Raw genomic sequence first — 72,089 nt, forward strand, 5'->3', positions numbered from 1 at the left:
TGTTCTAAAGCGAAGTGGGGTGTATAAAAACTAGTACAAAACAATAAACTAGGGCATAAAAGCCCAATACAAGAAAATCTCCCACTTGCCCTATTCCAGCCGCAGATGGTTCTGTAGACCCATGCTCTGAAGGTGACCCTCAAGAAGAAACTCTTATTTAAGAGTACCTACGAGCGAAAGCGGATATTTCCAATTCAATATGACAGAATTATCGCATATACATTCAAAACATACTAATATGCATTCATAATGCTAAAGAGATCAAGAGATCACACCAGATGAAGATTTCTTATTCACAGCGAGTCTAACCTCGAACAATCACCACTCGGACAGAAGGAAACAGAGAAGATACCACCACTCAGAGCCCACAGTATTTTTTGAGTGAGAATCCAAAGTGTGGGCTTTGTTCGGATTTGGTAGAGCGAAGAAGAAAGAGAGACCGTACACAACGATCAAGCAAGTGGGAGATAAGGTCGTCTATCACATAGACAAGATGCTTGATCATTTAGGTGAAGTATACAATTGTGTAGGAAAAAATAAACAATCGTCTAGACGATCATGTAGGAAAAGGTAAGCAATCTTATAAACGATCGTATAGGAAAAGGGTGAGTGATCGTCCAAACGATCACGTAGGAAAAACTAAGTGATCGTCTATACGGTTGTTTAGTAAATATCAAGAGCTAAACGACTACTTAAGAAAAGGTAAATGATCGTTTAGTTAATAGCACACGAAGGTATAATCGGTAAGCGATCGTTTAGCAATATCGTATATGTAAGCGATCGTGCAATTAATCAATCACTATCGTATAGGCATTGATTTTCTAAACGAAGACACTCTCTTTAACACAATGTTTGTGCCTATGACTTTTGCACACCGTCAGCTATTTATAATGCACTAATCCGTTATTTAGAACAGAAGAGACGTCGTCCCATTTCCTTTATAACCGTCCAATGAATATGATTTTATCATATTCATAACATATAAATTAATATCATATATTAATTATAATATTTTTCTCTACTAGATATAAATCATATTTATATCCAATTTCCTCCAAATTAATATATCTCATACATAAAGTTAATTATATCATATTTAATTAACTTGTTCAATTATATTATATATAATCGAACTCCCTCTTGTCTATTTGAACATTTCAAACTAACCCAAAAACTGATTCTCAACTTGTAACCAAGCTACCAAGGGGACCTTATGAACCTATGGCTCGAAGCTCCAACGGTGCGTGAATAGCTGACTAAACTCTTTAGTCACAATATCCACCATTCGTTAACTGCCAGACATTCCACTAAAGACCGACAGTTGAACTCTTCTTGCCATAGATATATTTCTATGTCCATTGGATATAACCAATCATCAGTACGAATCCCTAAAATGGTAGGTTTGAGTCGGCGCTCTGGCTACTCGCACCCATACAAATCAAAGGACCGCCCTCAATGGTAGGAGTTCCTAACTCACTCAGGATTGTGGTCATGTTACCTATGGTCATCCTAGTGAAGTGAAGTCTCAGTCATGAATAGAGTTATATGACAAGACATTAACACTTCGAGGTCAAGTTTTATACAAAGTCTTTGTATAGGACGCCCCCACTCGTATGTCCACTACAAGAATGATCAGGATCAGACCATCTGTGAAAGTCACAACATTTGTAACAATTCCACAAAGTGGGTCAAGTCCGTAGTGTTACTAGAATAAGGTTTCCCTCCTACATCCATATAATACAGATTATTTTTGTTGTCACTTAAGACGATCCACTTGTATGTCACTACGTACATGCTTAAGTTACATAAAGATAACTAGGGATATTAAGTTTATTGGTTTGTGGTAAAATATAAAACATCTAAATGTGCAAAGTCAAGTAGTGAAGTAAATATCATTTATATTATACATCACAAGTGTTCGTACAAAGTTGTTTATAAACTACAGGACACGAGACTTTAGGGCATGGTGCGTTATTTTATGTGATGAAATAATGGAAAGGATTACGTTGGTGGAAATGCGTTGTGCAACAAGTTTTCTCAGTAGGACCCAAGTATAAATCCTACTGAGTTTCCTGGTAAGTCTAGGGTTGAATTCAGGGACTAAGGAAAACGATATGCAGTGGTAAATTTTAAGATTACTTTGCGGTAACAAATAAATTAATGGTTTGGTTGGTTTGTTGTTTGAAGTATAAAAAGTATGCGACGAATTTGAGAAAAGATTGATTACGCGACAGATACACTGAGTATGCGAAGGAACGGGTTGAGAAGGTCTTTAGTTAGCGTTTCTCGAGAATGCGTTCAAACTATGTGATCATGCTACATTCATGCGACAGTAAATCATTTTCCAATTTGCAGCGGCTCCTAGTTTTAGGACACATACGATGAATGCGATAGTGTCTATAGAGCTTATTCCTAAGTCTCTACTTCTTGCCTATGTGATGATGCAAGATGCACACAAGGACAAGGTGACCGCATACAATCATAACCTATCTCTAGGATGCATGCAATGTGTTAATAGCAAACAACGCTTATTCCTAAGCTCATATCTCTTGATTATGCGTTTCTAATCTGACTCTCCCGAACCTAGATTCTAACCTAACTTTTCCAAGCCTAGATTCTATCTTAGACTACCCTCCCGAGTATCTCTAATGAACGAATGACACATACATAATACAAGATAATCACATAGAATGAAGATCCTCAGTTATGCTAGCTAAGTGCTTCTCAACCCATTCGACAGATTTAGCTACTCATGTGTAATGTACAAAGAGTGAACAAATATAAAGATGTAAATTCCATTTCTATAAATAAGTTCAGAGTACAAAATGATAATGGAAGATAAGGATAAAGAGCCTGGTAGCAATTCATTGCTTTCCAAGGCTTTTACACTATTAACTCTATTCTGCTCAAAAGATGTTCCTGCTTCCGCAGGAGCTAGCCCTCTCTCTGATCTCGATGCTTCTAGTACTCTTCCAAGTTCACCGAAATGATCTCTCAGTATAATCTCCCTTCATTCACTTCCACCTTCTAAGTAAGAGAAAACTATGAAGAAGGCTACTTCTATCTATAGGGAAAAATTATCTAATTGAACGAACTTCTTCACTGAAGGTGGCCTCTGGTATTTATAGAGCTTTGGGATGAAAGGCTTATTCTCTCTTATGATTGCACTGATGGGATGACATTAATTCTCTGTTTGATGCGCCGAATATTTGTCACCGAAAAGTTAAGTGTACTTACTACAGTAGTTCGTTAACGTCTTGTCAACTTTAATTCGGAATCGACCGTCATCAGCTTTCTATCCCATCGTGATTTATTACGTTTTTCACCTAGATGCGCCCACCAAGATGCGCCAGCTCTATGCGGCAACCTTCTTGAGCAAATATTCGCTAGTGCAAATGATCGCATAGCCTTGCGTCAATGCAATCTCTTAATGCGCTCGACCGTTGATTTCTTTGGATCGCATTTTTCGCCTTGCGTCAACGCATATTCTGCACAAAAATACATAAGTTAACCATTTTAATGCGATGGACGCATGCGATCATAATATTGTGAACTTAATACTTTTGGACACAATATTGTATATTTTTATCAACGCAATCCTGCATTATTTTATAACTTTGTGCTGTAATAACATGAATTTCTGCTCGTTATCAGGGCAAAAACCCCAACACCTCAAACACTGTAGTCGTGAGAGCCTTCGTAAATGGGTCAGCAACATTGTGCTCCGAAGCGATCTTCATGACGATCACGTCCCTTTGATGCATTATCTCGCGGATCAGGTGATACTTCTGCTCTATGTGTTTGTCGTGCCTCTGACTCCTAAGCTCCTTGGAGTTTGCCACTGTTCCACTATTGTCACAATAAAGGGTAATGGACCTAGACATATCTGGAACAACTTCCATTTCTATCAATAACTTCCTGAGCCAGACAGCCTCCTTAGCAGCTTCACAAGTCGCTACGTACTCCGCCTCCATAGTGGAGTCGGCGATGCACCCCTGCTTAGTGCTTCGCCACACTACAAATCCTCCATTAAGAGTAAAGACTGACCCTGACGTGGACTTGTGAAAGTCCCTATCAGTCTGAAAATCAAAATCTGTATATCCAGTAAGGATCAAGTCCTTAGATCCATACACGAGCATGTAGTCCCTCGTTCTCCGAAGATACTTGAGGATGTTCTTCACTGTTGTCCAATGACCCTGGCCTGGGTTAGATTGATACCTACTGGCTATTACCACAATATAACAGATATCTGGTATAGCATCACGTACATCAAACTGCCAACGATAGATGCATATAGGACCTGTCTCATTTCCTCAACCTCTTGAGGTGTCTTAGGATACATGTCCTTTGACAAATTGACTCCATGCCTGAACGACAGTAGGCCCCTCTTGGAGTCCTGCATTGAGTACTTGAGCAACATCTTGTCAATGTACGATGCCTGAGACAGTGCTAGGACTTTGTTCTTACGATCTCAAAAGATATGTATACCTAGAACAAACTGAGCCTCTCCCAAATCTTTCATTTGAAATTGGGTCGCTAGCCATTTCTTAACTGCAACCAGTAGACCTACATCATTCCTAATGAGAGTATATCGTCTACATACAAATTGACGATCTTCTTGTAGATACAAGGTTCATCAATGTTCTGGTCAAAGCCATACGACTTGATCGTAGTATCAAACCATATGTTCCAAGATCTAGACGGCTATTTCAACCCATAAATGGACCGATTCAGTTTGTAAACTTTTTGCTCTTGATCTTGGGCTATGAATCCCTCGGGTTGCACCATGTAAATGGTCTCCTCAAGATTGCCATTCAGAAAGGCCATTTTGACATCCATTTTCCAGATCTCATAATTATAATAAGTTGCAATGGACAAGAGGATGCAAATCGACTTTAACATGGCAACAAGCGAGAAAGTCTCCTCATAGTCCACTCCCTCTACCTGGGTATAACCCTTTGCCACAAGTCGAGCTTTGAAGGTTTGCACCTTCCCATCAGCATCCCGTTTGTGCTTATAGATCCATTTACAACCTATAGCTCTTACCCGATCAGGCTGATCTACAAGATCCCATATTGAGTTGAAATACATCGACTTCATCTCAAGATCCATGGCTTTGACTCATTCATCTCGGTCTATATCCTCCATTGCCTTCTGATAAGACAACTTATCCTCAACGTCGCCATCTGCTACCATAGCAAGGATTTCTGTGAAACCCAGATAGTGAACAGATGGGTTCACAACCCTCCCACTGCGTCGAGGTTCCTTCAACTCTTGAAGTGGAACCGACCTACTAGATGAACTATCATCAACAACTCTTCCTGATGAAACAGGCTCTTCAACAACTATTGTTGAAGTTTCAGTTGTTTCATTGGAAAGCTCACGCAACACGACTTTACTACGTGGACTGTGCTCCCTGATATGATCCTCCTCTAGGAAAGTAGCGTTCGTGGAAACAAACTCCTTATGTTCCGACGAATCATAAAAATAACCCCCTCGTGTCCTTTAGTGTAGCCTACAAAGAGGCATAACCTCGACCATGGTTCCAACTTCTTGGGATTTGCCTCAAGCACATGTGCATGGCAACCCCAAATGCGGAAGTGACGTAAACTAGCTTTACGTCCGTTCTACATCTCTAGAGGTGTTCTCGTAACACCCTTGGAAGGAACACAGTTGAGTATGTAAGTTGCAGTCTCCACTACGAAACCCCAAAACGAGTCCGATAAGGAAGCGTAACTCATAATTGAATGAACCATGTCCAACAAGGTTCTATTTCTCCTCTCCACTACACCATTCTACTAAGGTGTCCCCAATGCTGAGAGTTGGAAAATGATTCCATGTTCTATCAAATAGTCTTGGAATGTCGAGTCTAAAAACTCTTTACCTCGATACGATTGAAGTGTTTTAATCCGTCTATCCAATGCGTTTTCAACTTCAACCTTGAACTCTTTGAACTTTTCAAAGGATTCAGACTTCCGTTGCATCAGATAAATATACCCATACCTAGAGTAATCATCAGTGAAATTGATCAAATACTCATAGCCACCTCGGCCTCGCACATTCATAGAACCACAAAGGTTAGAATGTACTAACTCAAGAGGTTCTTTGACTCGATAACCTTTTCCAGTAAAAGGTCTTTTAGTCAGCTTACCCTCAAGGCAAGATTCGTACACCTGTAAAGAATTTTCTTCTAACTCACTTAGAAGTCCATTCTTCACCAATCTCTCAATCCTATTGAGATAATAATTCTGGACAATAATTGAAAAAAACGGACATGGTATTTACAAAAAATGGACAATAATTGAAAAAATGGACAATAATTCTAAAACTAACATTAAATCCCAAAATTCTTGTAGTACACTAGAGACCGATAGCTGCACTCTTCGCACTACAGATATATTTCTATATCTATTAGATATAATCAGTCAACAACACGATGACCCTTCACAAATTGCTCGTAAGTACAACTAGGTCAAAATTATCGTTTTGCCTTTATAGTTACATCTAAATTCTTAAGTACCATTGATCTCTCTAATGAATAAAAAGTCATAGTTTAATTATGATCAGACCCCTCTTGGACTAAGAGAGGGTGTTGGGTCACATTGTTCAAGCCTCGAAATTAGCCCTTAAAGGAGCAATTTATCTAGTTACCCTGACATTAGGGAATGAATGATTTTCGTCTTGTGTAGTTGTGTTCCTAGCTCTTCAATCAAACGAATCTCCAAAATGGTAGGTTTATTAAATCGGCAATTTGGCCACTCTCACCCATATAAATCAAAGGATCGCCTTCATAGGCAAGAGTTCACAACTCACTTAGGATTCAGGTCATGTCACCTATGGTCATCTTGGTGAAATATAAGTCTCTATTATTAACGACGTTATATAATGAGACTATTCATCTCGTGGTCCGGTCTTATACAAACCTCTTTGTATAGAACATCATTACTTACATGTCTTTACATGAATAGTCAAGATCAAATTATTTGTAGCACTTTACTACAATTATAACATACAAAGCGTATCGTATTCGTTGTGTCACCAGGATAAGGTACCCGCCTCATCCATCTACTATAGACCATTTAGGTTATCACTTAAACATGATCAACTTGTATGTCTCTACATACATGTTTAGGCTACAGAAGCTAACCTTGGATGTTAATTTATTGGTTTTGTGGGTTAATGTTAACAAATATCGAATAAAATTCCTCAGATTTTATTAAATAAAGAAATCATTTGTACATTACAATTACAAACTACAAGACCCACAAGATTTAGGGTATCAAACCTAACACTAATATCACTATCAATACACAAATATTACGACAAATACAGAAATATTTCAATTCGTGCCCTTCATTTTAGGTCATCTATGTCATTTTTTCAAGTTTATTTTTGATAGACATTATACTCTTAAAGTCGTATAAAAAAAAAAAAAAAACTATTGGCCTATTTGATATCATTCACATTTCTCAATTTTTGAAAAATAAACTTGTTTAATAACTATTCTTGTTTCTTATTTCAAACTTTTAAGAAATGTTTCTAAAAATTGTGCAAATTTGGGAACTAAAAAAAGTAGTTTTTTTTAAAATTCGTTTTCATTTACTATTTATATTTAATGTTTCTTTATAATAATCAAATTTGATTATTAATTTGTTGGTGTTAAGTCACTTATGAAATGTAATATATTTTTAATTTTTTCCCCTCTTATTTTACTATCTATTACAAATATCCTAAATAAAAATGCATTCTACATAAACCCTTAAACTCCCCAACCTCATATTTTCACCATTATCAATTAGGCCATATGGGGTCCCTCCCCAACTGTCCCAATTCTCATCTCCCATTAACAATCCCACTTCTTCCACTCAACTCTCATCAAACCTAATTACAAATTTTAATGCGTTCATAATGTTGTTCAAACCTCCTATATTTTTAATGTATCTTTCTAATTAATTAGCTCTTAAAAACTTCATACCAAATCTTAAGTAAGACTCAAATGAGTTTATAAAGTAATATCATAAATTTCGATCATAATAAGACTATCAAATGTTTGAATTTTCTAACTCTTATACATTAATGTTTAAAGAAATAAAAAAAAAAAAAAACGATCTTGCTTCTTTCATTTTCTCGTTTGTGATATTTTCATATTTTTTAGTTTTATTTTTTTTTAAAAAAAGAAATATACATTAAATGTGTAGTACTTGAGCAAACTATTACTTGCTTTTATGCTTTCACTTTTTTCTTTAATAGTAAAAAAAAAGTAGGAATGAATTTCAAAGTGTGTTTTGTTCAGTTTTTGCAACTTGGGGAAACTTTTGTTTGTGGTTTTTGATTTCATTGAAAGCAAATGGGTAAAGTAATTAATTAGTTAGCAGTCAAAATTAGAAGGTTCCCCATTATATGTGTGTGTGTTTTAATTAATTAAGTTGGTAAATCAAAATCAGGACTAACTAATTAAACAAACACTGATTATTTTAATTGAGATTGATGAGACTCATTAAAGCCTTGGGCCCCCCACTTGAATCATATTAAAACTAAAGATAAGATGAAAGTGATTTTAATTATAGATATATTGTCTCAACTAGCATAGCCTACATCCCATTTGCCTTTTGACAAATAAACCTGTTCATTTTCAGTGGGGGCTCACCAATTTGAATCTCTAAATCAATTGATGTTTCATGTGCACATATTTAATTATTAGGGTCATTATGAAAGTAAAACCTTGTATTCTTAATTGCCCTCCTTAACTAGTAATTAATGCCACCCCTCAAAGAAACTAATAAAAAAAATAATTAAAGTATAATTGACAAATTGGAAAATAAAACTCACCTTTTATAAGATTGAAGTTGGGAGATAAAAGATTAAATAAATCTCAAATAGAAACTTTAGTATTGCTAATTCAAGTTTGGAGAGTGTTGCCTAATACTACATAGGGTGCCTAGGTTACTTTTTACACATTATTGTCCCATTTGATAGTTATAAATATAGTTTTTCTTTTTTTGGTAAAATGAAAAAATCTAATGATAATTACAATTACACCTTCAAATTTTCAATTGTATAAATTAAGGCGTCAAACTTACATAAGTGTTAAAGTTTGACCATCAAATGATAAAAATTGAACCCTCAAGCTTAAGTGTGTTTGGATTATTAACCTTTTAAGAGTTTAATTTCTACCATTATATAAATTTAAGAGTATAATTGTAATTACTACCCTAAGTTGAGGGTGATTTCTACCGTTTGTCTTTTTTTTTTTTTTTTTTTTTTTTTTTGATATTATTATTTTTTAAAGGAAAGAGGGTGAAATGTTTTGTGTTTGTAGAAAATTTGATGATTAAGGTTTGAGAAAAAGAAGGTGTGAGTAAAAAGGTGCATGGTGTAGCATTAAAAAAAGAAATGTGGAATTAGAACCAAACAAATATGAAAAGGGGATAATTGGTCAATAAAGCTTTTTGTAAATATATATATATATATATTTATGGTTTTGTTGTGATCAGTAAACTCCATTTCAATCTTTTCAAATCATGGGAACAGTCACTCCCATCATCCTACTTGCACAAACACAAACCCATTTTCATCCAAAACCCATAATGCCTCTAAATCCCATCAATCAACTAACCAAAAAACAAAGTGAACTTTATTAAATATATATTATTAATAATATTGCATCTATCTCTTTTTTGGGATCAATTTTTCTTTCAAATTCATCATTTTCTCTCTCTCTTGGCTTTTGAAGTGACTTTGATTGGAAAAGATTGAATTTTTTTTTTTTTTTTTTTTTACTTAGTGTATGATGGATTTGACTAATCTTAGTGTCACTGTTCCACCCCAATATATAACCTAAAGTTTTTTTTTCTTTAAAAGGGGTTGGTTCAAATGGACCAGAATCATAATTAAGCATACAGTTACAAATGTTTCTAACAAAAGTTATATGTTTATATATATAATATCTGACAATGATGAAAAGAGGATTTGCTTTGAATCCCAAAGCTAAGATATGTTCCAAACCCTATTTTCTTTTTTGACATTTTCTTTCTGTTAATTAGATAAAGCCCTAGTTAAATATAAATTCTGATTTTTAATCTCTAAAAGTAACTAAAAGTTGACATATATATATCATATATATAGTTTAAAACAGGCCAAACCCAAGCATACTCCTTTAGTCATCATATCAATAAACCCTCATCAAAATCATCTCTTTTGTTTGTGTATCATGTCGTACAAATATCAAATCTGCTCATTTATATTTTAATTACCAAGATAAACACACTTCAGTTTAAGGTATTAGTGGTCATATCATAATTTAAAAAAAAAAAAAAAAAAAACAATAAGACTATGATGGTGTCGTTATTCCTTGAAAGTTACTCGATAAACTTTGAACAATGGGATTGTTACGCTCTAACTAGAGATAACATAAAACATGAGCTAGTAGTATTTGTTCATAAAAACATTTTGACCTTCATGTGGCTTTATTCTTAATTATCGATGAAATATATCTTTTTCTTTTTAAACAATGAAATATCTATTGTTAACACCCTATATATGAATCAATTAAAATTGAAAACTAGACATACAAGAGAAGTATAACAAGTATTATTCGTTCTACATTAGTGAGATTAGAGAAATTCACGAGAGTTTATGTTTAAAGTGGATAATATCATATTATTTGTAGAGATGATCATATGTGAAGAGTTTGCTCTTATGTTTTAGACTTTAATAGTGTTAAAGTGCAATACATATAAAGATGTGTGGTTGAGATCTATCAAATAGATACTGTACTCTAAATCAAGAAGCAGTGTTATCCTACATAAGAGTATGGATGGTAATTAGATCAGTACAACCAAATTTGCATGAGTTAGATTATGAGAAGATCATGAATACTTTAGCTTCAAGAATAATGTGTCCATATCGGTACAAGACTTTTTGGATAATACTAGCCGTAAAGCTACCTTATTTCTTACCCATTACCTTGAATTCTCACAATGTCTCATAGTAATTATTAATCAAACTTGCAAACTAAATATTTGAGGATTATGAAATAAAATTAAGAACTTTCTTCCAAGTTTTGGGTCCAAACAAGTTATAAGAAGTTATGACGAAAGTAGACATTATGTTGTATAATTATATATAGAGACACGTGAGGATTTCGTTATTCCAACAATATGATAAATTTTAATTTTTTGACCATATATATATTTTTTTATTTTTCAATTTTTTATAAGTCAACGTGGAACAATGTTTGCATTCTTATCTTATATAACGTGATATTGTAAAATTTAAATATATAGTTAGTGAGGTAGCATTAGAGTGTGTCAAATGCAAAAGGAAAGACCGAGTATAGAGAGCCAACGTGCAAAGCTCATCTTGTTGAAAAAAAAATAATGACACATTTTTTTCCGCATGCCCAAATTGAGAGAAGAAGATTATTGCGAACATCAGCACAATAACAACATAATTGTATATAATAATAAACACAAGCGTAATTAATAAACTAGGCCAAATTATAATTTTTAGTTATACAAAAAAAGAATTAATAATGATACAACATATATTTGAAAAAGAAAAAGGAAATTATTATTATTTATTATTATTATATATCCAAATAAAAACAGAACAGAAAAGGGAGGAAATGAAAGCATGCTTGGTTTGTTGAACACTCTTTTCGACATCCATGTGATAAGACGAGTGATAAGAAAAATGAATCTTTAGGGTAAAAAAAAATAATAATAATAATTTGAAGTTATAAGACAACAGAAAAGAAAATTACAAAGATAGGACTCAGAGGGATATTTAGAAATTAGAATTTAATTTGATCCCCCACTTGGAAAAAGCGGGCAGGGGCAGGGCAGTCCCATCATTAGACCAATTCCCTCTCTCTCACTGACCTTTCCAATCATGTCTCCGATTCATGTACTTCTTTTCACTGTTCAAACCTTCTGTTCCTCAACTTTCTGTCCCATCTCACACATTACCTATAATATTCTTTTTTTTTTTTTTTTTTTTTTAAAAAAAAATTTTTACTATATAAAATCAAACAAATACGTGATGACATTTCAACTGACATGATATACCGTAATGTAATCTACGTATATACCTCATCATCATTAATTAAATCACAAATGTAACATTGTTGGTATTGTAAAAATGCACCCAATATATATGTATATATTATAGGGTAGGGGAATTTGGTTTAATAAAAACCTCTGTTGGTAGCAGTAGTAGGTGGTGGTTGTTGTTGTTCCGTTGAATTGTTGTTTAGAGGTGGTGGCCAATCGAAGAGATTATTGAATGGAACGACGTCGTGTAAGCAGCCAGTAGTAGTGGTAGTGTCTGATCCTTTGATTTGGTCTAATTTATGGTGTTGTTGTGTATTGAACAACAGAGTTAAAGGGTCCGTTTGTAATTCTTCCAAATCTGCAAAGAAATCATGATCTTCATCAAACCCTTCATTATGATTCTCGATCATCTCCTCTTCCTTAACATTATTATTGTGATTTGACGCTGCTGCAGCTGATGATGATAATAATGTTCCATTGTTGTTGTTGTTGTTTTGATCTTGAACTTCTTGAACTTCTTGAACTTCTTCCTTATTTTTGTGATGATCTTGAGTTTTGGATGAAGAGAGTTTTGAAGAATTGGGTGTTGTAGTAGTAGTATTACTAGTGTTATTGTTGTTTTTGGACTGTTGGGACCTTGAAGAGCCAGCAAGAGCATTTCTTTGAGTTGGCCATGGATGGTTGTGCTCAGATGTGTAAGTAATCACCAACATGTTTGGATCTGTTCTACTTCTTTCCACTTGTTTTCTTGCTGAACATCCCTTTGAGCTGCTGCATCTATAGTACCCCCTGAAATCATCCAATTTCCCCTTCCAAATTTTATCTTTGGGAACAATTCAATTTACAATTACATATACTAATCAAATCACAATAATGACATACAAACTCTGGGGGAGTATACAGGTTAAATCACCCCTCAATCTCACTCGTTTAAAATTCAAGACTGATAATGGATTGCAAGATACAAGAGGTCGGGATTAGTAAATACATCCATATATCTCAACTAGTTAGGTTTACACATTTTAGTGCTCTCATCATATATCCCAAAAGAAATAGGATGACATTTATCATCAAAAGAGATCTACGAAGGACAAAAGAAAATTATAGATAAAGAGACCAGAGGAAAGCTTGAAAAGCCTTTTAACACTCTTCCTTGATCACTTCATCTACTTCTATGTTCGAAAGGAATAAATCTTTAACTAAAATCTTTCATAACTCTTTAATTAGTTTTGCTAATTATAGTGATGGTTTATATGGGACTAACAATATATAAGTTTAATTTCTACATTATTATTCTATGGATTGGGATAATATTGTATCAGTCAAAAGATGAAACTGATCATCAAAGAGTACTCTACAAACCACACAAGTGAGGGAAGTGGGTGCCTGACCGTTAAAATCCACAAGAATAGAAAATATATGTGAATTATAAATGTGATTCCCAATAAAATAAAAATTTGGGGACCAAAATTCAATGTAAATTAACAGCACAAAGGGGAAAAAAGAAGGGTTAGGTTAACAAACTAGGGTAAAACTTTGAAGAGAGAACTTGGTATATTTACACAATATAATATGATCATCAGCTGCAAAAGCATTTTTTTTAGTATCACCAGAAATTGTGATTAAAAGAGAAAAAAATGAATTAAATTTGAGAAGAGTTGTGATAGTTTGAAATTAAAATGAAAAGATTATATACCTAGGATATGGAGAACCTTTAATGGGTTTCTGACCATATTTTCTCCAAGCCCAAAGATCAGAAGGAATAACTTCCCCATTTGGTCTGCTACTGGCAGCCACTGGAGCTGGAACACAAACCACCTTCCTTGCTTGGCTCTTCCTATAAAACACACATTGTAAATTTCATCATCTTTTTCTTTTTATAATCTTTCATTTTAATTTGTGACATATCATATCTATATCTATATTGAATTATTATTATAGAGTATTATTCCCCCTCTCAACCACCACTTTTCCCCCATACCCTATTTGGGATTGTGATTTGTGCAGCTGAAAGGGACAATAGATGACTAACAAAATACACACAAACAACACACAGTTATCAATTCAGGTGGGTTTTGGAACACCACACCAAAAAGAAAAAAAAAGTTGCTTCTGATAACAACTATACAATGAAAGGGCAAGTCTCTGTAGCAATTTCCCCCCATCTCTCAACCCAAAATTCCCCCACCTTTTCAGCCCTTGATTACAACTCTTCTCCAAAATTTTCCCATAAAAAACATTATATTATTATATATACACAAATCCCTCAATTCTCAACTCTCCAATACACAACTCTACTACCAAATCTAAATCAAACCCTTTTTATTTATTTTTTTTAACAATTAAAAAACCCCCCTTAAATTTAACAAACTAACAAATTAAACCCTATAATTCCTAAACATACTATTCCATGAAAATCAAACACAGATCATTTGGTTATTGTGAGTAAATTACCTTCGCTTGATACTGGGCGGATTCCGAGGAGAAGAGATGTGAAGGGCGGCGGAGGCGGAGGCGGAGGGATTATTATCATTATGATGAAGAAAATGATGAGGATGTGAAGTGGTAGGAGAATTAATGGAATGATTGGGAATAAGGAAATGATTAGAAGGGGAAGTATTAAGTGAAGAAATGGGTGAGAATTTGTTGGGTAGTGAAGGAGAGATCTGAAGCATACGTGAGAAAATATTGGAATTAGAAGGGGATTTGATCATAAGTAGCTCATGATCTTGATGATCAGTAGTAGTAGTAGTAGAAGAAGAAGAAATTGCATTGAAAAAAGCATTATCGGTATTATTCAGCTGATCTTGACCGTGAAGATGATCAATTATTGGAGCACTGCAAAATGGATCCCCAAAATTGTATTGATGATGATGATGATGATCATCTTCTTGTAGTAGTAGTAATTGTGATGAAAATTGGGAGGTACTACTACTACTGCTCATCCGCCACTGAGAAGTATTATTATAATTATAATTATGATCTTCTTCTTCTTCTTGATCACCACCTAATAATTCTTCAGTCTTGCAATTAGAAGTAGTAGAGCAGCTTGTTGTTGATGATCTTGATCTTCTTCCTCCTCTTACAATATCAGTCAAATCACCTTCTTCATAATTCTCCATCTGATTCAAACAAAAACAACATAAGTAGTACTACCTTCCTCTCAATCTCTCATCTAAAGCAAACGCTTTCATTTTTTCCTTTTGGGATTCTTCTATATAAGTAGTGTCATCAAATAAACTAACAAAGTTTGGGACTTGAGAAGCTTTTTCTGAGAGATCAAGAGAAAGACAAAGAGAAATAGAAAGAGAAAGAGAAAGTCGCTGACTTTATATTTTAACACAAATTAATATATACTCTCTTCTTTATATATTCTATTCTACTTCTATATAGAGGAGAGGAGTGAGAGAAATATATTTATATAAACAAATATTTAATTATAATATCTTTTCATGGATTTTACTTTTAATCACCAAAGGTGCTTATATTATTTTATCTTTTTCTCGTACGTAGGTAATAATAAATCAATGAAATTTACCTCAATTGGTTGGAATTCAAAGCATCCCATTATTCAGTCACAAAAGGGAATTGACTTATAGTAGTCAATTTTCTATATACTTTTTTTTTCTTAATTAGGAGTGATTAATTAATTACTTCATTTTTTTAATCGCTCTTCTCTCTTACACGCAAAGGGTTAACTAAAGTTGAGAGCTTTCAGGGAAGAAAAAGTGGAATTTTATTTTATTTTATTTTATTTTTATAACAAAGTGATATGTTGCGGTGAGAAACACATAAAGATCACCAAAAGGCAAATCCAAGTACACAGCCACATTCCTCATAAAACGGTTCGTTTTTATTTGTGTGTGAGTGTGTGTGTGTTTTTTTTTTTTTTAAAAAAAAAGTTTAATTACTAATTCAATTATTGTGTGGTAAATTTGTTCTATTTTTTTTAAGGATTTTAAAATTATTTAAGTATATTTTACCAAAATTGACCAAAATTTTATTAATTTTGGGATAGAACTACCCATTGTTGAAAAAAAAAAAAAAAAAAATAGAAACCCTACCTTGAGTTCACAAGAGCTCCTGCATAATTACTTTTGATTTATTTATGAGTTCTAACAAATATGAAATTATGATGTTTAAAATTGACCAACAGAAATTTACGATGTTAAATATTTAGAATGAAATAATGGTACATTTGGCTTGAACAAATGGTATAATCTTCAAGAACATCATTACAATCACCCTTAATTGGTGTACTAAATTTAAATGTTATTATAATTATGATGCCTCTATTATTTCTCTTAATTAGAAGATTTTCCTCTAATCTTCCCTATGAGATAACTTTCCTCTAATAAACGATTTTGCGATAATTTTCATTTTAAAGAAAAAAATATTTTCAAATATTAATTGAAATCATCAAGTTATAGGATCTCTTTTATGCCTTTGTATATTTTACTCATTCCTAAAATATATCGATGATGTGGGTGCAATCATAGCACTAATTCACTAGATCCATCAAAACTGCACAGTTAAGCATATTTAGATTAGAAAACTACTATATGTGTGTTACATGAATATCCCACATGCTAAAAAATATAGAAATTCATAAAGGTACAATTATATGATCAAAGTCATTGGGAGAAGATTAACTCAATCGATAATGTAGTGATCAAATATAAGAAAAATAGTTGTTGGGGATTCACCCAAGTCAAAATGGGTTGACATATTATGTCCTATATATATATATGGACATAAATTTTGAAATTTTGAGAGGTGAGCAGAAATTACTGTATCCTTTTACACTACACAACTATTTTTAGTAGCCGCACTTTAATTTCCCACTACCCTTTATTTGTTCATCTTTATAAGAGACACCCAATTAAGTTTTCAAAATTAGTAATACAAAATTTGTTGAAATTCTAAGATAAATTAAATATATATGGTACTAAGTAAATTAAAAAGAAGCCAAAGGGTGTCCCTGTGTGTGTATATATATATATAATATGTTTTAAATTAGGGTTTTAGTAAAAGGGTCATTGCTGTTATGGGAATGAGTCATGTAAACTAAAATGTCGGGTGGATTAAGGACAAAAGATAAAAAAAGAAAAAAGTAATTAAGATAAAGTATGCTATTGAATAAAGAAATAAAGAACTAAATAAAAGTGATTAGGGTTGGTTTTTAGTTGTAAAAGGGCCAGACAAGATTTTGGCTTTATTAAGGTCCAAAAAAAGCTGGTTTTTTTTTTTTTATAATCAATTTGTTTTATTTTAGTTTGAAGGGTGCGTTATATTGAGTTTTATTTGTGAAAACAGAAATTATATATTATGATTTTGATTGAACACTAGAATGGTTTTTGCATTAATTAATAAAAATATTAATTAAATTTTGTAACAAGCGACAATATAAATCTCTCTCTGTTAAGACAAAATTATTATACGAACAAAAAGAAAACTATACTCTTAAGCTAAAAAAGAATTTATATTACCGTAATATCGGAATTGCCACGTCAACCTTCTTTTAAAAATGAGGTGGGATCCACTATCATTAAAAAAATATATAGATATGGTGTAAATAAAAGAGCACGATATTATTGTAGTATTTAAAAAATTGGGAAATTTTGTTTGGCAATTGGGAGAATGAAAAATTCAAAATGGCAATGATCATTTAGGGAATCAAACACACCACAACTCATCTCCTCTATTGTTTTGATGAGACATTTTGAGAATCTCTCTGCATCAGGAGAGAGAACACATAAACACAAACAAGAAATAGTTTTTTTCTTTTTCTTTTTTCTTTTTTTTTTTTTTTTTTTTTTTTTTTTTTTTAAAAAGAGTATTGTTTTTTTTTTCCTTATTCTTCTCTCATAATTTTCAGATACACTATTGATTTTTTTTCTTCATTTTCTATTTGATTTTGTCCACACATGATTGATCAATTTAAATTTATATGTAACCTAACTTTTCATAAATTATATACATAACTTTAAGATGATGAATATCCTATATATATCATAAGAGTAATTATTATTTGATAGTAATTAATTATATATATGCAAAACTTTTAATTCCATAAGGATATACAAAATTGAATTTTGAATCCAAAAACAAAAACACTTCATTGTCCTTATATTCCCCCTCCCTTATGTCCTTTTGTAAACCACTCAATGTTTTGATTTTGGAGGACATATTTTTCAAGAAAAAAGGAAGGGATATCCCTCCACTTACCATTACACAGCTCCCATATGTCTTGCAAGCCTGCAATAATGTTTTTGTTTTGTTTCTTCTATCTAACCTTATATTCAATCATATATAATATATAATTAAATTTCAATCGTCACATAGTTTAATCCAATCTCCACTTATCTCTAGAATAATATGATATTATCTATTGGACACATAAACCCTCAAAGCTTTGCTTTTGACCACATGTTACATCCTTAATCACCTCCTCTCGAACAAAGAACTATTCCTCTACCAGTGAGCTTCATAGAGTTAAGCACTTTTTGTCTGATCTGGAAATTTGTTCACAAGACTCGTTACTTTTGTTTTAAATAGCTGATGATCTCATCGGTATAACTAGGTTAGACTATGGCTTCTAATACCAATTGGTACATAAAACCTTCACCCATCTCTTTATATTGATAATCGTCTTTACTTATATATTCATGATCATTCTTTTCTCTAACTAATAGTGGGATTTAGAATTATGTTAAATATCATTGTAAAAGCTCTTAATCATAAGTATTTAAATAGAAACAGTTGCCTTCCACACGTTTTAATATGATAAAGGCCAAAGACAACTAAGAACAGAACAAAAGAGAAGTAGGATTCTCTCTCAACCAAGAATTTATGAAATGTTCTTGTATTCTCAATTAAAACCCTACCATATATTGGCCATGTGATGCAACCACTTTCACATTAATTTAATAATCCTTAGCATATGCTTTTCCCCTTTATTATTATTTTAAAAATTCCCTACTCATAAATGGCCATTAAATTTCCATTTTTTTTCTTTTTTTTTTTAAAAAAAATATTAATAAATTGCCAACTTTCACCGCTAATTATTGGCATCACGATTGAATTACATTTATTTTTCAGGAAAAAAAAAATACAATAAAGATGCCTGCACCCTCATATCAACTTGTTTGTAAATTATTTAATTTGCACATACCATTGCTGGCTTGTGACACATGTCCACTACCTTTTTATTACACACATCGACCATATATTATATATTTATATATAAAGTATTAAATACATTATTTTGAATAAGAAAATGAAGTACTTTACACACTATGAAATATTATTTTCCTACGTGGGATGATGGAATTATCTGATAGGTGCATAAATTAAAGAAATAAAATCCCGGTCTACAACAATATCTTGGTTTCCAACTTTTCATTATATAAAAAAAATTGAAATATTTGATATTTAAATAGTATATTGAAAATTGAGTACATTTAAATTAACTTTTGTATGGTGTGATTGTTAATTTTAGTATAGATCTAAAAGTTTTAATAATAGTTAACCTAATCCAAACACACACCTTGTTTCAATTAATTAATAATTAAAATAGCAAGGATGAATTTTGTCTGTATGGGCTATTAGTCTAAACATTAAATACAATAATTTAAGTGGAAAGTAGGGGTCCATTACATTAATAATTAAAAAAAAAAAAAAACAATATCTGGTTGATTGTGTGTGTAACTACTTTAATTAGGATGTGATAACATATGATCTTCCATTAATTGAACAACTGTTGAAATACAGTTGTTTTTCATTAGAAATTATATCTTTGCCAGAGGACAAAAACTCACTCCTCAAATTAATTAATCCTCATTAATTTCATATTTAAAATTATCAAATTACTCCAAATCTTTTGAAAAGCATCTCTTTTAATTAGTGTTGGGTTCCCTGATTTTATTTTACTTTATTATTATTATTATTGTTATTATTATCTTTGTTTTCCACCAAGCACAGTAGGAGTACCCTCAAACTTTCAAGTCAATTTATATATAAAAAATAATAATAATAAATTAAAAATAAAAAAAGATGGATTTTAGGGACATTATCTACTCATCTAGCTAGTCTAATATATACCCTCAATTTCGCTTTCTTATTTGTTCGTTGAAATAAAATTCTGTATATGCATGGTTTTCTGAAAAAGTTTGTGAATTTGGCCATGAAATGTGATTGTCCTCTTAGTAACCATTATAAATTAACATTTGAAATATATGTTACACTGCATACAATTTCGATATATATATATATATATATATAATAATTATTTAATTTTTTTTTTTAAATTTTAGCTTAATAGACATTAAAAAAAAAAAAAAAACCTATTGTCGACTTGAATTTCTAAAAATGCTTTTAAAATTCATGCCAAATTTTGATAAATTAAAATAAATAATTTTCTAGAATTTTTCTTTTTCTTTATCGTTATTTTGTTTTAATTTGACTAAAAATTTAAATGTTTATAGATGAAAACCATAGTGAATAAACTAAAAGATACTAGATGTTCATTACATGAGTATTTATAGCTCAAATAACAAATGAATGTATACTATCAACTTCACTTTAAATTTTTTGAGATTAACCAAATGTATATATATTATTATATCTACTAATCCCTATATCCCTAAGTATCTTATTCTAGAAAAAAAATATTATTATGGAATTGAAGCAAGAAAGAACACAAGTCATTATCCAAATCCGACCAAATTCAATGGAATGGATATATACATATATATAGATTTTGGTTGAATATGATCGCCACCACACTTGAGATTTTTCTTTGTGTTATGAAATGAATTAGAAGACAAAATCAAAGGATCCTCTGTTTGGTGAAACTTAGTTACAGGGATTTTTCTTTATAAAGTTTGAGTTAGGTTCTAATTAATATTTTGGAAAAAGCAAGTTAATAATGGAAGTTGTCTTATTAAGTATTATATTGATTAGTTTGTCTATATATATATATATATATAAACAATATATATTAGTATTCAATGTTCAAATGAAGACCATATCAATGGTTATGATCGTTACTTAATTAAGGTTATTTAGAGAAGGTGTATAGAAGGAGGCTTGAGATTTGTGTAATTGATCGGTCATATTTCGTAGATTGCAAGACATATTAAAAGGGTGTTCTTTTTTCAACTTAAGTATGTAGGTTAGATATTTAATCTTTGTTAACATTAATTAATACATAGCTTAATGGCTCTTCAAGTTTAGTTAATTTTATATACGTGTTAGATTATTATGCAGATACATACGATGGGGGTGAAATCTTCAAAGAATTTCTTGTGCTCCTTTCGAGAAGGGTACGTGTGAGATAATAAGATAATAAACGTAAAAGGTCTAAGTATTATAGGATATTAGATTATCTTTGATTTGAGAACTTTAATTTAATTAAGATGTTTAAGTTTAGGGTCAAATGATAATTGTAACAACAAATGTAACAGATTTTGTGATTCTTATGTTGTAATAGTACAATGACGGTAATCATAGCAGTAACATAATTTTCAAATGCAATCAGATTGATCACCTTCTATTTCTTAATTGAATTGTGTTTTTTACTGTAAATTTGAAAATGGATTCCAAATGTCGGTATGAGTTCATAATACAAGTAAGCAACACCAAACGTAATCAAAATGATCATTTTTTTTTAAAAAAATTACCATTGATTTATTACGTTTTCATTTGATGTCATAAATTTAAAATTAAAAAATTGAATATAGATAAACTACAAATCTATAGAGAGTGACAAAGATAACTCTCTGCCACTCTCCCTAGTATGCTAGTATGAGTGTTGTTGTGCCCATGGGCTTTTGAAGGCTCTCTTTAGATCATGGACTTAACAAAAGAATTTCAACACAATGTTGAGAAACCCATTTGAAAGTTTCCCACATAGGAATGAAAAAAATGGGGCATGTGCCTAAACTAAGGCTAGTTCTCAAAAGATGTATTGATCTTAGACAATTACATAGCCATTAGGTGTTGTAAATGTAATTCACCAAACTAATTTAAATAAAAATGGGCATGGGGAGTGGTAATCATAGTGTTTCTTTTTATACATAAAATTAGGGGGGTCCTAATTAACCACTTTTGAGGGGCATAAACATCTCTTTCTAATCAAGTTTGTCAACTCAAAACTTCAAGATATCTTAGGCAACAAATGGTTGTTTGGCAAACATTAAATAGGTGGTATGGTATTTTCTTGTCATCCTCACTTTTGCTTCAACTTTCTTTATTATGAACACCACAATTATGTCTATCACCATATATATCGATCGTTCTCCAACTTTAACATTACCAATAACAATAGAGCTACTAGCTACAAACTTTTATGATAGGAAAATATTTTTGTGTTTTCTATTTTTCTACGATAGAAAAAATTTTAGGCAGTATCTTTATCCAAAAAATAAAAAATTAATCAATGTTTGATGAGATATTTGAAATACTACAAATGAGCTGTCTTAACTTTTTTCAGAAACACAATATACTTTTTGATTGTATAAAAAAAAAACATAATAAGAGGAAATTACATAAAAAAAGCCAACAAATTTAGTGCGAAGTTTCATCGTTAGCAAATAATTTAGATTTAGACATTATTTTGAAGAAATACTTAAATGCACCATATTCATGTTCTAATGCCATCCCATCTTCATAAGATTCTATTTTCAAGGAAACATCTTTAGCAATTTCCATTCATATTATATATGAAAATTTTGGACTTTGTGGCCTAGCTAGCTATAACCATAGCATGACCCAACTTGTCTTGCTGGGCACAATAACCCTCAAAAGGTCCCAATTTTGGTGTGAAATTATCACATGGCCCCATTCAACTTACACCCCTTTAGTATGTTTGGTCAACCCAACCCAAAAAAAATTAGAAAAAAATCAGGTAATAAAATAAAAAAGAACCCCATTAATTGAATTGAATAGGCAAGGAAGATAATGCATGGCCATATGATATGAAGAAAACCCCAAAGTGTTCTCTCTTCACAAAAGAAAACATGTTTTGTTGTGTTGAATGAGCCATTTGGGGTAGAAGGGGGTCACATAATTATAGATCAATATATAGGGTTGGAGACAAGTGCCATTAGAGGCCAACCCATTGAAGCATTTTCTCAAGCTATAAGCTTCCTTCAATTTTGGCTTTAACTTTTGCTTTTACATGACCTTGGGGCTTCTTTTGCTTTTGCATTATTTTCTAAACCCCACCTATAGAGGGTGTATATATATTATATGTATACAAACATAGATATATATATATGATGTTTCAATTGTGCTTCTCTTTTGTTTGGCATGACTTCCTTTATACTTCTTTTGCTTTTTGCATGATATAGGGATTGATGCAAAGTGATGTTTCATGATGTTGACAAACCTCTAATTCCTTTCCTTTTCTCTTACCTTCAATTTTGGTTGGTTTTCATTTCATTATTTCTCCTCTTGTGTAGAAAGAAGAAAAAAAGGTCTACTTTCAAAAAGATTTATTGGAAACAAACACCAAACCAATAGTAAGTAAATGAATTAAGTATATTTATTTCCATTGTTTAGGTTCTTCTACTTTCAAAACTAAGCTTAAGAAGGCATATATCCTCACTTGAATGGCATAAATTCCTTCTTTTTTTTTTTTTCTTTAATATTGTTATAACAAAATCCTTAAGTATACCCTTACCTGCCACGTAGCCATTTTTATCTTATTTGGCACAGATGACTTTGCTTTGACATGGGATGAAAATGTCAAGGTTTTCCTTCCTTTAAGGGATTATGTTAGATCTCATACCCTTTATCTTCTTGTACTCATTTTCCCCTTTCTTTATCTTATCTATCACACATCAAAAGATGTAACTTTTGATTCAACTTTATAACATATCAATTCTTTGCCATAAAAAAAGATCTTAGCGAGTTTTATGACCGAATCATCCTTATGTTTGACTACGTTCTCAATAGTCATCTATTCTAATTTGTTGTTGTAATTGGAAAGCAATACAATATGTTGTAATTTAAAAGGTTTGTACAAAATCATTTTGTATCATTTTAATTCAATGGTTTTAAAATAAATAAATTCAGAACAATTTGATTCTGTTATTTCATTGGTTGTTTCTAAATTCCACTAGGTATGATCACTGAGATTAAGATACACAGTTAATCATTGACCTATTTTTGTATGGATTTTGATAGTTTTGTTTGTAATTTCCAACCAATAAAATCTCAATGATGTTTACCTAACATTTTGAATATGAAAAGATGCAAGTTTTGAACATATACATGAAATAAAATTGGAATTTGAATTAGTTCTTAAAACTCTATACACTATAGCCACATTTAAGTTTTGGGGTATATTACATTTCCAATACCACAACTTGGAAATACATGACTTGAATCTTGAATCTCTCCCTCTAGAACACATCTGTGATCGAGGAAAATGCAGATTTTTGAGCTGAATCAACTTGAAGTTCTGCTGGATTCTGGCTGTGAGAGAAGCTTTAGACTCATGGCCATCTAACAACATATGGAAACCTTTTTCCACTGAAGGGTTTGAGGGAAAAAAATCCTAACTTTCTGTAAACTTCTAACTCACAAGAAGGCTAACTAGCCGGGTCAGAATCTGTCATTGTGAATAAAGATTGCAGAATCTACAATATTTTATACAATATCAGATACTTTTCTGATCCCCTTCCTCAAGCAGTATAAAACATATACTGCCTCTGGATTCTTTGAGGCTAAGCTAAAGAGCAAGTTGTGGCCTGAACTTTCATCTTCCCCACCGTTTCGGCTGTTGCAGTGATCCGGTTGAACGAGGTGATGGATCAGGGCTTTCTGAGACTTCAAGATGGGTTGGCAAATGATTAGGAAAACCTTTTTGAACAGGCTGCTCCGAAGAATCTGCTGTGGCTAAGGAAAGGAAAGAGAGAATCGAACAGAGAGACCAGAAGGTAAGATATATGTTTTGGAAACAAGCAATTTGCATATGCAGAAAATTTTAGAACGGTGAAAGTACCAAATAGAGTCGTAACAGATGGTCTCTTGGTCTTGATAGGCTTTTTTCTCATCTCAGCTGCAAGTTAAGATTGAAGCATCTATTAGTTTGAGGATTTTAAGAAACTACAGGTGGTATACAGTTCATGTGGAACAGACTAACAGAACTATACATGTCATAATTCTTGAAAGAAAATAGGGACGTGAATATTGAACTTTATTGATATACTACTAACTGGGACTGCCCCATGTTCATTTGGGAATGAATTGTTAAATTCTATGAATAATAAGTAGAGACATACTAATGCCAGACAAGTGGTGTTCGTTGACAATTTCGAAATTCTTGTACGTATAACCAACAAAGTTCACATCCTTGGGTGAAAGCTTCTGCTGAACGAAAAAAGCTCAAATCAGTCGCTACAGAAAATTATTTTTTGAGAAGAAACAGTTGCGGTAAGATGCACATAGCTACAGTTCAAGGATAAAACAACATAAATATTCTAGCTAGAGGAAGCATTAAAATGAAAATAAACAAAATCTAGCATGCAAATCTGTGCCCTTGCAGTGAAATTTTGAGATTTTGTACCATATTGTATTTATGGGACGTTTGGGATAAGGACTATCCTAAAATATATTAATCACCTCTTGCTACAATAAATATTATTTCGAAACCCCCAATTAGCTACAGTCAACATCTTCAAAACCCCATTTACTACATTATTTACTATTTGCTACAATTTTTACTACGTTACATTCATCATTTTTTTATTCTTTGCTACAATGTTTACTATTTGCTTTTCAAACTAAAATAGTTTATACCACAAACACATATTATTGTAACCCAAATTAAAATAATCTATACCTCAAACACAAATTATTATAACCCAATTATAATAGCCTATGACTATAATAATCAATTTCTTGCCCCAAACACCCCTTTAAAAATAATAGTTGTTTGAACTTGTTTTACTTATAATAGTTTTGTATATATCCCTTTAAAGATATGTCCTTAAAAACATTCCTAAACCATTCATAGGTTATTGTCACCTTCTACTATCAGCACAAGTATCTTTTGTTGCTATTAAGGATATTCAAAGTTCTAATCACATCAGCAACAAGAAGTTTGTAGATATATCATGGAAGAATGTATAAGTCATAACTCGCATCCTACCATTTAACTATCAATGTCAAATCTGAAATTAACAGAATGGTCGATAAAAATATTGATGTCAACAAATTTTCAGATAAAATCTTGAGGATAACGTTCCATCAAGTCCTTGACATTCCAAATAACAATAACAGTTATGTCTCCCTCATGTCAATGACACTTTTTGATGTACAAAGATATCTATGGAAGTATTAAGTATTAACATGCAATGGAAACTCAATTCCATGCTGGTAGTCCCGATCAGATAAATTTCCGTAAACCTTTTAAAATCAGTGATGGTCCTTAAAAATAAAAGAATAGTAATAAAAAAAACTTAAAAAAAACTTTAAAAAAAAAAAAAAAAAGAACCTTGAGAGTGTAAACTTAACAGATTAGAGATAAGATTTTCTCATCTTTCAACACATTAAGAGAACAATCTCAGCAAACAAACCAGATTACTTATTTGATAAGTTTTTTAGATGGAACTTATGTGATAAGTTAAATGGAAGCTTTTAAAAGCTTTCCAGAACAACAAATCACAGACTTACCTTTCTCAAAGGGCCCGACTTTGATGGAGTTTGACCTGGCACACCCAGCTGCATGGCACAAAAATTCACTATACCATGATTAATGAACAATTGATGCATCAATTAGGAATTACATATATATTAAAAAATCATAAATACTAAATGTTACATGAGTAGCCTTCATATCGGAAGAAAGGTCAAAACGAAGGCAACCTCTCCCGGAAATATCAAGTCAATTCAAGATTTACTCTAGGTAAAAAGGGCTCGACAGCCATCAGGCATTAAGGATGCATCATGAATCCTTATTCACTAGAAATTCGAGCTAGCTTCCACCAAGTAGGATTCAAATACAATTTTGAATAGTTATCTAATTTTTAAGTTTCTACATTCAAATTAGGTGCACAATGAACCAGTCGATGGCAAGTTATCCATTCTTGTGTGTGTGTGTGTATAGCAGGTGAAAAACTCCATTTCAAACAAGTATAATTTATATTGCTACTCAAGAATCTATATTGCACCTAAAGAATGAAGGAAAAACATTTGGAACTAAGATAAAACTAGATAAACAAGAAAACAACTGTTTCGATATCAAGTTTTTTACTACAGTAAAAAAATTATGCGAAAAATGATAATATTTACCTCTTCATACTTCTCAAAATTTCGAGTGTCTAACTCATCCTGAATCTCTGGGATGATAACAGCTTCCATTTGATATAATTTATCCCACTGTATACCTTTAAACCATGGATGCGCCTAAGAAGACATTTGATGAGCCATATACTCAATTTAATGAATGAATTGAAAAGGATAAGATATTTATATGCTAACCTTAATTTCTTTAGCTCCTTTGGTTCCAAGCCTTTGCTCAACATTGCATAGAAGTTTGCAAATAAGATCTTTGGCCACAATGGAAAGTTTTGCTTCTGTCGGGAATCTCAAATGAGTTCTCCAGTTAATAATCTGCACCACATAAATTGACCGTTTTTCGATGATCATACTTAAAATCAGAAGTTAGCAGTACCATCATTCATTTCATCGACCAAAATATCTTAACCTAGAAGATATGATATATACCGTACTTGTACTTTAACCATTTTCATTACTAATCAAGACGACTATAGAGACTTCTACATGCCTACTGCCTATGCTAACAAAAGATTAATTGCTCTTACCTTTCTACATGTAGACATTGGATCATCAGAATAGAAAGGTGGGAATCCCACAAGCATTTCATACATAATTGCACCAAGGGACCACCTAAAAGAAACTTTTTATTACAATTTGATAAAGAACCATATTGAAATGAAGTCAGACACAAGAAACAAACATACCAGTCGCACTCCATTCCATATCCTTTCCTCAATAACACCTCTGGGGCAATATAGTCCGGCGTTCCAACAGCTGAATAAGCCTAAAAGCAACACATTAATTAGAATGAAAATATATATATATAATAAAATCACTAGAAAACTTATATACAGATGGACACATACATGCACGGGGAAAAAGAAACGAGTCATACAAAATATATACGCTTAAATATACATAAGCATATGAAATGGCCACATCGACCTAAATTAAAAAGAAAAAGTTCATATCTTCTTCCATTAAAATTTACGGGAAGTTGATAGGAAGCTAAAGCTGGAATCAGATTTTTCAACAATTGCGTCCCATGACCAGCTAAGGGTATAGGATATGGTAAGATTGCCCATAACAAATGAAAAGAAGTAAATATCAATTAAAATGATTTGTACAAAGTTGGAATTTCACCACTAGATTTGCGACTAAGTGGAATGGTATGACGAAAAAAGATCTGAAGGATAAAACAGTAAAGGAAGAATGTCTTATTAATGAAATTCAAAGACAATAAAGATGAAGTAGGGCCCTGAATTACAATGTCAGGGACAAAAATTTCAACAGGCAATTTAGAATATTCACTAGATGGTTGAAGTATATCGGCCATTTTTCTATAATTGGTCAGTTACCTAATCTTTTTCTAACAAAGAAAAGGAGAGAGAAGCAAAGAAGAAAATATAATTGTTGTTCAGGCAGCAGAATAAATCAACTCGACTGTGTTTCTCTTTGCCATTCTATTTATAAGACGTAAAAGCATCCTAATAAACAATTTTGAATGTCGTAACGATAAAAGAAATATATATCAAGGAAAATACTGCCATATCCAAAGGGAATGATACAAAAATCTGCAACAACAAGAGATGTAAATCAGATGTTACACAGCTAAATCTTATGAATAAGAATAGAATCCTGGCCCTGAATAGTCAACGCCCAATAACACTTCACCAAAGAATAAATTAATGATAAATTGTCGAGCATTTTTTCTTGGTGCTTGAATCTTCCTTTGACCAACCAAAATTTTATTAGAAATCAAACATGCAAATTTGCAACATATAAGGAATGGAACTATGAGAGAGAGAAAAAGAGAACAAACCAATGTTCGTCTGTTCTTTTGCCAATGTAACAATTGTTCTTGTTGTGTCCGTTTCGATACACTAGTTTGACTATCATTTTCTGTGGAAGATCTGACGTTCTTTCCCATTACTTTTTCTTCTTCGATGAGATTAGGGAAACTACTAGACTCCAAGGGTTTACACAACCCAAAATCTGAGAGTTTAATGTGGCCATAACGATCAAGCAGTAAATTATCAGGCTTGATGTCTCTAAAAAGCAGAAGAAAATCACATTACTTAAATAAATTCAATAATGGTATTCAATGTAACAGTTTCTATGAATTCTGAAAAAATAATTTAAAAAGTAACTTATATGAGAAGAAAGAGACAGATAAGAAGCAAGCAGTGTGAATCAAGAGGAAATTTTAAGAGAGCAATCAAAAGTAATAATATCGATTTTGACATGATACAGTGATACCAGAAATTTGAATCTAAACTATTCTATTTGATAATCTCACCTTAAAATGTGGGGGAAAGAAAACAAAAATAAAAAAATAAAAAAACCTTCATCCTAGAAATGGAGAAAATGTGAAGTTGCGACTGTGGCCCTATTCATGCAACCACAGATCTTCCAATATCTACTACAAATATACTCTTTTGTTAGAAAGGCTGCAGTAGAAGAATTGCTACTTGGCCAGTTTTTCAAATAAAGGAACGCTTAGTCTTTTTATTATAACCAAACTCATGCTTAAACATGATTAACCAATCGTAAAACCACACTATGTTTTTTCGAAACACAAATGCAAGAAGGTTTGAGTGAAACCATTGATAGTTTCAAATATGCATTAACATCACATGACATCTAAGAAAGTTAATTTAGATAATTTTTTATTTTCTCAATCAAATGAAAACTTAGCAAAAACCATGACATGAGCAAGCTATGGAAGATTTTTGAAAGAAGCAAAAAATATAAAACCTGTGAATGTAATTATGCTTGTGAATGGACTCAATGGCAAGGACTGTTTCCCCAACATAAAATCTAGCCTCGTCCTCTGTCAAAATATCCTTGCGCATTAACAGGGTCATCATATCTCCTCCAGGAAGATATTGCATTATAAGATACAAAAAATCATCATCCTGAAAGGAGCAATATAACTTCACAATGTAGGCACTGTCAACCTCTGCTAGAAGATTTCTTTCAGCTTTGACATGTTCCACCTACAACAAGGAAAAGAAGAAAAAGAAAATAGAATATATTACAAGAGTCAAATCCATATTTTAAGAATCAAAGGAGAATTACTTCCATATTTCTATTTTCTTTAATTTAATGCTTTCCAGCACGATCTGAAAAACAATAACCAAAACAACCCTACTTAAAGCACATTGCCTCGTACTTGAGAGAATATCAGCAAGCATAAGAGTCTTTTCCTTAATGCAAAAAATCCATCCAGACTCTCTGTCTCTACTAAATCAAAATGGATACTTTCTCTAACCAATTAGCATATGGTCACATGACTGAAGTAGATGCTCCAAAATGTTCTGCACTAGGACCTACTAGACATTTTACCACCATGTCCATCCATGGAAGAAGAGAAAATCATCTTTCAACAAGATAGACATGACCTTCATAAATCAAAAAACTTGTGATGGTATAAAGGATTCTACTATAGAAATCCAATTTCTTATCCTTTATTTAACAGAATAGTAAATTCTTCTTCACACCAAGTTCACATCACATGTTGAGATATACTATACACAAGCCAGCATGAAATTCAAAAGGAAGAATAACCATCAACTAGAATATGCGAGATTATGCCAATCCATCATCAAAATAACTTAGCCATCAAGGTTTCAGAAATACCTGCCCCCTGCGAAGCATCTCAGATTTCTTAAGCTTCTTCATCGCATACACATGACCTGTGGTTTTTTCTCTACAAAGTCTAACCTGCAAAACAATATAAAAGGAAAAGCTCAGAAGAACCTACTCAAAAGAACTATCATAAGAAGATCCTGTGCATGCATATCTTGGTAAAGATATACTTACGACAGTCTACATGCATATTTTTGTACTATTATCAGTGAACCGAGATAAAAAGGAAATTAGGCAACAAACGAGAAATAAACAATGTTTGAGGCTTAAAGTTCAAACAATAACATGACAAAGGAGTTAGAAGCTAACCTCCCCAAATGCACCCCTTCCTATAATTGTCAAAAGTTCAAAGTCATCAACGCCCATTTTATGTCTACGAAGGCGCATGTATTCTGTCTCCTTCTGTTCTAAATATTTAAGAACGTTTATTTGGTCTTCCTCAGAAACATCGGCATCAGCAAGCTTCCTCTCCAACACCCACCGTCTATCAAATGTCCAAAGTATAATTAAAATATAGCAAAACAAGTCTATTAACATGTGTGTGTGTCGGTGGGGGGGATGAACAAAAAAAAAAAACGTCACTTAAATTCCAAGGTTAAATCACTTCAATATTATAACTGCTATGAAATGAACCAAATAATCCACTGGATGTATTTACACATGAATTCAATGACCCCTGCACGTATTTTATTCTAAGTAATATATTTCCAGATCCCATGGAAAGCCATCAACTGTAACCAGCCTATTTAATTCAACACATAAAAAGTATCATACAAAAAATAATAATAATAATAAAAAATACCTCTCCTTCCTATCTTGCAATGACTTCATTTGAGATTTATAATGGTTTTCGATATATTGCTTGGCAACCTCAACTTTCTGCTTCGTCGCACTTGAAGGTACGTCCTGAACCTCATTTTCACTTACAGTTTCCTTCTTTACTCCAGTTTGGAACTTCTGAAACCAACTCCTTGCTGAATCCATAATAACTCTTTCAATCACGATCGGGCATTATTCTTTTCCACCTGCTTATATAAAGAAATGATGCAAACTCGTAAATGAAGCATACAAGAATGGTTATTGAATCGTGATATAATTGGATCAATTCATATTGTTGAATAATAAGGACAAAGTACCAAAAGAGATGAAGTTCTGCCAGAGCAATACATAAGAATACAAAAGTCTCATTTCACATAAAATAACTTGAGAATTCAGAAGCCGTTCCCATATCACCTCCTCATTCCAGAAGAAGCCGGAAGAACATTAAATGATCAATATAAAAGTACCGCTATAACTATATTTTGGTAATTTTACTTAGCGTCACCAAGTTCTCCTTCCCCCAATCTCCAACCCCAAAAAGATATCAAATAAACTATTCACTTCCGCTCATAGAATTGTAAGGATAGGAGGATATTCCTATTCCTTTCTAAACTCCATTAGCCTACAAAATACTAAAAAGGAAATTTATACATTGAAACTAAAAATTTATGCCCTTACAGCCCAGATAGCTCCATGATGCATGTTCATTAAATTTTCTTATAAAATTAAAATCCCTCAAAATCAAACTTTCTCGAGTCCTGATCAGAAGCTGCCATGATTGACCGTAAATTTCTTCAGCAAATACATGTTAGACGAAAACGTCCAAGCCGGCCAACTCAATCAATTATGTTTCTTCAGAATTAAAATACTACTAATAATTATAACTACTCCGATCAGTTGCAATCACTAACTCCACATAATCTATAAGGAACCATCAAAAAAGGTAAACAAAAACTAGTTACCCCCAAATCCCATCCAACCCAAAAATAAATAAAAATAAATAAATAAATAAAAGAACCTGGGTAAAGAAGACGATCGAAACCTGAACCAGGGTGACTCTTGAGGAAGTGGTTTTCGTCGGTGTATTGGTTGGCAGTAGGTGATCTTCTTGCTCCACGAAAGAAAATTAGGGGAAAAGGGAATTGAAAAGAAAAAGGAATAGAATGGATAAAGAAATATGGAATGGGAATAGCAAATTGAGATTAAAGTGTAATTAGGAAGAATTGGGGTGGAGGATTAGGAGCTAATACGATGGAATTTGCGGATAAAATAAGTATAATAACCTTTACTTGGTGCAACTCACAGTGACGTTGACATGGAAGTTGGTGTCTGCTGGCTGAAGTCCACTTTCGGGAACTGCCACCGCCGGGTCGGAGTTGAATAGCGTAGACGATACTATCAAAGGGTAACCGACACGTGTCCATTACCGGTTGCGGCCGGCGACGTGCGACCACGTCCACTCCGGTTAAGGCAGAAGATGATTGGGTCTACGAATCTCCACCGTCCACGTGTGCTCCATTGATTGACCAGTTTACCTTCTTTCCCTTTCCCTTTATGAAACCGCGTTCCATTTGCGACCCACTGATTCGGCCGGCCTCACCCAATGCTAACGGTTCGCCCAATATCTGTGTGTATATATATATATATAATATATTATATATGTATATTTGGTTAGATTACAGATTTCGTAGGAATATTTTCCTATATTAGTATGAATAATTTTTCATACCATCTCTACTTGTTATGTGTCATTTTAAAAGGAAGTTGAGATCAATTGACATTAATATGAGATACACAAATATTTATGAACTCAAATTTATTATGTAAACAAGGGAGTATGGTTTGTACTAGACAAAATCCAAATTTGGTCCATGTTTATGATAAAGTTAGTTAGAATATAGTTTATTTAAAACTTAGTATTTAATCATTAGGGTTTAAAATGTAGAATTTGGTCTTGAGTCTAATTTGAAGGTCTATCAAATTATATTGACTATTTTTTAGGTTTTACCAAATTATAAATATGAAATTCTAACTTTTAAAACCATTTGATAAAATTCTAATTTTTTTCTCAAATCATAAATAACATTTGTAATTTAATCCTTTTTTCAATTAATAATGATTGTTTTATATCTTAAACTTTTGGACTTAAATCCACATATGAGCTCTAAACTAAAAATATCATCGTTAAATTACTTTTTTTAAAAAATCATGGTCAAATTACAAGCTTTAAACTAACCTTTTTTTTTATTATTATTTTATTAATATTGAGCTATAAACATTACTTTTTCTTACAGGTTTGTTGTGTTGATAATTTTTTTCAATGACGATTTCTTCAACGAAAACGTATCATAATGTATAAATTGAAACACTTTAAAGTTTAAAGTAGTCTTTAAAACATTTTAAGTTTAAGATGCAACTTAATAAGATAGAAAGTTTAGAGTGAAAAATAATACACCTTGTCAAGTATGGTGATAAAACAATTACTTTTCTTAAATAGTTTGGACATAGTGCACCGGATGGAGTTGTAATTAAAAAAATGAGATTACTACTTTCGAAAAAAATAGATTTAAAAAACCCAAAGGATCAATTTTCAAAATATAGATACCAAATTTGGAAAAAAAAAAACTAAAAAATACAAGGACTTAAACGAAAATTTAGAAAGTATATAGATCAAAATTAAAAAAAAAAAAAAAAAGAATTTTTTTTTAAATGGCAAACTAGTGAAAATAATTTCTAATATAGCAAAAGGTAAATAATGATAGATATCTATTAATGTTTATCACTAAAAGACAGTGATAGATGATACTGATTTATAAGTGTTATCACTATTTATCATTCATAGACACTAATATTTTGCTATATTCATAAATAAATTAACTCATTTTGCTATATTTGAAAAATAACCCTTAAACTAAACTAATGATATGCGTATATTTTGGAATAAAAACTTTTCAGGTAGATTTTTTTTTAATGGAAAACTATCTTTTTAATTGTAATTTTTTATATAATAATATATATATAATATTAATATATATATATATATATAATTTGATGGATCCATAAGAAGAAGCTCATTCTTACTTCTTCATATTCTTTATTTTTGATTTGTTGTAGTTGATTGATTTGGGAAAAGTAGGATCATAATATATTTAGAAGAGTTAATGCATCATATCATCCATTAATTAAAAATGATTTAATGGAAAAGATCAAACTGCGAATGGATCCAATTGACAAATTTTGGCTCTTCTCATATGTGTGTTTCTATGTATAAAGCATCGTGCCTATTTAAATTATGCTTAATTAATCAACATTTTTTTACAAGTGTTTAATTAAAACGTCGACATCACTATTTACATTGTCTTTCAAGTTTCAACAAGGCAAAAAAGAAAAAAAGGAATCACATCAATGGTAAAATATTATTATTTATCTACGAAGAATACGCAATTGTTAAATATTTGAATATTTGAAAATATCTTTATGTAAAAGAAGTGTTTTTTATCCTATATATATTATTTTGATGGATATATATACTTTTACAAATACTTTTCGCACAAAAATGCTCGTAAGTCAAGTCATTTGTGTACTATGTATTTATTGTTTTTGGTAATTTTAAGATATATGTTCATTAATATTCAAGATGTTATCTTTTGACTAAAATCAACCATAATTAAAAATATTTTATTTTAAAAAGAAAACATTTAATTTTCTGCCACTACCATGAAGGTGACAATATTACCTTTTTTAGCCCAAAAAAAAAAAAAAAAGACTTGAAATAATAAAATGTATCTTATGCTTATAATTATTTTTATATTTTGGACTGTCTTGTAAACTTTGTTTAAAAAATTAGACTAGATAAATACAACCCCTCTACAATAACAATAATACTTAGGGTCCGTTTGGATTCACTTAAGAAAAATTGTTTTTTCAAAAAATTTATTTTTATTTAAATATTTTTTTATATAAAAATTGATTAAAATACACTTGAAAATATATTTTGAATGGTTACTAAACATTCCAATTTCTTTCAAAATGACTTATTTTTTAAATTAACCAGAAAAATGTATTCCAAACACATTCTTAATTTCTCATCTATATTTAAAAAAAAAAAATCCTCCCTATGATAATGATAAGGTCAGTTTCAAAAGGGAAGAGAAGAAATATAATTGTAAGGTCTAAAAAGTATTAAATGTGCCACAAATATTTTTCAAATTTACGAACAAATTTGATTTGACTTGATCATACGGCGAGAAATCTTCAAGTTAATCCAAAATGTGCAAGTTTTATAACCAGTTTTTTTTTTATTATTGAAAAAGGAAAAAAAAATGTGATTGATTGTTTCTTTTGGAAAAATTAAAATAATATTGTTGTTTTAAAAATAATTTATAAAAATATTGTTGTTTTGAAATTATTTATAAGAATATAGTTGTTTTTCTTTTTTAGTGTGTCGAGTCTTCAAAATCCGACCAACCTAGGTCGAATTTTGAATATTCGACCTTCATTGTTTTTTTTTTTTTTAATGTGTCGAGTCTTCAAAATTCAACCAACCAAAGATTCAACCTTCACTTTTCTTTTTTTTTTTTTAAAAAAAAAAATCCATTTTATAAAAACAATTTCTAAAAACATTTTATTTAACTTAACTCTAAAAAGAACAAATTTTTTTTAAAATAATATCTCATAAAAATAAAAAAGTGTAAATTAAAATATCTTATTTATATAAAAATAATTACAAAAATCAATGTGTCTCACAAGGCGAACATCGTCGATTTCGAGCTGGTTGTCGTCGTCGACTTCGAACTTGAGTTTGTTCTGGTTCTTCTTGATGTTGCTCTGGTACCTCTGCAGGAGCTTCATAATATAAATATTCATTATGTCATCCACGACCTCGACCATGTCCATGCACGTATGAAAACGAAGGACCAGCCTCTGAGACGTAATGTCTTGAACCAAATGTTGGCATTATCATCATCGGACTAACATAATCAGTTTGACTTTGAATCTGTATCACAGAGGCAACTCATCCACATTATGGGCAACCTCATCAAACTCATCATCTTCTCGAACAGGCTCTCTACGTCTAGGAGCTGGTGGAGGAACAATAGGTATATCGTACACATAATGTATCTCCTCCATATAGCTTTGGTTGTCACTACATATAGCAAGAACCTGGTTCGGATCATTCGCAACATCACAGAATCTACTATTGTTCGATCTCTATGAATTATAAAAACAATTAGATAATATTTAAAATAAATTTAAATTAAAAATAATTAGATAATATTCATTCATTTACCAAATGACCCACAGCTGCTCCTGGACGAGTGACGTAGTGCCTTGTGATATTATTATACCAATGAATGTAGTGTTGAGTGACATCCCTGTCAAACTATTCAATAGAAACCCCCACTGCAGTAAACCTTGCACGATAGTGCCATCGCACTACCAAATATGCAACTATTTTCGGACCAATCTACAGTCTTTAAGTCGATATCACGTAGTAGGGGTTCAGTATTACACGATGGGACATCCTGCTAAAAACCGAATTGTCTCATCACCGAAGATGCCACTCACCAATGTGAAAACTTGAGAGAACTCATCATCCGCCATATGTTTTGACCATTCGTACAGAAATTGGGCAAAGTATGCTCAATAATTTTGTACGGCTCCCAAATAATCTGAAAACAAAATATTATATTGGAGAACATTAAAGAAAAATACAATAAAAATGTGTATAATATAATCAATTTGGTTCAGTGTTAATGTACCTGATTCAAGCAGATCAAACATGTATCTGTATGGGTTGACTACATGTGTGGTTGTCCTAGTCACACAAAATTTGTCTCTCCACCTAAATTTTTAAATTGATAATTTAGATTCTAAATTAACTAGACCAGTGAAATAAAAATTAAATTAAATTAAAATAATATACCGAAAACTGTAGGCTCGTCCAGCTAACTAAGCGTCAATGACATGTCATTGAAATAAAATAAAATATTATAAGAAGTATTTTTAAAAAATCACAATAATTTTGTATTAAACTAAAAATATTAAATTTTTTAAATTATAAACATCAACTTTTTAAGGTTTATGAACATCAACTTTTTAAATATAACAATAAATTAAACTTTTTATAACTATTTTTAAACATAACAACAAATTACACTTTTTCAAACTATTTAAACTATATTTTCAAAGTTAATACTAAAAAAATCAAATATCATAATAAATATATTTCAAAAAATCATAATAATTTTGTATTAAACTAAAAATATTAAAGCAAAAACATCAACTTTTTAAACATAACAATAAACTATACTTAAATACAAACAAAAACAAACAAAAACAAACAAAATATAAATAAGATTAACATGTTGGTATAACATAATATAAATAAGATTAACACTAATAACAACTACTAAGATTAACACTAATAGAGAAAGAACTACTAACATCAATATGTAAATATTATTGAATTCAACAACTACTAAAAAATTATGATAGATCTACTAAATATAAAAAAAATTAGTAATAAATAAATAGTAAACTCACAAATTTAATAATGGTTTTACTTTTTTCCCCCAAAGTGACAATGGTCTCTCTTTTCTCTGTTATTCGACAACAAAAATTATGAAAAATAAAATATTATGAGAATATGAATCTACAACAAAAACTATGAAAAAACAAAATATTATGAGAATATGTGATTTTTTTTGTTGTTGTTAAAGTTACCTTTTTTATTCTTTGTTTCCCAAACAGCAACAAAAACTATATAAAAAAAAATAGTATGAGAATAGGAACAAAATTTATAGTTATTTAGAAAGATTGAAATTTTGTATAGTAAAGGTACAATCTCACAATTTAATGGACGAATGCGGGAGAAGAAGAAGAAGATTTGCCAATGAAGAAATGAAGAAGGCGGAAGCAAATTTGTAAGAGTTTTAATTAGGTTCGAAGAAGGCAAAATGAAAGAACGAAGGCTAAAGGCAGTGAGAATGAGAGAATGAAGGCAGTGAGAAAATGTGAGAAAATGAGAGGAGAGGAGGGGGGTTATAAGCTTAAAGGTTGAGTTTTCAAAACTCAACCCATGGGCGTTTGGCGTTGGGAAAATTAAATGGATGGGACGCTGTAGAGATTCAGATTCATTTTAAAGGAGGTCGAGGGTTCAACTCACTCTGACACGCTGCAGAGATTCAGACTCGTTTTAAAGAAGACGTTGTGGTGGAGAAGCCATCACAGTGTGTCGCTCATTGTCTACTTTCACTAGGCGATCGTGTAGTAAAGCTTAGCGATCACGTAGCACTTGGTAGACGATCGTATAGTAAAAGGTATGCAATCGTATAGGTTCTAAGAAGGTGATCGTCTAATAGTAATAGCTAAGCGATTGTGTAGGATTTTGTGGGCGATCGTGTAGTGAGGAAAGAGAGCTCTTGAGAGTGGGAGTTCAGAAGAAGTTATCGTGGAGAAGTCATCGTAGCATGCCGCTCATCATCTACTTCCACTAGGCGATCGTGTAGTAAAGCTCAGCGATCGTGTAGTACTTGGTAGACGATCATATAGTAAAAGGTAGATGATCGTATAGGTTCTGAGAAGGTGATCGTCTAATAGTAATAGCTAAATGATCGTGTAGGAGTGTTTTGAGAAGGCGATCGTGTAATAGTAATAGTTTAGCGATTGTGTAGGAGTTTGTGGGCGATCACAGAGGATTTAGTAAGCGATTGTTTAGTCATACTGAGCGATCGTGGAGAGATTGTAAACGATCATTTAGCGTCTCTTAAGCGACCGATTAATATTGTTTAATTCCTATCGTCTAATAAAGAAGTTGTTCATCGTTCATTTGTTCTTTCCAGAAGTTTGCACCTATTGTTAGGTTAATAAGAATTACTAAACGATTGCTTAGTAATTTACTAAACAATTGTATGCGATCTTGTATAATTACTAAACGATCGCATAGTATTTTACTAAACGATTGTGTGTGATCGTGAATAATTAACTAAGCGATTGTGTGCGATCGTATATAATTACTAAACGATCGCATAGTTTACTAAGCGATTGTGTGCCATTAATTTGGCGTACGAGGAAAGAAACTAAATAAAATATTCCCGAATGACCGGTTGAACCCTCGACCTCTTGTTTAAATTTTGTCGTCTATTTAGGTTGAGGGTTGAACCCTCGACCTCTTCTTTAAATTTTGTTTAATTTGCTTGAGGTCGAGGGTTCTCTTCTTCAATTCTTCAATTTCCTTGAGGTCGAGGGTCACCCTCGACCTCTTCTTTAATTTTCGACAGGTCGAGGGTTGAACCATCGACAAAATATTTTATATAAAATTCCTACCCTTGAAAACTCCAAAACAACCATAAATTTGTAAATAGTTTCAGAACCACTATATTTTCCTAATCACAATATTAAAAAAAAAAAAAAAAAAAAAAAAAAAAAAAAAAAAAAACTCCATTGTGGTAGCAGATTAATTTTGAAAGTTAAAACCAATTTAAACAATTTTTTAAAATGTATATATTTATAAACCATAAAACTAATTCTAGTTACTAATATATTAGGCTGATTATAAACAAACTAATTGATTTATAAACTTGTTTTATTATTTAAATTTTTGTATTATCATATAATATATAATTTAATTTAACAAAAATAATCGAGTTTGTAACATAAAATAATGCATTTATTGTTGTTGTTTTTTTAATCTTTTCTTATATAAGTATGCATTTTAAAAATTCAAATTTAAAATCTAACTACATTGAAAATGTCAAAATGTAATTCTTTTCAGAATTTGTCCCGATTAACGCTAAGATTCTACTAAAATTTTCATATATTATATAATCTTTTCAAATCTTATACCAAATCTTATACATTTTCAATTTTTCTTCAAATTCAATTATTTTTACCAAATCGTATATCAATTTTTTGCATAATTTTTCAAATATTTACCCTAATTTTTGTTTCCATAATGATATGAATTTCCCAAATTTCAAATAAATTTACCAATTATGATTTTTCATACACATCTCAAGTACACTATGGTTTTTAAATTTTGTAAAAGATCAATGTTCGCACGAGGTTTCCAGAGAAACGTATTTCATGGAGTTGAACTTGTTGGTGTTGATGTTGATTTTGATGTACTTGATTCGCTGATTCTCTCTCGGATGAGTGGATGTGCTTGACTTGAAGAAGAAAGACACCAAACATTCTTGAGATAGAAGTCTTGGGGGTCAATTCTATCTGGACTCTCTGAATATAGAATTGCTGACCCCTTGGAATGAGAATAGCTTCTCTATTTATAGGGCTCTCTGATGAACTTCATGGGCTTGAGCTTGGTCTTTGGGCCCAATCAATTGGACTTGGGCATGACTTTTGGGCCCTATTAATTGGACTTGGGCTCAGGCCTATTAATTGGAATTGGGCCTGACCTTTAGGCCCTATTAATTGGGGTTGGGCCTCTTTTGGCATTTTAGGCCCAAATTAAGCCCATATTTGGATGTAACTGGACCAACGCTCAAATGTGAAATTAATTTTACTCTAACAACGTTCGTGACGAAAACACGTGACATCACTAGAATTCGTCTTCAATTTCAATTTGGGACACATGTCAACTCTTAACTGGTACCAAATTTGATGATTTTGACATTTCATCGTTAATTTAATAAATAACGTGGCGATCCATGATTGGTCCAAAATTTCTCCTCCAATAGTCAAATTTTACAAATAAAAAATTAAGAATTGGGAAAATACAAAGAATCTCAGTCTTAATCTACCCGAGATTTCATGTTAATATGTCATGTTAATCTCGGTCTCCATGTTAATTTTGTCCGAGATATACCGAGATTTTTTATATCTCCTAAATCTTACTTAATTTTTGGACGGAAAGATTTGAAAAATTAGGTAAAATTTGATATAAAATTTAGAACGATTAAATAATATTTAGAAGAATTGATAGAATCTCAGTGTCAGGGGAATCAAAATATTCTTAAAATATTTTCAAAATTTCAATTGTCGAAATTTTGTCGAAATTGGGGAAAAAAAACCTTTTCCTATCAAAATTTCGAGATCATAGATGTCACACCCCACCCAAGCCCGCCTCCTGAGCCTGAGAGAGGCTCGACGGACCATAGATACTACCCTTTTGTGATACCTACAATCCATCTGAACCTCTTTACTCTCAGTAAACTTTAAGTCAAGGAGATAAACAACAACTGATTAAGTAGGCCTATTTTATTACAACAATGTAATGTTTATACAACTCCAAGACTTAACTACAAAGTTTACAACAACCACTCTTAAAACCTTTCGGAAGTGTGACTGTGGCTTGTGGCAGACCTTGACCTTAGCAGTACCCTACAACTTCTCACTTTCCGCTACCTGGGAAGAAAACATGAAAGAAAAGAATGAGCTTCACAAAACTTAGTGAGTGGTAAGTAACTTCTAGAGTCTATTTCAACTCATAATAACAAGCATATCATAAATACGAGGTTACATTCAAACCTCAACCTTGAATGAGTCTATTCTCAACTCTATCTACACGCAAGATAGAAAGCTAAACTGATAACTACTTAGAATGAGTATGTTTCCTACCTACACACACACGGTAGATAGTTAACTATTACTAAACATAAACGCTTACTCTTTTGCGTTCCTTTTGTTCCCTATATCTTCTATGTGCACATAGCTCCCTACTCATGGGCTCATAAGCTAGGCCCATCGGCCCTCTGACCATCCCATATGAGGATCCTCCCACAGGCTCAGGAACTAGACCTCTCGGTCCCCTGACCATCCCGTGAGGTTCCATTTAGGGTTCAGGAACTAGGTCTATTGACCTCTTGACCATCCCGATCACATATTCTCATTTTCATGCTATTTACTCATTCATAACATAAGCATATATAATTTACTCTAAAAGATATGTTTTAAGACTTAAAGGAAAGTACCACTCACCTTGGTAAGGTAGGAATCTTCCTTTCTAGAAGTTCCTTGATCACCTCAGGCTCCCTTTTGAACCCTAAGATCCAGATTCAATTTAAAGCTTAGATTACTCATAGTTCCAAGCCTTATCTCGAGATACTTCCTTCTATAAACATTCTCTAAAATTTCTTAGGAAGCTTACCTTAAAATATTAGCTCAGAACTCCTCGTGGTGTGGTTGTAATCATCAAAATATCAAGACTGGCCCAAGCTTACTCGACAACTTGACCCTTCTTTCTTTTCCTCACTCTCCCGCCCGATTCCTTGGAGCTTCTTCTCCGGCAACAATATCATGAAAATGAGACTCTTTCAGCTTTCAAGTGCCTTTAGAATCACTCCAAACGCACGAGTATTCTGGGAGAAATCCTCATCCCAAGTTGAAGCTACTTCCAGACTTCACTGTCCAATAGCATCTTCTCCACTTGGAACTTCATGACCAATGCATAGCTATCTCCGAAACTGCTCTTAAACACTCTTCCTACTGTATTTCAAGGGGAATTCGGATTATGTACTCAAAAGAAGGCTTGTGGTGGTATTTATAGGCTTAAATAAATGATTCTTCTCATCTTTACCAAGCCTCCAATGCAAGACACCTCCTACTCTTGAACTATCTGTACCATGTTTTGCCACCACCTACTCCCTTGACATTCACCTACTTCCATGCCACATACCTACTTGAGTTGTCCTCCTCATGCATAAAACTTCCTTTGCATGAAACTTAATTCGTCCAGCTTCTACTAACTTAAGCTATAACTTTCGCCATTTGTCCAGATGAGTTCATCAATCTTGCATAACGCAAGCCTCTGCATCGCCCCATCGCTTAGTTCTTACATCTATCACTTAGCTCCAACAGACTATTATGTAGCTCAATCTTTTATAACAATCTCGCTCTCAACAATCTCGTGCATAGCCTATCGCTTAGCTACCGTGCCCATCGTTTTGCACCGACGCCTTATCATCTAACGCATCTGCCTATCGCTTAGCGTCATCGCCCAATGCCTACGTCTATCGCCCAACACCCATCGCTTAGTATTCTGCCTATCGTGTAGCGCGTTTGCTCATCGTCTAGTACCCACACCCATCGCATAGTGCCATTGTATAGTCCATTGCTTAGCACTCGCGCATCGCTTAACGCTTAACGCTATCATATAGTGTTATCGTTTAGCGCTATCACATAGCTTCCATGCTTATCGTCTAGCGCTTACACTGATCGTGTAGTACTTTTCCTATCGTATAGCCCAATCGTCTAGCACATCACTTCTCATCGTTTAATATTGCGTGCATCTTCACGATCGTCTAGCGTATCACTTAACTCCGCGTATTGCTATACGATCACCTACCTCATAGTTTAGCTCCCTGTATTGCTACACGATCGTCCAGTGCCCACCTACATGATCACTTACCTCATCGTGTAGCGCTGCTCACTTACTAGAGAATCATCTACCTCATTGTGTAACACTGCTCATTTGCTACCCGATCATCCAGCGCACGCAACTCCAATGCCCAGCGCCCATGTAAAAGACCACGGGAAGCAAGACATTGCTTACCGAGCTTCTTATCTCTCAAATCCATTTGTTATTTTGTATTCAGTACTTTATTTGCAGAAAATGGAAACCTCATTTCAGTCTATGTTCAATCTCTCCATACCATGCACGAGTAGCTAAATTTCTAAATGGGTTGAGAAGTACTTAGCTAGCATGACTTAAGATTTACATTTTATGCAATCATCTTGTCTTATGTTTGCATCATTCACCCTTTGGACATACTTGAGAGAGTAGTCTAAAGATAGAATCTAGACTTGAGAGAGTCAGATTAGACTCTAGGCTTGAACATACTTGAGAGAGTAGCCTAAAGATAGAATCTAGACTTGAGAGAGTCAGATTAGAATCTAGGCTTGAGAGAGTCGAATTAGAATCGCATAAGCAAGAAGTAGAAACTTAGACACAAGTTCTATTGCTATTTACACATCGCATGCGTCCTAGAAATAGGAATTATGGTATGCGGTTACCTTGTTTTATGTGTGCATCATTCATCATCGAATAGGCAAGAGTAGAGACTTAGAAATAAGTCCTATCGACTGTTTTGCATATACATTGCATGCGTCCTAGAAATAGGAATTATGGTATTCTGCATTGAGAGATGCATTACTGATATCTGTGTGTAGCATGATCGCATAACTTGTGCACAATCTTAGGAAATGTTAGCTAACCCCTTCTCAACCCCTTCATCGCATACTTATTGTAACTCTATGCTTTCCTCACTCTGCGTTCAATTCCGTCGCGTAGGAAAAATCTCAATCAAAATACTATCCACTTCATTTATTTATCACTGTAATAGAATCGAAGAGTCCGTCGCATATCTACTTAGTAGTCCCTGTGTTCGACCCTGGACTTACCAGGAAACATAAAAAGGCTTATACTTGGGTCTTGTTAGGAAAACTTGCATGATCATCGCATAACACACATCATCGCAAACCTACCCCATAACACATCACAATTTCACGCATCACTGATTTAGAACTTAAAATCTAATTTAAACAATTGATAGCATTGAAATATAAATGCTGCCAACAATTTTAGAATTGAAAATCCTCTCTAAAATATTATAAGCTGAAATTTCGGACAAATTCTAAAATTTAAACATAATTATTTGATATAATATTATCTATCCTAAAAATTAAAATAATAATAAAATAATAAAATACTTCAATCGAAAAAAAAATAAAATAATCTCATAGAATATTAAGCACTTCAAACTATAAATAAATAAATAAATAAATGTAGAATTTGGGATTAAAAAAAGTTTATATTCTCAAGAATGATTTAAAATAAAAAAATAAAATGCTTTTCCGAATGATTTAAATTAATATTAACCTTTTTATCATTTGAGCTTTTAACGTCAATTAGGTCCCCTGCTAGCTCACAACAGGTAAAATAAGAATCATTAGTTTTAAAAGAATTTGAAATGTTCAAGTTGATTAAGGGAATTTATGTTAATTGTACATGATAGAATTAATATAATATATATAGATACTTTATAATATAAAGTTAAAAATATTTTTTAATGAGTCCAAATTTAAACTATAGGTTAGGAGAGAAATGTAAATTTGAATATGATTTAAATGTTTAATTAATTAAATTGGTTACTTAATTAATTTTATTAATTACGTAAAAAATTAACTCTCTCTTAGTGAAAAATCTTCATATCTCTCAAAAATCTCTCTCAAATTGGAAGATATAAAGAAGGTGTTCTCTGCCAAAAGTCAATTCTCTATTTTCAAAAATGTTCCCACATAACTTATCCTTACCAAGTTTATAGCAGGGAAGACCCTTTTGGAGATGTCTTGTTTGTGAAAGAAGAGTTCATCTAATTATTTAAGACTTGGAGAATTTGAAGAAAAGTCTTCAAAGGTAATCTTTCTCCTCCCTATGTTTTTCTATGCTTAACCATTGTATGGTTTTCTTCTCTATATTACTATTTTTCAAATCAAAATTAATAGAAAAATAATCACTCGCTTCCGTTGTGGGATTAGATCCTTTCAATGTTACCTTGGGATCTAATGGACAACCAATATTAGCACAAAGTATTCTAGTTTCAAGGTCACTACCATGTACTTTATTTCCCAATATAAGCACATATGCTTCTCCAAAAATAAGTGGTACAAGAGTAGTGGTAAGATTACAATCATATGATTCTTTACTATATGTCATCCTACTAGGCAAAATACCATTACCATGCATAGGTGCAACATTAACAAGTTTCTTTTCACTACTTTTAACCTTATTAAATTTCTCATATATTGTAGGTAAACAATTTTTTTTTCCTTCGCATCAAGGTGACAACATAATAAATCATGATGGGACGGAAAGCTGATAACGTTCGATTCTAAATTTAGTTGACAAACCGTTAAAAGCCACACTGTAGTAAGTACACTCAACTTTCTATGACCATTAAACGGCGGAACAGGGTAGGGGAATTAATGCCGCCCATCATTGCAATCATTAGCAAGAAAGGCTACTTCACCTTGAAATCTATAAATATCGAAGGCCACCAGTGTAAAAAGGGAGTTAGAGAGTCAATTAGTTATTCTGTTCAGAAGATGTTGTCATGGAGAAGTCATTGCAGCGTGCCGCTCATCGTCTACTTCCACGTGTAGAACTTAAAGGTATGCGATTGTATAGTTTCTGAGAAGGTGATAGTCTACTAGTAATAGTTAAGCGATCGTGTAGGAGTTTGTTTCCTTACATCCTAGGGGTAGATCTACTAAATGCCAAGTGTTATTTGACTAAGTGTGTCCATCTCATCATTTATGGCTTCTTGCCTTAGGTTGGCATCTACTGAGGATAGGGCAGCTCTCAGATCTTTAGGGTCTTTTCTACATTGTAGGTCAGGAAGTCATTTTCAAAATCTTTAGCGGTTCTAGCTCTTTTGCTTCTTCTAGGTTTCCCGCACCAGATTACTCTCCTAACCTGGACGGAATGATGACTGCTGTAGTTATCAATCCTTTTGTTGGCACTTACTTTCTATCTTACCTTATAATAATACTCAAACCCTGAATACATAATAACTCAGAGCTTAACACATTTACATCATAGGGTTTCGTAGCATTGTTTTTTTCCATAGATAATACAACCTAGTGAGCCCCATCAAGAATACTAGTCACTAGACAAACATATTTGTACTAACTAATACAGGTCTTCAATTAAGCTTCCTTTTGCATATGAGATATGTAAGAATAAATTAATTCTTTTGTGATAAAATATTCAATGCATTCACACAAATTTATGCAGATTCTCAAAGATTGAATTACAAAAGATTTGCAAAATTATGATGCTCATTTAATAAATGAATTTCACAATTAGGATCTTTGAGAATAATGGTTTGATACAGTATCATAACCATGACTTTGAATCACGACAATGACAAGAAAATTAAAAGTAAGTATTTATCTATTTTATATTGATATTTACTCATTATGAATGAAGTAAAAATCAGTATGTAAGTTTGATTATTTAACAAATTTCAAATAGTTGATTTGAAATGATTTTGTATATTAAATGACAACTCTCTTTGCTTAGGATTTCTAACTAGGGTTATAATACTTGATCCAAATCCCCCACTATTCCTTGATTTTAAGGGAAACCTATCTTCAAAGAAGTCGACATCATTTGACTCAATGATCACTTGGTTCCCTAGATCATAGAACTTGTAGGTTTTACTTGTAAACCCCGAACTCTAGGTTCACTAGATAAGCATGTTTAGTCAAAGGAATGTTATATTACATATTTATTAAGTAGAAATTCATGTTTATTTATAGGGATTATGAAGGAAGGGAAGGAAAATATATTAAATGAAGAAACTCATTCATTAGTTTGGCTGGAGGCACTAAGGGTGGGGTGACGTGGCACTCTACTCTTTGAACTCGGGAAGCGGTAGAAAGATTAAAAGGGAAGTGAAGTCTCAAAAGTATATTTTTGACAATTGACAAGAGCAAATTTAGTGAAATTGGTGCTATTTGAAAGCTGGGAGAAACTAGTTTTCAAGGTTGTCTTGCTGAAGAAAGATTACAAGAGGAGAAGAACAAAAGTGGAGAATTTGCATAAGAGGCAAAACCTCAGATTAATCAGGGCCCGAGGTAAAGATTGGAATCTTCAGGCCAAAATATAAGGAATTTGTAGCTGAAATTTTAAGGTAAGAAATTAACTCAATTCTAATCACGTTTATAGAAGGAAGTTTCTTGAAAAGAGCTCTGGATTTTGAGTTATGAATTTTTGAAATTATAACAGGGAATCGGTGCATAAGAAGACAGCTGTTTGGGAAGAACAAACAAGTAGTTCACTGTGGGAGTTATAGCGAGATATGGGGATGAGGATCTCGCTTATAAAGGAAATCTCGCTGATCTCGCTCTAGAAGGAAATCTAGCTAGGAATTGGGCCGAGTATCGCTGGTAAGGTGAGTATCGCTAAGATGAAAATTTTCCAGGAAAAGCTTAATCTCACTAGCAAGGATCTCGCTGATTTAGCTAGCATGGATCTCGTTGATCTCACTAGCAAGGATCTCACCGATCTCACTAGCAAGGATTTCGCCAATCTCACTAGCAAGGATCTCGCCGATCTCACTAGCAAGGATCTCGCTAATCTCACTAGCAATGATCTCGCTTATGGGGATCTCACCAGTAGAGCTGTCTTTATTGATGAAAGTTCCTTTAGTAAATGAATTATTTAAGGTATTTTACTAAGAATTCTAAGTAGTTTAACCAGGAATTATATCCTTTTAGGCCAAGAAGAGCTAGGAGAGGCGTATAAACCGTTAAGAGCCCTAAAGAGCGGTGAGTGACTAAGTGAATTAATGTCTCCAGTACTTATGCATATAAGATCAAGTAAGTTATAGTGACACGAATGATGAATTTATACTCATTCACGCAACAAATGGTTGGAGAATAACTTAACGCATGTTTTTCGGCTTGTATATGTGTAGCACAGGCCAAGGTATGTCATGTAGTCATTACAAAAGTTAAGTTCTAATGTGGAAATATGCTTCCCAGAGGAAGGCTATAAGAAAATGAGTTCTTGTGTAAAAGGTAGGCAATGGAACTTAACTTGATGCTATAAAATACCTTGGTACCAAAGGACATTTGAGAAGGTACCTGACCAATTTGATACCGAAGGACATTTGAGAAGGTATCTTAGTAGCTTGATACTGAAGGATAGGTTTGAGAAGGTATTTGAGCATAAGTACCTAAGGTATGACGGTACTTAGTATGTCCACGTGCACGTAGGCATTTCTGAATGAGAGGTCGAAGTATGGGTCTCTTGGTCGGTAATAAACGTTGGGAGCTAGAGCATTTAAGCTCGTTCTCAACTAGGAAATAATGATGTTTGATGATATCTAAGAATGGTTTAAAACTACATTTAGAGACAATTTCTTGAGTTACTCATTAGTATATTTATATGTTTACAGTGATGGTATACTTTATGTTATACGATTCTATAGTCGTTCACTGGGCTTTTAGCTAACAAAATTTTTGTGTTTTCCCTTTTCAGGTAGCGGTCAGTTTCCTCAGGGTTGATCCTGTTGCTGCTTGCCACTGAAAGACTCGGCTTATTAAGAGGACTTAGGTTGTTGATCTGTTTATGTACACATGTTTGAGAGGGACTAGGGCTCTATTAGAGATGTTTGGGCCCACCCGTGAATGTTTCTCCCCTTAGACTTTATATCATAGCTGTATGCATGTGTTTATATAATATTTTTTTGAACTTTTAGGGAGGCGTACCATATTCATACATTATTAATGTTTAGCAGGTTGGCATTTAAATTAGAGGGCTAAGATGGAGGGTGCTGGCGGCAGGGCTAGTAACTACCGTGGTTATATCCTCTTTTAGATTAAGAGGGTAATCTAGAAGGGGGTTTGACATTACTATTTAAGGCATAACCTATAAAGACACACTCGTAAGCTCTACTAGCCAACTTTCTCCTTTTTGGGTCAGGAATCCTTACAAAGGCCAGACAACCCCAAGTTTTAAAGTAGGACAAATTTGGTTTCTTATTCTTGAGAATTTCATAAGGCGAAGTTTTGTTTGTAGATTTTGGGATTCTATTTAGGACATAACACACGGTAAGTATGGTTTCACCCCACCAATAAGACACGGCTCCTGAACTAAGTAAAACAACAACTACTAGCTCAGCTAAAGTTCTATCTTTCCTTTCGGATTTTCCGTTCATTTCAAGAGAATAAGGTGTGGTCTTTTCATGTATTATTCCATGTGAGTTAAAAAAAACTCATTAAAACTGTCTGAGTCGTACTCGGTTCCCCTATCACTACGAATTCTTTTAACCTTTCTATTAAACTAATTCTCTATTTTAGAAATAAAAAGTTTGAAGGCATCAAAAGCATCACTTTTGTTTTTCAGCAAGTATACAAAAGTAAAATCAGAGCATTCGTCAATAAAAGTAATGAAATATCTTTTACTATTCCTAGTCAAGACCATCAAATTCACAAACAGAAGAATGAATCAAATCTAGAGGCTCAGAATTCCTAAGTACAGATTTATGCAGAGTTTTAGTAATTTTAGCCTAACTACAATACTCGCATTTATCAAAATCATTCGTGGATAACTTAGGTATCATTTCCAGCTTAATCATGTTATTAATTAAATTCTTATTCACATGACAGAGTCTAGCATGCCAAATATTCATAGAACACAACATATACAAAGAAGATTTCATTTTATTAAGGTCTAAATTTAATTTGAACATTCCCTCAGTTGCATATCCTTTCCCTACAAATACATTATTTTTTATAAGGGTATATATGTCTACCCCTATAGTTTGAGTAAACCCGGATTTGTTGAGGAGATATTTCGAAACCAAATTCTTTCTTATCTCTGGAGTGTGCAGAACGTTCTTCAACGTGAGGGTCTTCCCAAAGGTAAACTTTAGTTCCACCTTGTCAGTTCCAGCAACTTTCGTGGAGTGGTGATCTCCCAACAGAATATTCTTATCCTTCGTTTCAATAAAAGTTTTAAATAGACTAAGGTCATGATAGCCATGGCGCGTAGTGCCAGTGTCTATCCACCACCCTTCACAACCACCGATCACATTTACTTCTTTGATCATGGCGACTAACGGTTCTTCTGTCAGGTTCGCCTAACCAGTAGAACGACGCCTGTTCCTACAGTTCCTAGCCATGTGCCTAGGTTTATTATAATTAAAGCAGAGGAACTATACCGTTTCTCCTAAAAGGGGCGTTTGTTTTTTCTATTGGTTCTAGTTGTTGGAGCCACGGTTGTGACCTTTCCTCTTTGTCCCCTTAGATTTTTGGTCAGGTTTTACTACGGCAGAGGCGAGTTTCCCAGGTGCTACGTTCAACTCCTCCCTTTGGTCCTACTTCCGAGCTTCCTCCTTGATCCTTAGCTGGGTTATAAGACTTTCCAATGAGAACTCCTTGGTCTTATGCCTCAAGGTGTTCTTAAAGTCCTTCCACAAAGGGGGAAGTTTATCAATAATAAAAGCTACTTGGAATTGTTCGTCTAGAAGCATACCTTCAGTAATTATCTCGTGGGCTATCTTCTGGAGTGCATGGGATTGGTCCTCCACGGATTTATCGTCCGTCATCTAAAACTTGAGATAACGATCAACAACATATTTCTTCGACCCAGCCTCCTCGGTGTCATAATTCTTTTGCAGGGCATTCCAGACCTCCTCCGCTGTCTTCATTATATTGTAGTAGTCATACAGATCATCAGTCAAACCATTTAAAATGAAATTCTTACAGAGAAAGTATTTCTCCTCCCAGTCAGCAACCTTTTTTATCTGTTGTTCAGTTGGTTCTTTTAAAGGGACGATCGGCTTAGCTCTGGTACAGGTTTCGAAAACTTTCTTGACGGTGAGAAAGAACAACATCTTTTGCTTCCACCATTTAAAGTTCACTCCTTTGAACCGAAATGGATGGTTGAGGTCAAATATCATAACGTCGTTGTGGCTAATGAGGTCCATTGATGATGTGGCTATACGTTTTAAAATTGTTGGAAACGACAGGACCCACAGAATAACGAACAGTAAACCGTCAAGGCACGACAGTCAAGCGAAGAGGAAAACCTGCAAAACAGAAACTCGTTATAGGCTAAGTCTTGGAGCTCGCTCTTTTTAAGACATTTCGTGGCACTGCCCAAGTCTGCAAGCAGGTCTGAAAAATGCCATGTCGTCCCCAGGATAAAACAACCCAAATGAAACCCGGTCAAAATGCACCATTATTGACCGAAACATAACACCCTTCTAAACTTCACTGCTCGGAAAGCTAAGATGGAGAAGGAGAGGAATAAATGAAGTGGAAATGAAGAATGAATTCTGTCCCTCGAACGTGCTGAAGGCCACACTGTTTTATAGCCTTAACACTGAACCGTAGGAGGAAAAAAAGCTTCTCGCCACAAGACGTAAACGCGAGATGACAAGTGGAACGGGTCATACTTATGGGATCAAAACATACCAGCGACCGCCCTTTTTTTCGGCTTAAAGAAATAAAAATAAATAAAATATTTTATTAAAATTAATAATCACTCACGCATGCCTCACCACGCCCGACCGACCGGACAATAGCGCTTGTGGGACATCCACCGAACCCACATTGGTCTATCTCCTCACTCCCACCAAAAAATGGGTACCCCTTGGAGCCCAAACCCAAAACACAAGATTGGAGTGACTTCCAACACCAAATTTTCCAATGTGGGATTCTCCAACCAAAAAAGTTGGTTCCTTCTAGTTTTGAAAGTTAAATTTTCACCCAACACCTACTCCTAAGCCGACGCATGTCCTAGCCCATGCATAGCTTCGTCTTATCATATCAACCAAACGTTAGGCCTTCGCCTAGCATAACTTTAACGTACATCGAGTTTCAACGCCTTGCGCACATCGCATACTCCATCGTCTAGCACCCAGCACCTATCGTCTAGCACCTAACATCTATCGTCTAGACTTAGTTTGTAGCTCATCGTCTAACGCTGATGCCGATCGTGCAGTGCCAACGCCCCATCGCTTAACGCTATCGTCTAATGCATAGCGCTATCGTTTAGCGCGACCCTTCGTATCGTCTACCGCTGCACTTTACTGCATGATCGCCTACCAAATCGCTTAGTTCCGTGCATTTGCTACACGATCGCCTACCTCATCGCATAGCACCGTTCCTTATTTGCTACACGATCGTCTAGCGCGCGCATCTCCAACGCCCAAATACCCTCTCAAGCCCTTTGGTTGCCGCAAGCCTTATCAACGCATCATACCTTTCAACTCATGTGTTCATCCTTAGCACCAACGCATAGTTTATATGACTAAATATTACTAACACTTAGAATTTTCTTCCTCCATCATCCTACTTTCTTTACCTCCTTTCACAACTTATGTAGGAAAAGTGGAGTACTAGGTTTACAGCGTGTATGTGAGGGAAGATGACGAGCAGTTGACAAGGGTCATTACAAACTTATGGATGTATACAACAATGGACTTCCTCCAAGGTGAGAAAGAGCAAAGTTGACTTTACTAGTCAATTTGTTGTTGGCAAGTGAATATGTGAAGGAATTACAACTTCATGACGATGTTGCATTTGACACCAAATCAGTTGTAGAGAGTCTCATCATCTTCATTCCATGTAACCATTTTGCTCATTGGATCTTGGAAAGCCAAATTTAAACACTATCGATTCCAGAACGTCATTGTTGAAAATGATGTTCAAAGTAGAAACAAAAGCAGAAAACATGTGTGCAAGCAAAAAAAGGTCGGCAACCTGGTGAGGGTGTTCGTTAAAAGCTAGCCAAGATTATGGAATTCAAGAAAGAGTTGCTGAAACAACGATAGAAGGCATGAGATTGCAAATAAGAAAATGAGATTTAAGGGGCTATTAAGTGAAGAAGATGAATAAGATGAGATTTAGGGTTTTTTTGTTATCTTTGTTTAATAAATAATAATAATTATGATAATAATAATAAGAAGANTGTTATCTTTGTTTAATAAATAATAATAATTATGATAATAATAATAAGAAGAAGAATAAAAATAGTAATAATAATAATATTATTAATGTTAATATTAATAATAAACGGAAAAATATATATATACACACCCACATGTTTCAAACATTTAAAATTTAATTCTCATTTATATGTTTCCTTTTAGGTTCAACAAGCTATTTTTACATGTTTGTATATGAAAAATTGAAAACATCGAAAATATAAAGAAAAAAATCAAATTAATTTGGTAACAATATGTATAAAATAATAATAAAAAAATATTTGGATACAATTGAATTTGTAACAAATATATAAACAAATCAAAAGTTAGTTGGATAAAATCGAATTTGATAATAAAAAATAAATTCAAATAAAAATTAGAGAGGAAAAACAATAAATTTTTGTTTATTCTAATTAAAAAAATCGATAAGTAGTTAGATAAAATCTAATTTGATAATAAAATATAAATTCAAATATAATTCTGGGAGAAAAATCAGGAAAGAAGTTCATTTATTTACAATTAAATTGTATTCCTAATTTCATTTTCATAAGCTTCAACAATTACAACTTCATCAACCACAAATAGCTAATTTGAATCAATTAGGGGAGAACGATGAGGAAGAGATTGGTTTATTTTAAATCAATTCGTGAATAATTATCAAAATCTAATTTTAATATTAAAAATAAATTTAAATTCCAAAAGATGGCAAAAATTATGGAATGATGGTCATTTTTTAGTTTTGAAATTGAATCTATTAGATTATAATATGATTAATTTGATTATTAATCAACCTCTCCAATTACATTGTATTTATATACCAGTTATTGCTCAAGCTCTTCACTCACACTGTATTTATATCTTGATTATTAATAATAGCTAAATATGAAATAATATGTACAATTGAATGTAATAGCTGATACAAATCAATTTAAATCTTAAAAAATGTGTAAAATATCCAATTAATTTATTAGAAATATGTATAAAATAATGAAAAACAATTCAAACATTTGAATAGATTTAAAATTTGATTAGACTAATGAAATTTGATAATACATAGATATTTAAAATATAAATTTGGTAGAAAAATCTAAATATTTAATTTAATATAAAAAGTAGTTAAACAAAATCTAAATTAGTAATAAAATATGCATTGAAACCTTAACTACGGAAAATCAGGGAGGATGGTTATTTTAAGGAAGGTGGTTATTTTTAATTTTTCAAATGAATCAATTAGAGGGAAGGTGGTGAACTAAGGCATCAGCAATTATCCTGTATATAGAACCCATTATAGTTTATAATTCTACACTTACCATGTATATGTAGTTTCATAAATAACAGAAGCTACAAACTAGACGAGGATAAAACAGGGATTTAAAAATTCGTGGTCATATGTCTGTCATGTGAGTTGCCATAAATCTCATCATTTGCCAGTTTTGTCATTTTTCAAAATCAAACCCTAAAAATCTGAATACGCTACAATTCCCAAAAATAAAATTGAAAATATTGTTTGAGCTAGGGTCTGAACCCAAATACTCAAGAAATTACGCATAGGCTAACGAGACATTGTGTTGAACATACAAATCTTGAAATTTCATCGAAATGGGGGAAAACAAAATTTTTTCCGGTCAAAATTTCAAAGCCATCAAAATCTTGCAATTTTAAACCATAGTTGAATTACAATATCTGATCTCAAAGGTTTACCATGCACAAGTTAAGTCATTTAGTAAACTGAATTTTGAATATAAGAGATTCATGCTTGTAGATATGTGTTGTGGTAGCAAATTAATTTTGAAAGTTAAAACCAATTTAAACAATTTTTAAAAATGTATTTAATAATATATTTATAAACCATAAAACTAATTATAGTTACTCACTAATATATTAGGTTGATTATAAACAAACTAATTAATTTATAAACTTGTTTTATTTTTTAAATTTTTGTACAATTGTTTTTTGTATTATCATATAATATATGATATATTATATAATGTATATATTTTAATTTAACAAAAATAATAGAGTTTGTAACATAAAATAATGCATTTATTGTTGGTTTTTTTTTAATAATCTTTTCTTATATAAGTATGCATTTGAAAAATTCAAATTTAAAATCTAGCTATATTGAAAATGTCAAAATGTTATTTTACGAATTTGCATTGATTAACATCAAGATTCTACTCGATTTTCTAAATATTATAAAATCTTTCTAAATCTTATATCAAATCTTATATATTTTCAAATTTTCATCAAATTCAATTATTTGTATGAAATCTTATATCAACTTTTTACATATTTTTTCAAATATTTACCCTAATTTTTTTTTCTATAATGATATGAATTTCCCAAATTTCAAATAAATTTATCAATTATGATTTTCCATATACATATCAAGTGTCGCTCATCGTCTACTTCCACTATGCAATCGTGTAGTAAAGCTTAGCGATCGTGTAGTACTTTGTAGACAATCGTATAGTACAAGGTATGCGGTCATATAGGTTCTGAGATGGCAAGCGTTTAATAGTAATAGCTAATCGATCGTGTAGGAGTTTGTGGGCGATCGTGTAGTGAAAGGAGAGAGTGCTCTCGAGAGTGGGAGTCGGATGACGCGGTCGTGGAAAAGTCATCGCAGCGTGCTGCTCATCGTCTACTTTCACTAGGCGATCATGTAGTAAAGCTCAACGATCATCTAGCACTGGTTAGATGATCGTATAGTAAAAGGTATGCGAACGTATAGGTTATGATAAGGTAATCGACTAATAGTAATAGCTAAACGATCGTGTAAAAGTTTGTGGGCGATTGTGTAGTGAGGAAAGATAGCTCTCGAGAGTTGGAGTTCGGAAGACGTTGTCGTGGAGAAGCAATCGATCGTGTAGTAAAGCTCAGCGATCGTTTAGCACTGGGCATACGATCGTATATGTTCTGAGTAAGCAATCGTCTAATTGTAATAGCTAAGCGATCGTGTAGTAAGGAAAGAGAGCTCTCGAGAGTGAGAGTTCGGAAGACGTTGTCATGGAGAAGCCATCGCAGCGTGTCGCTCATTGTCTAATTCCTCTAGGCGATCATGTAGTTAAGCATAGCAATCGTGTAGCACTTTCCATACAATCGTATAGTAAAAGGTAGGCGATCATATAGGTTCTGAGAAGGTGATCGTCTAATAGTAATAGCTAAGCGATCGTGTAGGAGTTTGTGGGAGATTGTGTAGTGAGGAAAGTGAGCTCTCGAGAGTGGGAGTTCGGAAGACGCTTTCGTGGAGTAGCTGTCGCAGCATGCCCTTCATCGTCTACTTCAACTATGCGATCGTGTAGTAAAGCTGAGCGATTGTGTAGCACTTGATATACGATTGTATAGTAAAAGGTAGGCGATCGTCTGATATAACATAATATTATCTAACCTAAAAATTAAAAGAAAAAGGAAATATTAGAAGTCAACTGGAAAAAAAGGCATTTGAAATTCAAACACAATAATCGGATAAAATATCAAAGCACTTCAAAGTTAAAGAAAAGAAAAAGTAGAATTTAGGATAAAAAAACAAAACTTGATATTCTCTAGATTGATTTAAAATTGATATATATATATCTTTAAAAAGATTATGGTAAAACAAATTAGATCTCAAACAAAAAAATTTTGGATGCATATATATATATGTTATTGACTCAATAATTTCAATCACAACTTCTTTAGAGACACCCACCCTCAAACCTGTGATCGCAGTTTCTTCAGAAATAGAGAAATCAACTAAGCCTTCATCCTTGGTTGCTATTGGTAATGGATTCAGATTCAATGCAACAAGTTTCGAAGTTGTTGGTCGGCTTTAGGTTTAAACCTACAGACCAAATACTCATGGAGCATTATCTTTACAAGAAGATTCACACCCTTCCCTATTTTACACTCGTTGTTTTTTACTGTGATCTCTACGGAGATTTAGAGCCCTAGGAAATTTGGAATTCCTATGGAGGTGTTGATGGCCAAGACCTCTATTTCTTTACGAAACTCAAAAGGTCCATCAATAGTTCGGGACAATTATCTGCCCATGTCAATCGTAAGTCGGCTTGGCTGGCGGTACATGGAGTGGTGAGAACTCAGCCACCCCGATTTCTGGAAGCAACGTCCCAATAATTGGCTACTACAGACGATTAAGGTATCCATAATAACGCCTTTCTTTCTATCTTCAACTTTGTGGCACTTGTGTTTTTAGTTTTATGTCACCCTTTGAAATTATTGTTTGTTTTTTCTTAATTTTTCAATTATTATTTTCAACTTACCATTCTTTTGGAATTTAAAAAGAATAATTTTTAGCATTTGTTACTGTTAGGTACGAGAATCCTCAATTACAAGAACATCATGGTGAATGGATCATGCATGAGTACAACTTGCATGAGAGTGTGATCACATGTGGTTGTTCAGGTCTAAACTATGTATTGTGTCGAATTAGAAAGAATGAAAGACCCAAAAGAAAAGCATTGGAGATATGCAATATTCAACCTACGAAGAAGAGGGTTGTGGCACCTGAGATTCATGATACGAGGAAGATTAACCAAAGACGACCTACAAGAAAAGCAAACAAAATTCCGCCTCAGCAATTAGCCGAGCAGAGTGCCGTGACACCTAATATGGTATGCCACATGCCTTGTGATCCTAAAATGACCACCAACCAAATTCCTCATGATGTGTCCTACTTGGCTTTGATGACCACCAAGAAAGGTATTAGTGATATGCCTAAGCCTAAGATGATCATCAACCAAATTACTAGTGACATGCCTTATGCTCAAAATATGAACATCATGCCTCACATGCCTGAAATCACCACCGAAACTAATGACGAGATACAATGGAGTGAAATATTAAGTTTTGATTTCAATGAGGAAGATACTGGAATCACAAAATATCATATTCAACAAATTTAGGTTTATTAGATGAGTATTGACCGAATGTAAGAATGTAACATACAATTGAGATATTTGATATTTGTATTCGCCCGTAGATTCTTGGTCACATTATTGTATATAAATATTATATATTTTGAATTAATAAAATACTTATTGTTTATTAGTTTATATAAAATTAGTTAATGATGTTGCTTTACAAAAAATTATATTCGATCCATATATTTCCTACGTTCCTTGAGCTCCTATAAAATCACTTTGAAAGAAAGAATTCTCCCGCAACTGGCTATCCATTTTCATGTTATAATGATACTACATCGACAATTTATATTTCAATATTCTATATAGACTTTGAATAATTTCATTAATTTAGGTTGAAAACTTGGTTGTGTACAAATAATTAATAAAGTCTTACATAAACATAACTCTCAACTCATGTCAAATAATTAATCATTGAATATCTCGTTGGTAATTTTGAAAACAAGAGATTCATTGTATTTCATGTTTGTAGAGTTTTTATAGCCGATTTAGAAATTAAAATCTTATTTAAACAATTGATAGCATTGAAATATAAATGCTGCCAACAATTTCGGAATTGAAAATCCTCTCCAAAAGATTATAAGCTATAATTTTGGATAGATTCTAAAATTTAAACATAATTATCTTATATAATATTTTCTATCCTAAGAATTAAAATAATAAGAAAATAATAAATTACTTCAATCGGAAAAAAAAAAACAAAATAATCTCATAGAATATTAAGCACTTCAAACTATAAATAAATAAATAAATAAATGTAGAATTTGGGATTAAAAAAAGTTTATATTCTCCATAATGATTTAAAATAAAAAAATAAAATATCTTTCCAAATGATTTAAATTAATTAACTCTTTTAGCATTGGAGCTTATAAAGTTAATTAGGTCCCCTGCTAGCTCATAACAGGTAAAATAAGAATCATTAGTTTTGAAAGAATTTGAAATGTTCAAATTAATTAAGGGAATTTATGTTAATTGTACATGATAGAATTAATATAATGTATTTAGATACTTTATAATATAAAGTTATATTTTAATGAATCCAAATTTGAACTATAGGTTAGGAGTCAAATGTAAATTTGAATATGATTTAAATGTTTAATTAATTAAATTGGTTACTTAATTAATTTTATTAATTGCGTAAAAAATTAACTCTCGAAAGTGGGAGTTCGGAAGATGTTGTCGTGGAGAAGTCATCGCAACGTGCTGCTCATCGTCTACTTCCACTAGGCGATCATGTAGTAAAGCTCGGCGATTGTGTAGCACTTTGTAGACGATCGTATAGTAAAAGGTATGCGGTCGTATAGTTTCTGAGAAGGCGATAATCTACTAGTAATAGCTAAGCGATCGTGTAGGAGTTTGTTGCCTTACATCCTGGGGGTAAATCTACTAAGTGCCAAGTGCTATTTGACTCAAGAGAGTCCATCTCATCATTTATGGCTTCTTGCATAGGTTGGCATCTACTGAGGATAGGGAAACTCTTAGATCTTTAGGGTCTTCTTCTACATTGTAGGTCAGGAAGTCATTTTCGAAATCTTTGGCGGTTCTAGCTCTTTTACTTCTTCTAGGTTCTGGGTCTGTTTCCTCTCTATGCTTAGAATTTCTAACTAGGGTTATACTACGTGATCCAAAGCCCCCACTATTCCTTGATTTAAAGGGAAATCTATCTTCAAAGAAGTCGGCATCATTTGACTCAATGATCACTTGGTTCCCTAGATCATAGAACCTGTAGGTTTTACTATTTAAGGCATAACCTATAAAGACACACTCGGAAGCTCTACTAGCTAACTTTCTTTTTTTTTGGGTTCAGGAATTCTTACAAAGGCTAGACAACCCCAAGTGCTAAAGTAGGACAAGTTTGGTTTCTTATTCTTGAGAATTTTGTAAGGTGAAGTTTTGTTTTTAGATTTTGGTATTCTATTTAGGACATAACACAAGTAAGGATGATTTCACCCCGCCAATAAGACACAGCTCCTGAACTAAGTAAAATAGCAACTACTAGCTCAGCTAAAGTTCTATTTTTCCTTTTGGCTATTTCGTTCATTTCAGGAGAATAAGGTGCGGTCTTTTCGTGTAATATTCCATGTGAGTTAAAAAAACTCATTAAAACTGTCCGAGTCGTAGTCGATTCTCATATCACTACGAATTCTTTTAACCTTTCTATTAAACTGATTCTCTATTTCAGAAACAAAAAGTTTGAAGGCATCAAAAGCATCACTTTTGTTTTTCAGCAAGTATACAAAAGTAAAATCAGAGCAGTCGTCAATAAAAGTAATGAAATATCTTTTACTATTCTTCTCTCACCTCGCACTAGATTACCCTCCTAACCTGGATAGAATGGTGACTGCAGCGGTTACCAACACTTTTGCTGGCACTTACTGCCTATCTTACCTGTTAAATATTGCTCAAACCCTGAATACATACAAATTAACTCAAAACTTACTACATTTACATTACAGAGTTTCGCAGCACTGTTCATACATGGATATTACAATCTAGTGAGCCCCATCAAGAATACTAGTCACTAGACAGACACATGTGTACTAACTAACATAGGTCTTCAATTATGCTTTCTTCAACCTGTGTCTTTGAGTGGCAGAGCAGGAGCAAAATAGTCTTTTGGGAACTGACCGCTACCTGAAAGAAAACATTTAAAAACGTGAGCTAGAAGCCCAGTGAGTGACTTAATAAAATGTAAATCTCATGCTTAAACTGAAAGCTTGAAAACATAATACTGGGACTTAAAGTATACCAAGCAAACGTGTACATAAAACCTCTTAAACTATTGTATCTGAAACCTGAATCTTAGTTGAGAATGAATATTCACTACTCTAATTCCCAACATCAAGCCATGGCTAGATGAGACCTCTACTTCGACCTGTTCATATTAAACTATGGCTAGAAGAGATCCTTACGTTGATTTCTTTAAATATACCGATGGCATCTCAAGCAACATCCTTAAAACATAAACGTTGATAACAACTCTTAAACATCAATAATCATCATTATTCCCTAGTTGAGAACAAGCATACACTACTCTAGCTCCCAACGTCTATTATTAGCCAAGAGACCCATATCTCGACCTCTCATTCAGACCTACCTACATACACATGGAGTTTTCTATGTACCGTCAACACCTTAGGTACATTTATTCAGATACCTTCCCTACCTTTAGTGTCCCTATTCATTATGTTTAGAAATACCAATGCATGTACTTTGGCAACCTTAGGTATTTAAAACATAGTACGTCAAGCTTCATTCAACCTTAGCTTTAACCCTAACGCATGCTTCATACTTCGTGAAATAAGTTAGCTTAAAACATATTGAACTAGCTTGTAAAACCACTAGCATGCGTTAGACATGGAAAACATACTTTGAAAACTCATACATTATTAAACATCATGCGTTGATAAAGATTCATAAGCATTAGAAATTTCAAACTATCCTTCTAGCCTAAGAGAATATATGACTGCCTTTATCCTAAGTTGAGAGTGAACTACTAGTTCTAACCCTCAACCTCAACCTTAGTCGGGGAGAACCCCTTTTGCTCAGTCCCTCGACGTTGTATTACCTACGTGCACGTGGTTATAACTGAGTACCGTCGTACCTTATGTACCTGACTAAGATACCTTCTCATTGTCCTTCAGTATCCTTAAGTACTTCTGCTCAGATACCTTCTCAAACGTCCTTCAGTATCGAGCTGCTAAGATACCTTCTCAAATGTCCTTCGGTATCAAGTTGGTCTGTTACCTTCTCGAATGTCCTTCGGTATCAAGTTGGTCTGGTACCTTCTCGAATGTCCTTTGGTACCAAGTAAGTCAGATACCTTCTCAAATGTCCTTCGGTATCTGGTTGGGTGGATACCTTCTCAAATGTCCTTCGGTATCACATTTTAAGTAAAACTAGTCATAAACATTTAGTTGAACACTAAGGCTTAGTGCTCAAATCATCATACTAGTTCATCCATCATACTAGTTCATCATAAAAATGGAGTTACTTAAACATGCTGAAAGTATTTGAACAAGATAACATATTTAAATCATATCAATTCCATGGAAAACATGCTTTACTTAGCATGAGAAACAATTTCACAAATACGTTGCTTGGCACTCCATTTAAACAATTAGCATGAGAAATAACTTCAAGGAAACCATGGTTTCTAAATCGATAAAACATCAATTCATCACAAAGTCACTCACAGCTCGTTGGCCTCTTAACGGGTTATATGCCTCTCCTAGCTCTTCTTGGCTTGAAAGAACATAATTCCCAGTTAAACTATTTAGAATTCTTAGCAAAATACCTCAAATAGTTCATTTACTAATGGAACTTTTATCAACAAAATCAGTATTACTAGCGAGATAATCATCATGAGCGAGATCACCCACATGAGCGAGATCATCCTTATGAGCGAGATTTACTATTCCCAGTGAGATTTAACACTTTCCAGTGAGATTCAGTGCAAAACTGGTGAGATTTCCATCCCTAGCAAGATCCACCTCTCGCTCTCGCTCACTCTCGCTCTTGTGCTGCCTGCTTAATCTTCCTAAGCAGCTATCTGCTTATGCACAAATTCTCTATTTCAAATTCAATAATACATAACTCGAAATCCAGAACTCTTTTCAAGAAACTTCCTTCTACAAACTTGTTTAGAATTGAGCTAAAAACATTACCTTAAAATTTTAGCTTACAATTCTCCATCGTTTGATCTGGAGATTCAAACCTTCATCATTGGCCCTAATTCAAGCAGTTGCCTGCTTGTTCAATAATTTCAAGTTCATACTTCAAACATATATAACCCGATTTCCAGGCTTCATCTTAAAAGGTTTCATTCTACAAAGTTGTTTATAACTGAGATAACAATATTTCCTCAAATGTTTAGCTCAAAATGCTTCGTAATTCGTCCTAGTGCTTCAATTCTTCATTGATGGCCTAGATTCACCCGAGAAACAAACCCTTTGTCTTCACTTTGCCTTTCCGACCTTATTCCGGTGAGTTTTCCTTCTAGCAGCCCAGCCACAGAAAATAGACTCACAGAGCTTTCGAATGCCACTAGAATTACACAAATAGCCTAAGAGTTTGTCCAAAACCGACCCAATGAATTCGACCTTCTTGCTTATATTACCTCCCAAAATCCAGCATACACCCTCCTTGTGCCACCTTGCCCACTATTGGTGATGAAGGGCTAGGATTTACCAAATTTCCTTTTGCTAACTTCACTCACAATATTACTTCAGCATTACACCTCATTAGATGGCATGGTCTCATTCATATGCTTATTATGCATTCCATCATCAAGCATGACCTTCCTTAGCATAGCCGAGTTTTGTCCTACTTTTACACTTAGCTACCCAAGAGCCTATTTCTTCTTGCTTCCATCTTCTACCCTTCCTAAGACATGGCTTCATTTAGCTCATTAGAAGACATGACATTACTTACTATTACTTGAAGTAATTAGGGTTCAGGTTTTACAAATTCTTCCCCCCTAAAAGAAATTTCGTCCTCAAAATTTTGCTCGGACTTACTTATAACTTAGGGTTTCACAACATCCTTTGGTGGTAACCTTATAACCTTCTTCTTTTCTTTCTTCTTCCTCTTTTTACTACGCTTTCGCTGCTTTACTCTAATATTAACTTTGTTCATATTAAATAATACTAGTATGTATTAACTACTTGGTCATCATAGTTCACTGTATTTGTCACATCCTCTGGTGACTCTTCCATTTCCACTGAGTCATAATTTTCATTTATTACTAGGGTGGTCCTTTTCCATCTCACAGAAATATCACTGGAACATTCTTTTCCAGTTGTCACACCTTTGAATTAATTGCTAGTTGTGAAAACAATATTTGTGTCAACTAGACTTTTCGACCTAACCGAGGGCACTCTTCTTAGGATGTCCTTTCTATCCATACTGGGGAGAAGAAATTCTTTCTACTATAACATTTCCCAACCTATGGCTTACCATATTGTATACATAAGGTTTTCTTAACTATATAAGTCCCTAGCTCAGTTACAATTCAAAGTTCGAGCTATTACCTGGAACATCTGGACCTTTTCCTTTTTGTCTTCTGTTAACCATTTTGTTCCTTACTTTTATACTCAATGTACCCCTGGTACATTTCAAGCTCACTGTTGCTCATCTTTTCCCTCCTCTTAGGAGTAATCTGACTAGGACTTCCTCTAGATTACACCCTTTCCTTTGAATTCACTAGAATAAACTTCACGTTTGCCACTAACTTCTGAGCAAACCTTCTATAAATTCTATTTTTAGTGAAAAGTCTATGTTTACTTGCGTGGCTCCGACTTTCACTCAAGTACCAATAGTAGATTGAGTAATCCTGTCGGCCTCTGCCCTTCAGGTTTCACTTGTTGACTAATCAAACATCACATAGTACTTTTCTTATTTTGCTAGACTATGCCTTAATCTATTAGTCTAGAGTGGCCGTTTTGCTCACTCCTTATCATTCTTTACTACGTTACTACTTAACTAGGAAAGTATTCATTGTACTGTAGTAGTCATACAGATCATCAATCAAACCATTTAAAATGAAATTCTTACAGAGAAAGTCTTTCTCCTTCCAGTCTCTAGCCTCTTTTATCTATTGTTTAGTTGGTTCTTCTAAAGGGACGATTGGCTTAGCTCTAGTACAACTTTCGGCAAATTTCTTGACAGTGAGAAAGAATAGCATCTTTTGCTTCCACCGTTTGAAGTTTTCTCCTTCGAACCAAAATGGACGGTTGAGGTGAGTTATCATAACATCATTGTTGCTAATGAGGGCCATTGATGATGTGGCTAAACGTCTTAAAATTGTTGGAAACGACAGGACCCTCAGAACAACGAACAGTAAACCGTCAAGGCACAGCGGCCAAGCGAAGTGCAAAACCTGCAAAACAGAAACTCGTTATAGGCTGAGTCGCGGAGCTCGCTCTCTTTAAGACGTTTTGCAGCCCTGACCAAGTGTGCAAGCAGGTTTGAAAAATTCGACGTCATCCCCAGGATAAAATAGCAAAATGAAACCTGGTCGAAAATACACCGTTACCGACCGAAACATACACCCTTTCTAAACTCACTGCTCGGAAAGCTAAGATGGAGGAGGAGAGGAAAAATGAAGAGGGAAATGAAGAATGAATTCTATCCTCTAACTGCTGAAGGCCACGCCTTTTATAGGCCTTCAGTGTCGAACCGTAGGGAGCGAAAAAAGCTCTCTGCCACAGAACGGAACAGGCGGACGAAGTAGAACAGGAAACTTTGTCAAACAGAGCAACCGTTTCTTCCCTTTTTTCGGTTTAAAGAAATAAAAAAAATAAAATATTTTATTAAAATTAATAATCACACACATGCGCGCCTTGCCATGCCCGACCAACCGAATGGCGGCACGTGTGGGACGTCCACCGAACCCACATTAGTCTATCTCTTCACTCCCTCTAAAACATGGGTACCCCTTGGGGCCCAAACCCAACACACAAGATTGGAGTACATAAAGGAGACTTCCAACACCAAATTTTCTTCTCCAACCAAAAAAGTTGGTTCCCTCTAGTTTTGAAAGTTAAATTTTCACCCAACACCTACTCCTAAGCCAATGCATGTCCTAACCCACACATAGCTTAGTCTTATCATATCAACCAAACATTAGGCCTTCGCCTCATAACATAACTTTATAATACATCGAGTTTCAATGCCTTGCGCACATCACATACGCCATCGTCTAGCACCTAGCGCCTATTGTCACACCCCGCCTCGAGCCCGCACTTCTGAGCCCGAGGAGAGGCATGAGGGACCGCAGATACCACCCTTTTGTGATAGCTACTGTCCAACTGAACCTCTTTACAACATCAGTAAACTGTAAGTCTAGGAGATAATAGAAACTAATTAAATAGGCCCATTTTATTACAACAATGTAACGTTTAAACAACTCCAAGACGTAACAACAAAGTTTACAACAACAACTCTTTAAAACCTTCTGGAAGTGTAACTGTGGCTTATGGCAGACCTTGACCTTAGCAGCACCCTGGAACTCCTCACCTTTCGCTATCTGGGAAGAAAAACATGAAATAACAAAATGAGCTTCACAAAGCTCAGTGAGTGGTAAACAACTTCTAAAGTCTATTTCAACTCATAAATAACAAGCATATCATAATACGAGATTACATTTAAACCTCAACCTTGAATGATTCTGTTCTCAACTCTATCTACACGCACGGTAGATAGCTAAACTGGTAACTACTTAGAATGAGTCTATTCTCTACCTACACACACGGTAGATAGTTAAGTGATACTAATCATGAACACTTACTCTGCTGAGTTCCCTTTTGTTCCCAATGTCTCCTATGTGCACATAGCTCCCTACGCATGGGATCAAAAGCTAGGCCCGTCGGCCCTTGACCATCCTGACGAGGTTTTCTTCTATTAGGGCTCAGGAGCTAGACCTCTCGGTCCCCTGACCATCCCGTGAGGTTTTACTTACAAGCTCAGGAACTAGGTCTATTGACCCCCTGACCATCCCGATCACATAATCTCATTCATATGCTAGGTACTCATTCATAACATAAGCATATAAAATTTACTCTAAAAGATATGCTTTAAGACTTAAAAGAAATACCACTCCCCTTGGTAAGGATAGGAATCTCTCTCTTAGAAGTTCCTTGGTCTTCTTTTGAACCCTAATTCTAGATTCAACTTAAAGCTCAGATTACTCATAGTTCTAGGCTGTATCTCGAGATACTTACTTCTCCAAACATGCTCTAAAATGTCTCAGGAAGCTTAACTTAAAATATTAGCTTAGAAATTTTCGTGGTTTGGCCGGAATCTTCAAAAAATAAAGACTGGCTCAAGCTTAATCGACAGCTCGGCCTTTCTGTCTTTTCGTCATTAACCAGCCCAATTCCTTGGAGCTTCTTCTCTAGAAGCCCTACCCTAAAAACTAGACTCTTTCAGCTTTCAGGTGGCTTTAGAATCACTCTAAATGCACGAGTATTCTGGGAGAACTCTTCGTCCTAAGTTGATGCTACATCCAGACTTCACTGTCCGACAACATCTCCTTCTCTTGGAACTTCATGACCGACGCATGATCTTGCTACCAACGCATGCGTTCCTCCATCAACACATAGTCTCCTCCCAATCAGCATTCATACACTCTTTTGAATGTCCTTTGAAGAGAATTTGAATTATGGTCTGAAGTCCTTAGCCCTATTTATAGGCGTCCAGAATCTCTCCAAGGTTGGCACCTCTTACTTGGCCGCATGTCCAAGTGTCTTTTCCTTACACTATTAATGCAACCTTGCGTCATCGCAATCCAAGATGTCTTGCTCCCCTTTTACCAATGCATAGCCCTCAAATTTGTATGTCTTCTTGTGCATCCACCTCATTTGCTTAAGGCTTAAGATTTCTTCCTAACAAGCAACATGTCCGGATTACGTCCTTGAATGCGTCCATCCTTCATATGCGTTCATCCTTCATATGTGTTCATCTAACCACAAATGCGTCCATCCAAATGCTGCAACATTCCTATGTCCAAACATCACCCATTGGCACATGCGTCCATCCCATGTTTGTGCCCTTGTGGTGTCACCCTTCATGCCATTTCTGCCTAGCACCTTTCCCCATATGCGACTCACTAACCTCGATTATTCCATTTCCAATTAACGCAACCTTACTTTTTGCATCCCATTAACGCAACTTGATCGCATATACTAGATGCTCGCAAGGCTCTTCCTTGGCTGCATGCCCTCCACCGCATGGCTTACCCTTTCCCTATGCGCTCAACTAGGATTATGACCAATATTCTTCCACCGCATACTATTTGCTCAAGCCTTGTCCTATGCGTCCACATGCCTCGGATGTCCAACGCATATAGCACTAATGCATAGTATTGTCGCATGACACCAATGCATAGTGTTGTCGCACACCATCGGCCGTATACCTTCGGCCACATACCATCGGCCGCATGCGTAGCATCGCCGTATACTCTATCAATGCGTGCGCATACCATCGCTGCATACTCGACCAATGTGTGCGTGTACCATTGCCACATACTCGATAAATGCGTGCGCATACCATCGCCACATACTCGATCCATGTGTGTGCATCTCCAGCACCTTGCGCCTATGTCCGCACAACTTGAGGCTACCGCATGCTCTACTAACCTTTCAAACATAGGCTGTCGCATGCTTGTCCCCGCATAGCCTTTCCTCTCGACCATACTTCAGCCTCTTTCAATGCCAAGTAACCTCTCAAAATTTCATGGCTAATGCATGACACCACACCAACGCATAATCAAATACTTAGCCATTTTTTTTCTTGGTTTCCAACACATGGTTATACTTAACCAAATTTTCACTAGTTATGTCTTATCTCAAAGCTACTCAACAATCTATTTAAACACTTAGAAATTTCCTTCACTTCAACATAGAATTTAACTTTCACTTAGTTAGTCCCTTTTATTTCCTGCTTAAGTAGGAAAAAATGGAAATCCGTGTAAGACCCTAACATTAAATCTAATGTGGGAAGTTAATAGAGAAGAAAAATCCTAAGAAAGGATATTGGAGCAATTGGGGGAAAACATCTAAATTATCCAAAAAGGTGACCAAAAGTCCAAACACTTATGAAGGGCTTAAAACAGGTTGGACGAAAGAAGGCATGGAGGATGAAAGCAAGAAGACTTGAAAAATGGCTAAGGGTTACATACTACCAACGCAAGGGCATACATGAGCCATGGGGACACGGGCAGAAGGTATGTGTCGAGTGAGCATGCTAGGCGCGCAGGCCATGTGTGGAAGTGAAGCGCACAGGCCATGCGTCAAGGACAAGTGCACAGGCCGTGCATCAAGCGCGCAGCCCATGCGTCGATGGTGTATGTCGACGCACTCCCTTACCAAGCGTGAACGGGGCAAGCGGGCAAGCCATCTATGCGTTGAAGCGCTACTAAGTCTACCGAGTAGCCATGCGTCGATGCCTATGTCATGCCGCACGCCCATGCGGCAAAGACAGCCCATGCCGCCGAGGAGTGCCTATGCGGCCAAGTGCGCAAGCACCTAGGCAGCACACCATAGTATCGATGGTCACACGTCGTCGTCCATGCTTAGTAGCCGAGAAAGCACACTTACAAGCCATGCATCGAGGGTGAGCAACCACCCTATGCGTTGGTGATGCCAACTATGCGTTGGCTAAGTGGGACTTTGATGAAGGAAAGGTGATTACTATGTGTTAAGGATAAAGGGAAGGCTAATTGATGGAAAACTTCAAGGGAGAGATGCCAAATGGTATATCGAGCATAAGTTTTTAAACAATTTAAGTAGAGAATATGTGAAGTATTTAAGTAATTTAGGTGGCAAAGAGGATCGACTACAAAATTCTAGTAGGAGGTGGACAAAGGAATTTCATGCATTGAAGTCTTATCACCTCAAGCGGGAGGGTGGATGAAGGAGATTTCACACAAAAAAGGAATTTTGGCTGGCAAGCTGAAATGAGAAACAACTCAAGCCTAGGTGGGGTAGGCTGTGTCTTGGTAGCTCCAAAGTGAGACAAATGGGAGTTAGAGTTGTCACCATGGGGTGAGTTTGAAAGGCTTATTAATAGAGGGTTGGGCAAGAGGAATTTAATTCATACCATCACCTAAATTGTGTGTTGAGAGCAAATTTTAGAGAGTTATGTTTGAGGTATTAGGCTGCCAAGTTGAGGGAGATCAAAGAAAAGGTTGTGTTGGTAGAGGCATTGAGTCAGCCGGAACATCACAGCCAACCTACACCTGCGCGCATCAGCGCTACGTCCGTCCGTCCACACGCGCTCGCTCGACGCATACCCGCTCGCCAGCCTAGGCACAGTGCGCCTCCCCGTATGAACGCATACGGCCAGCGCAACGCACGCTCAAATGTGCCAGTTCCCTTGTGCGGCACAACACGCCCACCCTGCCTATTGCCCTACGCCCAGCTGCCTATCACGGTACAAATAACCTCTAAGGAGGCTAATTAATTGGGATTTTGCTAAATTTGAGTAGGGTAAGCTGGTATTTTCATTATATATGGTATTTTGGCTAGTTTGACATTATTTATTGATATAACAAGTATTAATTTGAGGATTTTCATCGATATGGAGAATTCTCAGGAAGGTATTCTCAAGGTGATTTTAGTGAGAAAACTTGCTTACGGTGAGTGTTTACTTAGTTTTATGCATAAATATATGGATAAATGCATATGTAAGTACAAAATACATGCTTATGATGTTATGTTGTTGCCATGATATTGTTTGTGAAATTTCTATGGAAATTGAGATTATACCTGGACTACATAAGTTAGCATGCTTAATAAAAGGTGCTTGGCGGGAAAATATAGTCGGCCTCGGTCGGCGGGAAATAATAGTCGGTGATGACCGACGGGAAATATAGTCAAGTTACCTAAGCATGACTAGCGGGAAAGGAATTGTCGATGTGCACATTGGCGGGAAAAAAGGGTTATAAGAAAGTTTCCATAAAAAGTTGTTATGATTAATAATGTGTCCATGATATGAGCATGCCACGTATGGAATGGAATTGGAGGATGATGATTGAATGAATATACACATGATCATGCATAAATTATACTGGAATTGTGATTATGTGATTGATTTCCCAAAAATATGTTTTGCAAAGTGATTATTATTTTAAAAGCACCACTCACTGGGCTTAGTAGCTCACACTCTTCAAAATGTTTTCTTATATTCCCAAAAATGTTTTCATCATGTAATAAAGAATGTAGGAAATTGAACTATGTGTATGAAAGTAGATAGAGTGTTGTAAACATGTTGAAGTCTTTAATAGATAAGGGGGGAAATGTTAAATTTAAATGTTGTCTAGGAATACTACTAGTGTACCCTCACGCGCCCTTTCAGGTCTTGGGGGCTAAAGCTAGGGAGGGGGTGTG

The 72,089-nt window shown here is 33.9% G+C and overlaps 2 protein-coding genes across 7 annotated transcripts; both read right to left on the bottom strand.

The window, feature by feature from the left end:
- Nucleotides 1–12,060: 12,060 nt before the first annotated feature.
- Nucleotides 12,061–15,419, bottom strand: LOC120072895 (probable WRKY transcription factor 35). Its single transcript, XM_039025426.1, has 3 exons — nt 14,508–15,419; nt 13,750–13,890; nt 12,061–12,842 (listed from the first exon to the last, which is right to left on the bottom strand). Exons 1-3 carry the CDS (start codon nt 15,173–15,175, stop codon nt 12,188–12,190), a joined length of 1,464 nt encoding a protein of 487 aa, XP_038881354.1. The 5' UTR covers nt 15,176–15,419; the 3' UTR covers nt 12,061–12,187.
- An 8,899-nt stretch (nt 15,420–24,318) lies between these two features.
- On the bottom strand, nt 24,319–33,180 carry LOC120073257 (serine/threonine-protein kinase tricornered-like). 6 transcript variants are annotated; one of them, XM_039025994.1, is made up of 14 exons: nt 32,857–33,180; nt 31,798–32,023; nt 31,305–31,479; nt 30,987–31,070; nt 30,102–30,343; nt 29,167–29,395; nt 28,049–28,128; nt 27,890–27,974; nt 27,546–27,677; nt 27,357–27,470; nt 26,739–26,786; nt 25,346–25,433; nt 25,066–25,122; nt 24,319–24,959 (listed from the first exon to the last, which is right to left on the bottom strand). In XM_039025994.1, the coding sequence occupies exons 2-14, from the start codon at nt 31,977–31,979 to the stop codon at nt 24,820–24,822; spliced, it is 1,656 nt and encodes a 551-aa protein (XP_038881922.1). In that variant the 5' UTR covers nt 31,980–32,023; nt 32,857–33,180; the 3' UTR covers nt 24,319–24,819. The 6 variants fall into 6 exon arrangements, 5 of the variants coding, with proteins under 5 accessions (XP_038881922.1, XP_038881921.1, XP_038881920.1 ...); XM_039025993.1 differs by having other exon boundaries at nt 32,833–33,180; XM_039025992.1 differs by having other exon boundaries at nt 31,798–32,020; nt 32,857–33,179.
- Between the last annotated feature and the right edge of the window lie 38,909 nt (nt 33,181–72,089).

The sequence above is a fragment of the Benincasa hispida genome, chromosome 3 (assembly GCF_009727055.1).
Source record: "Benincasa hispida cultivar B227 chromosome 3, ASM972705v1, whole genome shotgun sequence".
NCBI classification, from domain to species: domain Eukaryota; kingdom Viridiplantae; phylum Streptophyta; class Magnoliopsida; order Cucurbitales; family Cucurbitaceae; genus Benincasa; species Benincasa hispida.

Excerpts from the sequence above, each read along its gene's own strand:
- LOC120072895 (XM_039025426.1), bottom strand. The coding sequence starts at position 15,175 with ATGGAGAATTATGAAGAAGGTGATTTGACTGATATTGTAAGAGGAGGA. Across the intron at positions 13,891-14,507 it reads CCGCCCAGTATCAAGCGAAG|GAAGAGCCAAGCAAGGAAGG; the intron begins GTAATTTACTCA and ends TGTGTTTTATAG. Across the intron at positions 12,843-13,749 it reads AAAGGTTCTCCATATCCTAG|GGGGTACTATAGATGCAGCA; the intron begins GTATATAATCTT and ends GGATGATTTCAG.
- LOC120073257 (XM_039025994.1), bottom strand. The coding sequence starts at position 31,979 with ATGGATTCAGCAAGGAGTTGGTTTCAGAAGTTCCAAACTGGAGTAAAG. Across the intron at positions 27,471-27,545 it reads AAGGAGCTAAAGAAATTAAG|GCGCATCCATGGTTTAAAGG; the intron begins GTTAGCATATAA and ends ATGTCTTCTTAG. Across the intron at positions 25,123-25,345 it reads ACACCACTTGTCTGGCATTA|CTGAGATGAGAAAAAAGCCT; the intron begins GTATGTCTCTAC and ends CTTAACTTGCAG.